Source organism: Mustelus asterias, chromosome 4, assembly GCF_964213995.1.
Source record: "Mustelus asterias chromosome 4, sMusAst1.hap1.1, whole genome shotgun sequence".
Taxonomy (NCBI): domain Eukaryota; kingdom Metazoa; phylum Chordata; class Chondrichthyes; order Carcharhiniformes; family Triakidae; genus Mustelus; species Mustelus asterias.
This window is the reverse complement of record NC_135804.1, coordinates 85,546,481-85,618,569: the sequence shown is the minus strand read 5'-3', so window position 1 is coordinate 85,618,569 and position 72,089 is coordinate 85,546,481. Positions and strand designations below refer to the sequence as shown.

Here is a 72,089-nt window from a genome sequence, read left to right as displayed (position 1 = left end):
TAGAAACATAGAAATCATAGAAACCCTACAGTACAGAAAGAGGCCATTCGGCCCATCGAGTCTGCACCGACCACAATCCCACCCAGGCCCTACCCCCATATCCCTACATATTTACCCACTAATCCCTCTAACCTACACATCCCAGGACACTAAGGGCAATTTTTGGCATGGCCAATCAACCTAACCTGCACATCTTTGGACTGTGGGAAGAAACCGGAGCACCCGGAGGAAACCCACGCAGACACGAGGAGAATGTGCAAACTCCACACAGACAGTGACCCAAGCCGGGATTCGAACCTAGGACCCTGGAGCTGTGAAGCAGCAGTGCTAACCACTGTGCTACTGTGCCACCCCATCTTTCATGGGATGGGGCATCGTTGGCAAGGTCAGCATTTATTACCCATCCCTAATTGCACAGTATGGTGTGCTAGGCCATTTTAGAAGGCAATTAGGAGTCAACCATGTAGCTGTGAATCTGGAATCGCAAATAGGCCAGACCGGGTAAGGACGATAGATTTACTTCCCTAAATGGCGTTAGTGAACTGGATGGGATTTTTACAAAAATTCCACCGGTTGCTACGGTGGGATTTCAACCTGTCTACCCAGAACATTAACCTAGACTACTAGCCCACTGATATTGCCATTTCCCACCGATTCCCAAAGTTATGTCCGGAGGCCCCAGATTTTCATCATCAATGCTTGGAATAGAATAGAAAGTTGTGTATCCAAGTTCCCAGATCACAATAGTTTTGTGAGACAAGGTGAATTTGAAACACTTGGTCCCACTCTTGTTGCAACATTGGAGTCTATTCTTTCAACCTGTCAACATCTACTCTTTGCAACGACTCTCTTAAAACTGCTTCCCTTTGCACTTCCTCCTCTACCTGAAGTGAGATTCTTAAAATCCCTTCAGTTCTGCTCTTTTGGTAACACTGCATTCTGAATGTATTCATAGAATCCCTACAGTGCAGAAGGAGGCCATTCAGCCCATCGGGTCTGCACCGACTATAATCCCACCCAGGCCGTATTCCTGTAACCCCACATATTTACTTGCTAATCGCCCTAACACTAAGGGGCAATTTAGCATGGCCAATCCACCGAACCCGCACATCTTTCGGACTGTGGGAGGAAACCGGAGCACCTGGAGGAAACCCACACAGCCATGGGGAGAATGGGCAAACTCCACACAGACAGTGATCCAAGGCTGGAATTGAATCCGGGTCCCTGGTGCTGTGAGGCAGCAGTGCTAACCACTGTGCCACCATACCGCCCGTATTCTCTTTATTTCCTGTGAAGCAACCACTTCTTTGGCCTGGTTAGGAGCTGGGAGCTGTTCTTTCACATCAGAAGAGTTACATAAATATAAATCATTGGTGTCAAGGACTTCTGTGTTTCAGCAATTCTAAATACATGTAGGAATGTCTGTTTTACCTCAGATATTATCTCTTCAACCGTCATTTCCCTTAATGAGTCTTCCGGGCCCCTTTCCAGGTTGATACACCTGTATGCTTATATTCTCATGAAGGCCCTTCTTATTCAAACTGATAAAGGGAAAGAAAGCAGCACTTGCATTTCTATAGAGTCTTCCACAACCTCCCAAATAAACACAATTGAAGTGCAGTCTCTGTGTCCTGTAGCCCAAAACATTGCAGTACGACTTGTTAAGTCATGGTAGGTTGAAGCCCACAACAACATCTTCACTCAACAATTACACACAAAGGAAACTAGCAAGTCTATTCATGCAAAATAAGCATGACTCATGGGACAAATACCTGTTCATCTGTGATCTGTGCAGCTTGTTAACATCTCTTCGAAAAGCTGTTCTTCATACTTATTAACCTCAGTTGACTGAATGGCTGATTTGTGATCCAGAGTGACGCCAGCATCATGGGTTCAATTCCCCTACTGGCTAAGGTTATCTATGAAGGCCAAATCTTCTGAACTTTGCCCCTCGCCTGTGGTGTGGTGAGCCTCAGGTTAAATCACCACCTGTCAGCTCTCTCTCTCAGGGGCGAGCATCCTATGGTCCTCTGGGACAATGCTGACTTTACCTTATTGACCTAAAACTTGGGAACCCATGCCGCTAGGAAGGAATCTCGCCTGCTTCCAATAGACATTGCACAACATTCCCATGGCCTGCTGTAGCAAGGGATGGAGATTCCCATATCTGTCAGGTATTGTAAAATTAATTCCACTATCCTTACATGTACAGACAGATCCTAAAGGGTTAACTTTCATCTCTGTATGAATATATTGCCTACGTTTGCCCTCCCTTTCCAACTGGAAAGTTGAAGGTGATAAATAAGCTACCAGTAGCAAAGAACATTACAAATTCCACAAGTTAAATAACCAATCTGCTGTCAGCAGTCCATTAATCACACCATTGACACAATTTAGATAATAGCTTTCATTGGATGTATATCTAGGAAATGCTACAAGGACACACTCTGTTTCAGATTACGCCTTACAATTGGCTGTCAAACAAGAGATTGTAGTGTTTTATAGCTGGACATTACAACAACGATCCCGTGGTAAAAACAATTTGGGATAAACTCACGGATCTCTAGCTTCCGGCAGGCAGTTGTACTTGAGGGGACAATAGATCTCATAGAGAGCAATAATGCTGTAGCAATGACCCACTAAATGGCACTTCTTTACCTTAAACTGTCCCTCTGTGAAATAAATAGGGGCAACACCTGGAACATTTAACAAGGGCAACTTGAACATTTAACAGGGCCCTAGCTGGAATATTATAATACAGAGACACGATCAAGTATGTTTGATAAGGTAAGCAGCAATAATTTTGTCCGTCCTGCAGTCAAAGTTTGTCAGAAGTGTTTTAATTGATTTAAATTAGTGTATGGATTGTGCTTTCTTTTGAAACCCTCCATAAAATTAGTCCATATAGGCCTGAATTTTGTAGTCAGTAGTGAGGAATGACGCTTACTGTGCACTGTGTGAATTTACAGATGCCCAGAACTTTTCACAAGTAGCCATTGAGTAGCCATTTACAGCTCCTGGGCATTCTTTCCAATATAGCACTGTCTACAGTGGATCTATGGTATGTGTGAACAGGGAAAACAACAGAAGACTCCTCACTGACTTACTCAGACCATATATTAGTCACGTTTGGTGGTCAACAGTGGTCTGTTATCATGTGAGAAATCAGGATGTAATTAAAGAATGCCCATTTTTGGCAGTCACATCATTATTATTTAACTTCTTGGTTTGCTGTCCAATCCATTGCAGGGGGCACGATGAGGACATACAGATGCAATGCTAGATCCAGCATTTGGAATTTGGAAGTGTGTGGAGTTGGAATCAGTGATAGTATCGAATCAGGCTGATTTTGTTCCACACTTTAAAACTGGATGACACTTTCTATTATATATCTTCACCAAGGATCCATCTTCAGGGTTTCAACCTCTCCTTTTGATATTCCTCTGCCCTGCTTCGCTCAGCCTCAATGTTAACCACCCGACCAATCTTTATGTCATCTGCAAACTTACTAATCCCACACTCCGCATAGTCATCTATGTTGTTTAGATAAAGGACGAATAATAGAGGACCCAGCACAGATCCCTGTGGTACGCCACTGGACACTGCCTTCCAGTCGCTTCGTGCACGGTCAGTATTTGTTCCCCCACTCCCCCCACCCCCCCGCCCGGACGATTGTCATATATCATAGAAATCATAGAAACCCTACAGTGCAGAAGGAGGCCATTCGGCCCATCGAGTCTGCACCGACCACAATCCCACCCAGGCCCTACCCCCACATATTTACCCACTAATCCCTCTAACCTACGCATCTCAGGACTCTAAGGGGCAATTTTTAACCTGGCCAATCAACCTAACCCGCACATCTTTGGACTGTGGGAGGAAACCGGAGCACCCGGAGGAAACCCACGCAGACACGAGGAGAATGTGCAAACTCCACACAGACAGTGACCCGAGCCGGGAATCGAACCCGGGACCCTGGAGCTGTGAAGCAGCAGTGCTAACCACTGTGCTACCGTGCCACCCACTGTTTCCCACTGTATAAGAGGGCATAAACTCCATTCCCAGACGTAGGCTTTAAAATCTTGCCTCATAACAAAATTTTAATTAAGCAATTTTAATTTACACACTCTGGGTGGAATCGTGCCCGTTTTCTCAACTGTTGTGATCTTACAAGAGCTGGATTTCTGGTGAGGTCAGACTCTCGCCCATTTCCGGCGAGAGGCTGAATAAATTATTCAAATGTATTTTAATATTGATTTGCATGGTAATAGCGAGCCCGGTGCTCAGTCATCCAGGGCTTGCTTGCCTTTGTTGCCTCACCATGAGAGGTTCTCTCCGACAAGGAAAACATCTGCTCCCTATGAACGGGAAACAGTCATGTTGCCGTCGCCGATAGAACCGGAGGCCATTGAGGCCCCCTCCCCGTGCCCCCCCGCCCCCCCCGGGGAGGCCAAAGACAAGGGGGGTACTCCTTGGACAGTGCCAGCCTGGCACCTCGGTAATGCCCACTGGGGGGGTGGAGCCTATAGGGGTGGGGCCTATGGGGGTGGGAACTGAAGGGCCAACCCGATCAGGAGGGAGGTAGGCCACTGTGCACTCTGCCTGTGATTGAATTGGGGGGAGGTGAGGCTGCTGCTCTGGTATGGGAAGCTCTGTATTGCGATTGGGGGGGGTGCAATCAGTCTGCAGTCTGGGCAGTGGGGGAGGGGGGGGAGGCAGCAAGACTGCATTTTGGATGGTGTGGGGCAGGTGATCAGCCATGGGACATGCGATTGCGGGGGCGGGGCAGGGTGGGGGACTGTGTTCAGGCTGACTGCAGCAGCAGGGGCCTGACAGCTCTCTCTCTGTGTCTGTCAGACCTCTATTGCTTCTATTGCAGATGTGCAGAATCAGAGGTCTGTGCATGTGCAATAGCTCCCTCTGCAGACTGGCTGGTGAATTAAGCCCTGCCCACTGCCTGTAGCAGCTAGAAATGGTCCAGACCATTTTCCCATGCACTATGTACACAAGGTTAGGCTTGAAAACCCGCCCAAAAAATGGATCTGCAACTCTCCCATTTTTCAGCTAGCTGGACACTTACAATTGATCTTGTAAAATTCCACCCACTGTCTCAGATAGTCAACCATGCAGAACATGACTGATTTATAGACCCACAGCAATGAGTCACCAACCTTCTGGTCACCTTTAATCTCTGGACCTGGGTAGATGCTCTTTCAGAATAAAATCACGACAGACCTGATGGGCTAAATGGCTTCCTTCTGTTTGGTAGGGATTCTAGTGACTGAGCTCTAAAAGATGGTTGAATAGTGTAATCTCATTAAGCCTGTGGAATTTGACCAAGAGCTGGTTTTAATCCTGGCACGGATTTACTGCTAAAAGTGCAGTGGGAGCTCTGGTCACCTGGGCTTTTTGGAAAACACGGAATGGATTTTGGAATGGTGATTGCTAAAATAAAATTTTATAATGAGGGAAGATTTTAAAGCCTGTTTCTGGGAATGGAGTTTATGCATTCTCATATGATAATCATCTGGGGGGTGGGATTCTGTGAAGAAATTTGCAAATATTGACTTTGTGCATGAGTGTGACTGGAAGGCAGTGTCCAGTGTCGTACCACAGGGATCTGTGCTGGGTCCCCTATTATTCATCCTTTATATAAATGACATAGATGACTATGCATCTATGGAGGATAGGATTAGTAAGTTTGCAGTTGACACCAAGATTGGCTGGGTGGTTAACAGTGAGGCTGAGTGTCTTGGGCTATTAGAAGATATAGATAGGATGGTCAAATGGGCAGATAAGTGGCAGATGGAATTTAACCCTGAAAAGTGTGAGGTGATATACTTTGGAAGAAGTAATTTGTCGAGAAAGTATTCAATGAATGATTTTGAATTGACTTTGTGCGCCAATGTGACTGGAAGCCAGTATCCAGTGGAGTACCAGCGCTGCGTCTCCTATTATTCACCCATGCCTCTATAATATGTGTGGCAAGGAAAGGCTGAAGCAAGGCAGGTGCCTTGAGATTGTGTTCTTCTGTCTTGGACTCTAAGTGTGGCATTTGGTTCTTAGGCACACTCTAGATACACTCTGTTGTGATGCCCGTGAGGCCCCTTTGAGCACTGGTATTGAGAGCCAGGTTAGCCGCAGTCTGATTTTCACTGCTGCACTCACACATTTGCTGAAAGCTGCAATGGAAGTCTCCCATCATTAATCAGACATTGTAATGTTGGGGTTTGTAAATATGCTGAGTTACGACCTGTTCTGCATTGGGAAGGATGGACTCCAATCACTGTGCCAAGTCCTGTGGCGGGTTGCTGTTGGATTTCTGCATGCTTTTTGACCTTATCACAGGGTTTCTGCCTGGCTTTCTTGTGCACCAAGCATTTGCTTCGGTAAACCCATGAATCTTCCTCTGTAGCCTGGTCCATTGAAGTCCCCCTCTGAGTCCTCTGCAGCAGAACACATCTGCAATCTCCACCTCCAGCCAGCCAACACCTACACCATCCTTTCCTCCTGGACTGCCCCTATGCACTGACTCACAGTGCCTCACCGTGTGCAGATCCCTGCACCATCCAGGACTCTGAAATGCACATGGTGTCAGTATCTGAGCTGGTGGCTGCAACAGTGATGTTGATTCTTCACCTTTACTGTCCTCATCTTCTGTCTAGGGATGTTCCAGATCCTTTGTATCTGAAGTGAAAAAGGGGCCAAGGATTTGTGAGATATTTAGAAGTGTGCGTTTATATCCTGTGCAGCCTGTAAATCAGGACAAGTGAAGGAATATGGTGAAGTGGCTCCTTCTTGAGGCTGCCATTGTCTCCTCTGCCAGGTTAAAACCCATAGGTGTGCTTGTCCTCTTCCCATTCTTTCCTGCTGCCCCCTCTTATGAACCTGCTTCTTCTGCAATAACAGCACAGTTTGTTAGTGAGTGCCGTGCAATGTGTAGGTGTGATGGCTGTCACGGTTGATTAGCTAGCACTGTATATGAGCTGTGAGTCATGGGTTCAAGGTTTGCAACAGCGCTAAGTGTGCGATGATGAGGTAAAACACATGAATTGAATGGTTGAACATGAATGGACAGGAAGTGTCATTAGGGTGGGTGATGGAGGGTTTTTTAAATTCATTCATGGGATGTGGGCATCGCTGGCTGGGCCAGCATTAAGTGTCCACCCCTGAGAGCAAGAGTCAACCACATTGTTATGGTTCTGGAGTCATGTGTAGGCCAGACCAGGTAAGAATGGCAGATTTCCTTCCCTAAGGGACATAAGTAAACCAGATTTTTACAACAATCAACAATGGTTTCATGATCATCATTAGACTTTTAATTCCACATTTGTATGGAATTCAAAATTCACCATCTGCCATGGTAGGGTTCAAACCTGGGTTCCCAGTGTATTACTTTGCATCTCTAGATTACTAGTTCAGCGACAATACCACTACACCACTGCCTCTGGTGATTTGAGCAGCAAATGGGGCTAATGGTACAGTTGGCAGGATTGACCATTTGAAGATGAATTCACTCACTGTGATAACTCATGTCAGTTTGTTAAATTTCTTCCTGGACCATTTCCATGTTCCAGGAGTAACATTCCTCTCATCGATCTCCACTCTATTTGGTCCCATTGCCTCCTCACTGTTTGTCTCCAGGACCTCTCGCCACCCAGGACATCTCTCCTCCTTTCCACATCTCCCATCAGGACCTCAGTGCATTATCAGAAAACTTTGATGGGCACACTCTTACATGTTCAACCATTCCTCCAAGTAACAAGGTCCAGATTACCTTTATGAAATTCCACCATGTCTTGCAACGACAATGCACTTCCCCTTTAAGAGGTACATGCTGCCTTTAAGCTGAACTAGACAGTCAAAATATCGCTCCCTACTGATGTGTGCAGCCAATGAATAGCACAGGGAGTGCTGGCAGTTATGTAAAGCAATATGAATTTAATGTGCTTTCTGCAATATGACGAATGGGAATGAGTTAAAAGATGGACTGTGATTACCCCACCCATTCTCCCTGGTTAACTAACCTCTCACCCATCAACTGTAATGTTTCCACAAGCAGACCAAAGTCAGGTTAAATCTGAGCAGTCTTTTGTAGGGACAATGCTTTTCAAAATAAAAGAAAAGACCCAAAAGGTCATTGACCTGAAATATCAGGTGGGATTTTCCAGCCTCGCTTGCCCCAAAACCAGAAAATCCCGCCCGAGATCAATGGTCCGCCCCTCACCCGCTCCGATTCCCATGGCGAACGGGGCAGTAAAATTTCGGCCGTTAACTCTGTTTCTCTCCCTACCGATGCTGTCTGACCTGCTGAATATTTCCAGGATTGTCTGCATTTGTTTCAGATTCCCAACATCAGCAGTGTTTTGCTTTTGTACTCTATATTTTGAGCTGTGTATCTTAGTGACCTTCAGCTACTTTTCCTCACAGGTCACTGAGCTCCAAATACATCAGTGGAGCTATCCTTTAACTTTAGCTCCTCTAATAATAAATACATTAACATTTAATTGTGTAGAGGTGAATGAGTGGCACTTATAGCTGCTGATAAGACTCATTCATATTGATGCGCTCTCAATTCTAAAATAAATGTGATTTCATTTCGAACAAATAATATTGCGGTGAAGGTTTCGTAGAAGAGAAAACCATTTTCCGATTGAGATTTGGCTCTTCTCAGTGTAGCTTTTAGGTGATTGCTAGTGCGATGTGTAACTGCTCTGTGTACACAACCTTTTGATGTATTAGCAAGATTATCACCCATGTATTGAATCATGTCTATGTTACTCAGTCAATGTGATTCTGCATCATTAAACCACTGCTTTAAATAGGTCATTAGTTCCTCTTTCTAGTGTATCTATTCATCCACAGGGAAAATTTTATGCAACCACGTTTCTGATTGCAAACTGCATCATTGCGTGAGTTGCATAATTAAAATGAGAAGAGAAATGGTTAAAGGAGCCAAAACTCAATAGCACCACATTGAAGCCACTCAGATTGAAGATAAAATGCGACATAACAAAACGATAAACCTACAAAGGATTTGTTTATCCTATTACTCCGCAAAAGGCAGGAAATACATCTCCCCTCCCCCTGTTTGATGCCCTCATAGCTGAGAGGTTGATTTTCTGACTGCTCAGATTCCAATGAGCCATTTCTGGTTCCCTTCAGAACAGTATCGGGAAAGGCACAGGTGATAGATCCTGCAGTAAGTGAGGCTTGCTACTGATGAGATTAGGAGCAGCATGGGTGTTCAATATATACGTGACCTCACCAGTCCTGCATTTAATGTGAGATGCACTGAATCTGAAGTTCTTGAGCAATGACATATGTTCAACACATGAAATACAGAGGGAATATTTCTCTCTACAAGGTTAAAATAAATGCAAGGAAATGCCCATCATCCAGTAGAAAAAGGCGAGCCATCTCCCCTTCACTTTCAATGGCAGCATCATTGCGACCCCACCATTAATATCAACGGCGTGGGATTGGAATTTGCTGCCATTGAACAGAAGTTGAATTAGACCAGTCATAGAATCCCTACAGCACGGAAGGAGGCCATTCAGCCCATCGAGTCTGCACCAACCACAATCCCACCCAGGCCCTATTCCTGTAATCCCACATATTTACCCTGCTAATCCCCTAACACTAGTGTCAATTTAGCATGGCCAATCAACATAACCTGCAGATCTTTTGACAGTGGGAGGAAACCAGAGCATCCGAAGGAAACCCACGCAGACACGGGAGAAAGTGCAAACTCCACACAGACAGTGACCTGCGGCCAGAATTGAACCTGGGTCCTTGGTGCTGTGAAGCAGCAGTGGTAATGACTGAGCCACTGTGCCAGCCTCAACCCTGTGGGTACAAGCACATATCATAGACTGGGTCCTCTATGATGAGTGACTTCTTAAAACTTCCCCACCAAATAAAAAAGTTCAAGACAGAATTGTGATGGATCACCCTTGTCTTCTGTCTGGGTGCAGCCAGAGTAGATAAACTGAAGTTTGTGGGGTAGATGGAAGTTGAGGCCATCCAGCAGAGTATCAGTGTAATCCAGTCTGGAAATAATGAAGGCATCACTGGAGAGATAAGTAGAGTGCAACAAAGGGCAGCTAAACTGATAGTCAATATATTAAACACCTGAATAATGAGGAAAAACTGCAGAAGACTGGAATATTATGGTTAAGATAAATTGTGGAATGGATTGCCAACAGAGAAAATTAGGCTTGATTGTATCAGGAAATTCAATAGAAAGCTGAATAAGCACATGAAGAAGAGTAACTGTCATGGAATATAATGTTTCACAGATACTGGAATTAGTTCAATGTATCCTAAATATTCCTAAGAACTAGTACAAAGATAACTGAGGAAGGGAACAGAAACACTTTGACTTGCCACGAGCAGTTCCTAGAGAGTTCCACTGGATTTTAAAAATAACTGAATATTATTTCTATGTTTTAATAGTGTGCGAATGGCCTCAAGGTCTTTGTCACCTTTTTAGATTAATTTACAGGATATGGGCATCATTGGCTAGGCCAGCATTTGTTGCCTATTCCTAATTGCTCTTGTGAAAGTGGTGATGAGCCGCCTTCTTGAACTGCTGCAGTCCATGTTGTGCTGGTACACCCATGGGGATGTTAGGGAGGGAGTTCCAGGGTTTTGACCCAGTGACAATGAAGGAACGACAATATACTTCGAAGTCAGGATGGTGTGTGCCTTGGAAGGGAACTTGCAGGTGATGGCGTTCCATGCATCTGCTGCCCTTGACCTTCTAGGTGATAGAAGTCACAGGTATGGAAGGTGTGATTGATGGAGACTTAGTGAGGTGTTGCAGTGCATCTTGTAGATCCTACACACTGCTTCCACACTGCATCAGTGGCGGAGGGAGTGAATGTTGAAAGTGGTGTATGGGGCTGAGGACAATTCTTCAGACGGTGTCGAGTATGTTACCCTAGAGTTCAGCAAGAATAATAAGACCATAAGACCATAAGACATAGGAGCGGAAGTAAGGCCATTCGGCCCATCGAGTCCACTCCACCATTCAATCATGGTTGATTTCAACTCCATTTACCCGCTCTCTCCCCATAGCCCTTAATTCCTCGAGAAATCAAGAATTTATCAATTTCTGTCTTGAAGACGCTCAACGTCTCGGCCTCCACAGCCCTCTGTGGCAATGAATTCCACAGACCTACCACTCTCTGGCTGAAGAAATTTCTCCTCATCTCTGTTCTAAAGTGACTCCCTTTTATTCTAAGGCTGTGCCCCCGTATCCTAGTCTCCCCTGCTAATGGAAACAACTTCCCTACGTCCATCCTATCTAAGCCGTTCATTATCTTGTAAGTTTCTATTAGATCTCCCCTCAACCTCCTAAACTCCAATGAATATAATCCCACGATCCTCAGACGTTCATCGTATGTCAGGCCTACCATTCCTGGGATCATCCGTGTGAATCTCCGTTGGACCCGCTCCAGTGCCAGTATGTCCTTCCTGAGGTGTGGGGCCCAAAATTGCTCACAGTACTCCAAATGGGGCCTAACCAGTGCTTTATAAAGCCTCAGAAGTACATCCCTGCTTTTGTATTCCAAGCCTCTTGAGATAAATGACAACATTACATTTGCTTTCTTAATTACGGACTCAACCTGCAAGTTTACCTTTAGAGAATCCTGGACTAGGACTCCCAAGTCCCTTTGCACTTTAGCATTATGAATTTTGTCACCGTTTAGAAAATAGTCCATGCCTCTATTCTTTTTTCCAAAGTGCAAGACCTCGCACTTGCCCACGTTGAATTTCATCAGCCACTTCTTGGACCACTCTCCTAAACTGTCTAAATCTTTCTGCAGCCTCCCCACCTCCTCAATACTACCTGCCCCTCCACCTATCTTTGTATCATCGGCAAACTTGGCCAGAATGCCCCCAGTCCCGTCATCTAGATCGTTAATATATAAAGAGAACAGCTGTGGTCCCAACACTGAACCCTCGAATAATCCTCGAATCGCACTCTCTCAATTGTCCTATCTGCAGTCTGGGCGTCTCTCCATTGTATTGAACAGTAATAAGAATAGCTTGCTTCTAAACTTGTTCTCATTGAATCTTCTACAGAAGCTGAAGTTCTGCATGGACATTCGTAAAGATTAGATAAAGATTAGCAAGACAAAAAGCTGCTGATATAATTCTTTTAATAATAACTTAATAATCTCTCCCTCAATGACAACAAAATGAAGGAGGTTGTCATCAACTTCAGGAAGCGTAAAGGACAACATGCCCCTGTCTACATCAATGGGGACGAAGTAGAAAGGGTCAAGAGCTTCAAGATTCTAGGTGTCCAGATCACCAACAACCTGTCCTAGTCCCCCATGGCGACACCATAGTTATGAAAGCCCACCAACGCCTCTACTTTATCAGAAGACTAAGGAAATTTGGCATGTCACCTACGACTCTCACCAACTTTTACAGATGCACCATAGAAAGCATTCTTTCTGGTTGTATCACAGCTTGGTATGGCTCCTGCTCTGCCCAAGACCGCAAGGAACTACAAAAGATCATGAATGTAGCCCAATCCATCACACAAACCAGCCTCCCATCCATTGACTCTGTCTACACTTCCCGCTGCCTCGGCAAAGCAGCCAGCATAATTAAGGACCCTATGCATCCCGGACATTCTCTCTTCCACCTTCTTCCATTGGGAAAAAGATACAAAAGTCTGAGGTCACGTACCAACCGACTCAAGAACAGCTTCTTCCCGGCTGCTGTCAGACTTTTAAATAGATTTAATTTGCATTAAGTTGATCTTTCTCTACACCCTAGCTATGACTGTAACACTACACTCTGCACTCTCTAATTCCCTTCTCTATGAACGGTATGCTTTGTCTGTATAGCGCGCAAGAAACAATACTTTTCACTGTATGTTAATACATGTGACAATAATAAATCAAATCAAATCCTTTGTTAGCTAGATATCAGTGTTAATTTAATTTAACAGCCAAAATGAAAACAGAAGACAGGACCCACTGACAATGCTAAGCTTTCTTAGATTCTCACCAACTGAAAAGAGCAGAGTTGACTGAAACCCCCGCTGAGATGCAGGCCAGAATTCTCTGGCCGTTCAGACCTCACTGCTGCTGCCAGCAAGAATGGAGAATCTAGCACTCGGCCAAATTTCTGTTTACTGCAGCAGGACTGGAGAATCCCAACTGTGGGCGAATTCGGAAAATTTGTCCCGTAATCTAATTTGGTGATCTTCAACCTGTCACTTGGAAAAAAGAAAGAAAACTGTGTAGGGAGAAATTCTGTTGTACTCAAAAATATATCTGCAGGCTCATGAGATTCAGAAGCTGGCTTGTTAGGCTTTCAATGGCAATCATTGCTTCTGTAAGGGGATTTTCACAGTAACTCCATTGCAGTGTTAATATAAGCTATAAACTAATAAATAAACTTTAATCTGTAAAGCAAAGGATGCCAAGACTTAAAGGGTTAAATCTTTAGAATGGGTTGCAAAAACATGACTTGTATTCCTTTTAAGTGAAGAAGGTTGAGGGTTGTTGTAATCAAGGTGCAAAATACAATAAAGGTTTTGATAGAATTAGACAGAGGAAAACTATTCCCTCTGTTGGGGAAACCTGTGACAAAGAGGGATGATAAGTGGAATCTGGAGTCACTTCTTTATGCAAAGTGTAGCAGAAATCTAGAGCTTGTTTTTCCAAAAGCATGTGGATGTTCAGCTGATATTTTCAGACTGAGTTCGATAGATTTTTGATGGATAAACATATCAAAGATTATGGAGAAAAGTAGCAGATCAACATCATCTAATTGAATGGCTGAACAGACTCAAGGGACTGAATGATCTATTCCAGTTCTTACGACTTACACACATATACACCGGGACTCTACCACCTTGCCCGCCATGGAATCTCCGTTGACCTTGGGTGGGAATTTCTGGTCTCGCTCCAGCGAGACCGTAAAATGCGGCCCAGTGTATCTGTTATACATAAAGCCCCACATCCCAGTTGATGGGAAGGTGGCGGTGATTTCACTGGTTTAGTACTTTAGGGATGCAGGCTCATGCTATGAAAATTATGGGTTCAAATCCAATGCTGATGGAATTTAAATTCAATTTGTTAAAAAGAATCTGGAATTCAAGTTAGTCTCAGTGATATCATTAATTTTTGTATAAGCCCATCTGGTTCACTAATGTCCTTTAGGGAATGAAATCTGCCATCCTTAACTGGTCTGGCCTACCTGTGATTCCAGACTCATGGTACCATGGTTGGCTCATTACACCCTCTGAAATGACCTGGCAGCCTGTTCAGTTCAAGGGCAATTAGGGACAGGCACCAAATGCTGGCTTGTCAGTGACGCTCATATCCCATGAAAGAATAACAAGTTGCTTTGAAATCTGGTCACTGTTGTGAATTCCCTAATTAAAACAATCCAACTGAGTAAAGAACCCCTTAAGTGGAGTCTAACCTATCCATCTTCAGAATTGCCAGAGGATCAACATGAATCTTGTGAGGAAACATTAGTCCCTCAAGTTTCAGTCTTGGGATAATGAAGGAGAAATTGGTACTTTAAACTGGTTGTGAGTAACCTTGATCTAGACAGCTCTTGATAGGGCAACCAGACAGCAGCAGGGATATCTATAGAACTTGTAGGAAATCTCCCCTCCAAATGAGATTTATAATATGGACAGAGTATGTGTAATAGTTTTGGTACAGGACTAAAAACATTAAAGGTCATAGGGAGGAATTTTACGAGAATGTTTCTAAGTGTCCAGCTAGCGTGAGAATGGGAGAGCTCCTGATCCGTTTTTTGGGTGAGTTTTCACACTCAATCTTGCGTACGTAGACATTGAAAAATGATGTAAACTTTTTCTAGCTGCTGCAGGCATGTGGGCTGGGCTTAATTCACCAGCCAGCCTGCAGAGGGAGCTTTTGTGCATGCGCAGACTTCTGATTCATTACATGCACAGTTCCAACAGCAGGAGTTTGATAGAGAGAAAGCTGTCAGGCCCCTGCTGTTGCGGGCAGTCTCACAAATACTCACCTTCCCACTGTCGATCGCGAACCCCACAATGCACAGATATTTAGCGCCCGCTGCCCCCTCGTTGCCCAGACCAATTGCACCCCCTCCACCCCAATCTGATCGCGATGCAGAGCGCCAGCGGCTTCCCTCACCCCACCTGGTCCAATCACAGGCAGAGCAGCAGCAGGCTCCCTCTCCCTCCACCATACCAATCCAATGGTGATGCAGAGTGCACAGCAGACCCCACCCCCATCCCCCCACACTGATCGCAAGCAGAGTGCATAGCAGCCCCCACTCATCTGATCAGGCCACCTCCTGCCCTGCCAGGCACTGCCCCCATAGGCCCCGCCCCCTGGCACTGCCCGGTGAAATCCTGACTGGTTCAGTAAGGCCATTGCGGATGGGAACCAACTATGACTCTATGATCCGGCTTATATGCCTCTGGTTCCACACGGAGTGGATGACTCTTAACACCACACGGGAATGACCAAAACAACTTCAAGAAGAAGGTGGCCACCAATTTTCTCAAGATAACTAGGAGTGGACAATACAAGGAATTATCCACATCACAAGGGCCAATTAAAAATATATAAAATTAAACATTTAATCAAACATGCAAAATTAATAGGTAGATAAATACGTGAGGAAGAAAGAATTCAAAGGTTTTGCAGTGTTCGATGAAGGGGAGGAGATTTGTGTGGAGTTTAAATGCTGGCATAGACCAGTTGGTACTGTGCATTCTATTTAGTGCTATATAAATGGTGCCAATATGGTGACCTTTGGAACAGAAACAGCATTGCAAAATTGAATTAATGCGAGGAAAACATTAGTGAGAATTTTTAAACTGTTGTGCAGATTGAGGTTGAATCAAGTGGCTTTTATTTACAGATAAGTGGGCAGCTCTGTGCTTCCGAAGTTCGTGCCAATCAGAGACAGGAAGCATTGAAGCAGAAAGGAGGTCAGGACTGGTTGTTAACAAAACACAGTGTTCCTGGCTTAATCCACCGATGAAAAATAAACTTCAAAACAGATCGGGTTTAAGATGATTTTCAGTAGGGTAACATGTTTAATTCTAATGTGTTAACTGGGTAAAGGACCCAGTGGATGAAAGTTACAGTTTAACGCATATATAATACAATTAGATATAGGCTCTGATATCAAGTGTATGATTTATGATTCATTCAATAACCTGATGGTCTTTCACAGGAGGTACTCTGGAAAATAAACTGAGGGACCCCTTGGAATTCTCCAAGCACTGACTACATGGGAATTTCTCAGCGAGTTTTAACTTTCGTTGGCAAGTCCCTTGCATCTGGATGGACAACAATGCCTAATGGGGATTGTATTTTCCAGGGCAAGGCTTGGTTTTCAGGCCCTTCCAGATTTTGGCATGCCATAAGTGGTCTGACATCTGTACATAAGCAGGGATTGCTAAAGTTGTTCAGGGCATTGGTGAGACTGCATCTAGAGCATCATGTACAGTCTTGGTCTTATTTTCAAAAGGACATAATTGCATTTAAAGCAGTTCACTTGAATGATTCCTGAGATAAGGGGGTTTATCTTATGAGAAAAGGTTGGACAGGTTGAGCCTGTATCATTGGAGTTTAGAAGAATGAGAGGTGAGCTTACTGAATCAAAAAAGATCTTGAAGGGACTTGACAGAGTGAATGTTGAGAGGATGTTTCCCCTTGTGAAGTCGAGTATACAGTCTAAAAAGAAGGGATCTCCCACGTAAGATGGAGAGGTCTTGTGGTGCAGTGGGTAGAGTCCCTGCCTCTGAGCCAGAGGTTTGAGTCCCAATCAAGGCCTTTATGGCCAAGGGTGATGCGTTCACAACGTGGTCGGACAGGTTGAGTGGGTCAACCGGCAAAATCCTTCCAACACACCGGTGGCTGGTGGGAAGAGTGGGAGGGACACGGATCAGCCACACTTGATGTGGAGCAGCTCCCCTCAAGTTATAAGCCTCTAGCAACAGACCAAAAACCTATTCCAGGAATATGACTGTGGAAATAGACAAAAGTCTGCCTTGGTGTGAGAAGAGAATTAGAATATGAGATGAGGAGGATTTCTTTTCTCTCACAGGGTCATGGGCCTGTGGAATTCTCTTCCCTGCAGAGTGATACAGACAGCGTCACTGAATATTCTTGAGGCAGAGGGAGATTGACTCCGCTGTTGGCCGAGAATCTATGGGTTACGGAGGATAAGCAGGAGAGTGGTGTGGAGACCACAATGAGATCAACCATGATCTTACTGAATGGCAGAGGGGCTTGAAGGGCTGAGTGGCCTACTCCTGCTCTCATTTTGTGTGTTTGTGTGTTGGTATGCGTAGAGGATACGCCACTGAGGATAACACCGTGGCTTAGCTGTTAAAGGCCCCATCACTGAATAGTTTGCTCTCGGCTCAAAAATACCGAAAATGAATGAATCATACTGCTGCCTTCAGAAGAGGAGGTGAGAAAATTAGAAGGGAACGGAGTACAACATTCTTAAAAATGAAAGAAAAATGTCTACTGACTCCATGATACTTTTTCTAGTCAGACAAAGATGAAAATAGAATCATCGAAAAGCTATGGTGTGGAAGGAGGCCATTCAGCCCATTGTGTCTGCACAATGTCACTATTTATCTCTTCCCAATCTGTGTCTCGAGTTTGAATCCAGTAATGTTAATCTCCTCTCCTCAGTACAAACTGGAATAATCTGAAAAGTACCAACTCAAATCTCAGCAGTGTGGATTTTCTGGAGTGATTTCACAGTCTCATGTTCCCAGTGGGGAGTGGCATACACAGTCATCATGACTGCAAGAGTTTGCATCTACAAAACTATCACCTCATCCCAAAGCTGTTCCCGTGGCTTCTCCACTGACAATTCTATACTGAGTCTTGTATTGGACCTAATTCAGGTGGATTGATACTAATGAGCGGAACAAGGACATTTATTGTGTTGGTCAGCACTTTTAGATAAAATATCCAGATAGCAGAGATAGCTAGATGAAATATTAAATGCATTGGAGAAAACTAACCCAGGGCAGGTTAGTCAGGACAAGGGCACATGGGTAGAAACTGATACAAGGTCAGCTCAGGATTAACATCAGTAACACCACCTCTTGCAAAGAGTAATTAGTGCTTGAAAAGATCATCCAGGCAGAGTATTGGAGGCAAAACCTCGAGTCTTTCAAAAGGTAGTTCCTCAATTAACATCCTTGGCAGAGTTATATATTAATCTGCAGAGGGGCTGGAGGGTCTTCCTTATTCATACATGCCTTTGTGTTCGAACTCTCTTGAGTTGTGTGTATCAAAACTCTATTCTTCACGTTCCGGTTCATCTCAACTAAGCATTTTAACAAAATGCATGGGCATTTCAGTGTTTATAGATGTTAAATGAATAATATGTTTTCTATAAAATGTTGATCAGAAACAAGGCATGCACGATGTTCAGTTCAGTGACACTTTAGTGTTACGCCTTTAATTTGTTGATATCAGGAAGACTTTCCAAAATGCATTTTTGTTTCTGTCTGTTGGTACTTTGAAGCTAATGCATTTTGGTGGGTGCAAAGCGACATGACATAGTGCAGAAAGCAATTGTAGTTTGGGCTGTGAGTGTGACAAATAGGTCAAAACATATTCACTTAGCAGACATACAGCCTTGCCATTATTGTGACAAGTGAATGCAGTGATTCACAATTTCTCTTCACAGAACTTCACAGGGCTGCAAGTGAAAGTGTGAAAGACTCAGAAAGAAATTTTGACTTTTTAAATTTAAATAGCATTAGGGCTCTGAGGGCAACTAATAAGTGACCCTGCATCTGAGTGTCCTTGAGAATTCTAAAAGCAGATTAGCTCTACTTATTATATTAAGCATTGTATTGCATCACCTTATGTTATTCCAGATGCAATCCATGCCATTTTTCTGTCTCTGCCTCTGATCCATGCCTGTATTTTCACATAACCACCTCTCTCCACTATTTCAGCAATAACCTTGGAACTTGCTACAGAGCTGTTCAAGGTTATTTGGCAGCCAGGGTATAAAAGATCTATCAGGGTCCTGTTTCTTGAACATAAACAGTGATATTCCTCGCAGCACCGTTGACAGGGGTGCTACTGCCTTCACAGGGCGATGGCATTCAGCTCTCACTCTGCCCTTCAGAGAAAATGTCACTGTGAAAAGGATAAGATGAATCAAGGCAGCATCCTTTACCACATCTTAAACCACAAGAGACATCAGCATCTACCCACCTGCAGCTGCAAGCATGAATCCAAGGATAAAGTCGCGCTGGGATCGCCTTACATTGCCTGCAAGGCTGCTTCTGAAGTTCTGCTCAAGACTGTGAACTTTATTAAAAACCTGCCCTCCTTTCGGGGGCTGCTGCAGCCAGACCAGCTGCTGCTGCTGGAAAACTGCTGGGCTGCCCTGTTTGTGTTGGGCTTGGCTCAGGAAGGGGTGGATTTCGAAGTGATTGAACCATCCAGGACCAGCATACTGAAAGAGATTCTAACAAACCAGGAGGGCAAAGGCAGCGACGAGAAAATAATCACTGAACCATCAGCCGCTGAAGTACACAAAGTCAAGTCATTCTTAACTAAGTGCTGGAGCATAGACATCAGCACAAAGGAGTATGTGTACTTAAAGGGGATCGTTTTGTTCAGCCCAGGTGAGCTATCCCACTGTAAGTCCTTGACTCAAAGCTTGATTTTTATTTTTTTTGTAAACTCGAGTGGTAATGATTGAATTGACATTGAAAGACTGTGAAGATTATAGATTAACTTGTAATATAAGATAATAATATAAGATTATCTTGTCTGGAGACAATACACATCTTTTTAGCCTGTCTTGATGCTCTCTCCACTCCCATTGTTTTGTTTCTTAAAGACTGGATTAGTTGTAAGTATTTGCATTCCAACCATTATTCATGTAAATTGAGTCTGTGTCTTTATAAGTTCTGTTTGTGAACAGAATTCCCACTCACCTGAAGAAGGGGCTCAGAGCCTCGAAAGCTTGTGTGGCTTTTGCTACCAAATAAACCTGTTGGACTTTAACCTGGTGTTGTTAAACTTCTTACTAAGATTATAGAAAACAAGGCATTCATTCACATTTAAAATGACAGTCTGGCAAAACATTGTTTGTTTGGCACCCGAAGGTTCAATGTATTGTACAAATCGACAGTGGCAAACTTTTAAAGGGAGGTGGGTTTGTGATGCAGTTAAAGGGAAGTTCATTAACATAGCAAGAGGGGGGGGGGGGAGCTACATTGGAAAAACACTGTTTGGGGGCTGAGGAGTGGGAGCAGGAGAGAGGTGGGAAAAATCAGATTTTGTTTAACTTTCAGTAAAATAGTTCCCTCAGAAATGTGGCAAAATTGTTTAATCTCTTTGGTTAAAACTCTCAGCCGATCTGTCCTTTACCTTTTAAGGAATTAAAATTAATGCTCTTCACAACCACTGATTGCAATTTCAAATAAATCCCAACCTGTTTCAAAGCAAGCACAATAACTGGATGACCATCTCATACCAAAGTAAATCTTTTTACACTGGAAATTATCACATGGGGAAATTCATGTGCTCTGTCGTCACAAATGACTATTATTTCCAAAAGTGTTTGTTTCAAATTTTATACCAGAGAAAGAGAGTGATAGATCCTTGCTTAAATGATGGTTCTGATCAACAATGTGTTGTGAAAATTGTTTGATAAGGAACAAAACTATTTAACCTTGATGGGAAATGATGGCCTTCAGAACTGATTGGCACTTCAGAAGGTTCAGAAACATGCTGGTGTCAGTGTTTTCAGCAGAGGCTGTATGCAAAATCATGACTGGCAGTTCACGTATTGGATTATATTATATCCAATAAGGCGCCAATACATTTTTCACCACTTTCAACCTCAAATATTCAGAGGTTGCCCTGAGGTGATTAACTTGAAGATTTTAATTAAATTTAAAATGACAACTGGGTACTCCCCTGACATACCCTAATCTGAAGTATTGTACCCGATGTTCCGTAGATGTTAATGCTTGGCAGTTTCATGATCTCCACTGGGCCGACAGGCATGAATTTATACATGAACATATGAACATGCAGTATCAAAGATCAGTGTGGTCCATGTCATCAGCCCTGGTGATGAGTGGGTATTTTTGCAGGGGTGAGAAACAAAAGGAGTGGGCTTCTTCGGCTCCAGCGTTCAATTATACTGTGGCTGATTTGTATTCAACTTAACTTCGCATCTCCCTTAACACCCTTAACCAATGAAAATCGAGTGATCTCAGTATTGGAAGCTTGAATCATACCTTTGCCAGCATCCATAGCCTTTTGAGGGAGAGAACTGCAGATTTCCACTGCTTCTGTGTGGAAAAGCAGTTCCCTGGGAGACATTTTGGGCGGAATTTTACGACCTTGCTAGGGTGAGATTGTAAAATCCCGCCTGAGGCCAACAGAGATTTCTGTTCTGCGAACCTCTGCAAGGCAGTAAAGTTCCGGCTTTTGTCTTCATTCCTCAAAGGTCTGAAAGGTCTTGACAGTTTGGGGAACGTGCCCAGTCCTGTAAGATCTGGGAGTTTACATTCACTCATGGCTTGAGGGAGCTTTGTGTTGACAGTGACCAGAATTGTTTTTTAATTGCACTAGGCAGGAACAGAGGACATTTTGTTGACAGAAATATTTAACCCAACAAATTTGCCCCAATTTGCTCCATCTGAGCCCCACATTCCTGCCTCCTCACCAGGTTCCTTAATCCATTCTTTTTCTGAAACATAACCATTTGACTCTTGAACCCATGTAGTGTTCATCCAACACCCCTGCATTTAATTCCACCTGCCAATTTTATCAATTAGATCTCCAGACACAGAGCTGGACAAAGGGTTATATAAAAAATGAAATAATGCATGTTGGTAGGAAGAATAAAGGAGCTGAATATTATTTAAATGGAGAAAGGCACGGTGGCACGGTGGTTAGCACTGTTGCCTCACAGTGCCAGGAACCTGGGTTTAATTCTGGCCTTCAGTCTGTGTGTGGAATTTGCACATTTGCCCCGTGTCTGTGTGGGTTTCCTTGGGGTGCTCCGGTCTCCTCCCACAGTCCAAAGACGTGCAGATTGGTTGATTGCCCATGTTAAATTGCCCCTTAGTGTCCCAAAGTATATAGGCTAAGGGAATTAGTGGGGTAAATATATCAAGTTACAGGGATAGGGCATGGGTAAGATGCTCTGTTGGAGAGTCAGTACAGACTTGATGGGCTGAATGGCCTCATTCTGCACTGTAGGGATTCTATGATTCTATGATGAGTGCAGAAAATGGCAGCACAGGAATTTGGGCGTCTTTGTGCATAAGTCACAAAAAATCTTGTATGCAAGTTCAACAAGGTTCACAAGGTTGATCTGGATATGGAGGGATTTTCTTACGAGGAGAGACTGAATGGAGATTGGGCCTGTGCTCATTGGTGTTTAGAAGAATGAGAGGTGACTTCAGACTCTTCCCGCTGCAGGTTTCATGGCGGGCAGAAGTGAAGAATCCAGCAACAGGCAAAAAGTCAGAAAGCCACCGGCGCAAAAGTAGTTTGTGATTCTGCTGTTTGGGGGTGGGTGGGGGATTCACGGTGGATGGGTTATCCTGCTGCTGAGCGGTTAGGTGTATTGGCCATGCCAACTTGACCTTTAGTGTCCAAAGATGTACAGGTTATGTGGATTAGCCATCGTAAATGTGGGGGGGTTATGGTGATAGGGTGGAGGGTGCGGCCTGAGTGGGATGCTGTTTTGGAGAGGTGGTGAAGACTTGATGGGCCAAATGGACTCTTTCTGCACTGTAGGAATTCTATGGTTCTAAGAATTTTGGGTAGGATACTCCCAAAAAAATCCTAAGTGTCGAATTCGCCTAAAAACTGGAGTAAACCCCGCTGTCTTTTTTAGCGGAATTATCAAAATGAATCTCCCACACTCAGTGCACTGTAGAGTGCACCAGCGGGAATATCTTAAAAATCTGTGGGTGGGGCCTATTCCCGCCAGAGATGCCAGCAGCAATGTGCTGATCGGGCCACTGCGCATGCGCCAATCTGTCAGCACGCGCAGTAGCCCCGCACTGCCGGCCTCCAGATCACTGGCCAGTGCGATCGCTGGCCAGCCCCATCGGCACACCTCGATCACTCCCCACCCCCCTGGCAGTCCAAACCTCCCTCACCCCCCACACCGGCAGCCCCGCGCCCCCCTCCCCCCCCCCCCCCCCCCACAGTCCTGACCCCCCTGCAACCCCAGACCACACCCTCCCACCTGAAGTCCAACACCCCCCCCCCCCCCCCCCCTCCACCCAGATGGCTGGCCCCAGTTGTTGGCTTCCCTCCCTCTCACGCAAAGTGGCAATGGGACCCCCCTCACCCCCACCAATCTCCCCCTCAAGGGCCCCACCCTGTATAGTCCCTGTGCCATCTGGCCCCGCCCCCTTGGCACTGCCCGATGCCCGGTGGGCAGTGCCAAGTTGCTCCCTGGGCATTGCCACTTTGCCCCTTGGGCAGTGACAGGGGGGCCAGGCTGGCACTGGCAGTCTGGGAATGCCCAGGTGGCACTCCCCCTTACCTCTGACCTCCTGGGGGGGGCCTCCATGGCCCCACTTCACTCCAGCGGGGTCGTGCCGCCACCTCCCCTCAAGTGGGGAGCTGTTGTAAACTGTGACGGAGTGAACCATCCTGGCGGGGAGGGGAGAGATGCTAGCGGGCCCAGAGACTTTAGTGCTGGGCCCGCTAATGAAGTGTAAATTCTAATTTGAATAATTCATACAGCCCTGCGCCGATTTCTGGTGAGGAGCTGACGGCGCCGGAAATCGGGCAGCCAGAGACGCGCAGCGGCCGAGGCACCCAGCGGGGAGCCCGGGAAACAGCCTCCGCTGAAGTCTCCTGGCCCGCTGCGCTGCTGGAGATGGGAGAACCGCCCCCATCATTTGCATTCATTACCATCTCATGAATGCTAAATAAAACACCTGCTCACCGGAATCTCGCGGCATCTTCCAATCCTGTGTCACTCAGTGGGAAATTACACTGAACTGAAACATGTTTGAAAGGGAGTGGCGTAACTCAGACCACAGGCCACTCGTGACTCAGAGGTGAGTGCAACATACATAGACTACCTTTGCAGTGCTGGCCTAGCTGCAATTAATGCTGGGACTGTAGGTTGGTTTGCTCTTGCACACAACAAGGACACCAGTGTGCTGCAGTACTCATGCAAGCCTCCACATTCAGACACTGACTGTGGCCAGGGTTCTGGAGATTAGGGATATTCTGCTTCCTCTGGCTGACATTGGTGTACACAAGGACTCCACTCCAGAGTGGTACACAGGCAGAGCTCTGCATTCAGGAACAAGCATGTGAGGCGAGGGAGCGTGGGGGGGGAAATGGTGAACACAAAGGGAGGCAAAGGGTGTGATGGGGGAAAGGGAGAACAGTGCCAAGCAGAGGGGCAGGGAGGTGGAGGAGAATGCAGTAACATGGAAGGCAAGGGTAGATCAATGGGTGGGAAGCTGGAGCCCAACAAGGAGACATGAAATGCTGACAGGTGATGGGCTTTGTGAGATGGGCTCTGGGAGGCTTGATATCGTAAGGAGTCTAACAACACCAGGTTAAAGTCCAACACGTTTATTTGGTAGCAAATGCCGTTAGCTTTCGGAGCGCTGCTCCTTCATCAGATGGAGTGGAAATCTGCTCTCAAACAGGGCACAGAGACTTTGTCTTGACAACGTCAAGAGACAGGCTTGATATCAACAGGAAGGAGTTCCACCTCCACTTGGTGGGGTTATAGGTGTACATCAGGCACATGGACAGGGAGAGAGGAAGGGTCAAACTCCTTTTTGAAGTAATATTGAAGAGCCAGCATCCTGCTGTACCACAGTAAAGGTGCTGTCTCCGATTGAAAGTATCAGCGAATCTGAGCTGGACGGGTCTGAGGCAGTGTGGGAGGAGCAAACTGCTGGGCTAAGGGGTCCTTTCTGAGGGCACCCTCTCACTTGTTGGTGCTGCAAGAGAGAACAGGAGTCAGCTTAGTTAGAAAAGAGAGAGACCTCCTGGGAAGAACACCACTGAAAGCCAATGCCTTGATTAGCATTGTTAAAGGGTACTCAGAACTCAGTGGCTTCCCAGAACAGTCACTGCATCTCAAGAGTAAGATATAGGAATCTAGAAGTTGGGAATGCAAGCAATAGTGAAGGAAGCACACCTGCATCATATGTGGCATTTCGTGAAAGAAGGCCAGTCACGTGTTCACCAGAATTGGCATTCATTGGAATACTGTGTCCAGTTCTGGTCGCCACACTACCAGAAGGACGTGGAGGCTTTGGAGAGAGTACAGAGGAGGTTTACCAGGATGTTACCTGGTATGGAGGGGCTTAGTTATGAGGAGAGATTGGGTAAACTGGGGTTGTTCTCCCTGGAAAGACGGAGGATGAGGGGAGACTTAATAGAGGTGTATAAAATTATGAAAGGCATAGATAGGGTGAACGGTGGGAAGCTTTTCCCCAGGTCGGTGGTGACGTTCACGAGGGGTCATAGGTTCAAGGTGAAGGGGGGGAGGTTTAACACAGATATCAGATGGACATATTTTACACAGAGGGTGGTGGGGGCCTGGAATGCGTTGCCAGGCAAGGTGGTGGAGGTGGACACACTGGGAACGTTTAAGACTTATCTAGATAGCCACATGAATGGAGTGGGGATGGAGGGATACAAAAGAATGGTCTAGTTTGGACCAGGGAGCGGCGCGGGCTTGGAGGGCCGAAGGGCCTGTTCCTGTGCTGTATTGTTCTTTGTTCATTGTTTGTATAACGGGCCAAAGAGAATCCACTCATTAACCATGATTGGTCATCAATCTGCCACATCAGAGATTGAAGCGCAGAGCTAGTTCGGGTCACTCATCTCATTAACACCTTATTATCCCGACACAGAGTTCCAGATGTTACATATCCAGAATGTCATCTTGGTCACCTCAATGTGTCTCAGGGACAAGGCTTCATCCACCAGCATGCAAGTAGGGCAGGAAAAGCTATAGGCACGCAAAAACAGAAAAGGTTGGGAAATCTCAGCAGATCTGACAGCATTTATGGAAAGAGAATAGAGCCAACGTTTCGAGTCTGGACAACCCTTCGAATAGACCCTTTAATCATTAGTGTCTTCAATGTTTCATTTCAGGGAGAAGACAAAAGCACAAATGGATGCAGGGCTCAATTCTGCCTTGTCAGAGGGCTAATGCAATGGAGGAGGTAAAAGAGGGAGAGGGAATGCTGAGTCCATTTCCTGCAGGAGGCCCCACATGGGGGACATGGTCAGGGGGAGCCAAAGTATCAGCAGGAGGGTCAGGAGGAGTGACACAGACAATGGAGGCAAATTGCCAGACCTAGTGTTTATTGTAGAAGAGTCTCCTATTTACAAATGAATAAGAGACAATCCCAGCATGTCTGCACTTGTCCCGAGCTCTGGTAGATCATATTTACCACTTTGTTCATGAAGACCTAATGGCCATGGGGTTGGAGGCTATCCCCTGTCAGTGGCTTTGAAGGTGAAGGTAGCATTCAATTTCTTTGCCTCTGGGTCTTTCTAGAGATTAACTGGGGGTCTGGGTGGTATCTCTCATCCATAACACATCAATGCATAAAGGAGGTCACAGATGCCCTTTACAGCTAGGCACATTATTATGCCAAGTTAGGTCTGGATGAGGAGATCCAGGCTGTGAGATTCACCAGCTTTGCAGCCATCTCAGGCTTCCCAAGAGTGCAGGGTGCAATTAACTGCACCTATGTATGGGCTCCTTGGCAGCAGCCCCTAATGTTTAGAAACCACAAGGGCTATTATTCCATCAATGTACAACTGGTGTGTGATCACTTAAAGCACATACTGCACATTTGTGCAAGATATCCTGGAAGCTACCATAACCCCCTACACCCTGAGTCACCTCAGGTGCCTGAGATGTTTGAGGGAGCCAGAACGTCTGCAGGGATGGTGATCCTTTGCCAGAGGTGAACTGGAGGAGGATGACAGCTCATTGGAGGATGAAGACTCAGAGGTCCAGGAACCTCAAGAGGCTGCTGAGGCACAGGGTGAACGCAATGATGCCATTGAGGAAGGAAGACGGGGAGATGTGCTGTGATAATTTAATTGCTCACAGGTTCCTGGAAGGCTAAAGTTAAGTGGGGGCGTATGGGTACACCTCTCCTCGCCCTCAATGCCATTGCCTTTCATCTCAGCAGATATCCAACCACTCACAGAGGGTTTGAATCCTGTATTCACACTTATATAGGCTGGCCTCATAAATGGCCAAGCCATGATCTCTGCTTTGGTCCAAGGTGTCCTGGGAATACACTCGCTCTGGGAACTGAGAGCCCACTAACTAACAAGAGTGACGCAGGAGGAGACTTGATGCTTTCACCACTATCTCATGTTGCAAACACTGTTGCCACTGAGGTGAAGACATGTCGAGCCAGATCCTCCTCCTGTCCATGGCTTGTCTTCTGTTGCTCGCACTGAGGAGATATAAATGCCGCTAGAATATCAATGCTGATGAGCTGCCCTCACTCAATGGTGTTCCTTGAGGAAGAAGGGTAGAAACTCTTATGTCACTTCACATTTGAACACATTTTCCTGACACCACACAAGGTTGCGGAGTTTAACTGGGGCTGACATCACATGAATGTTAATCTCATAGTGGGACACTATCACTGGATGGGAGGATGGCTAAACCTTGACATAAGGCGTTCCAATGTACAATTCACAATGCCGTCAATTCACATTCACATCATATTTATTCACAAAAGTAAAATTTCTTTCCAGCGATAGCACATGCATGATTCAAAAGTGACGTCAATATTTTTTAACTTTCCTAACACTACTGTTTCACCTGGGTGCAGCCTGACATCTGTAGCAGAGGTGGCAGCCTGCTGACTTATACGTCCTGATGTCTGCAATGACCTTGGCGGACATCCTCTGGTGGCCTGAGCCCTGGAGGGCCCCAGCCTGATGAGGGGCAAAAACATCCTCTGCGCTGGAACATTTGGAGTGGATGAGGTCACAGGTAGAGGGGTCTCTCTCAGCTGTTGCACACCCTTGGAGTGTCCTGAGTGGATGCCCCTTGGGTGTCCAGCTGATGCCCATCTACCTCGTGGGTACCCGACGGCCCTGTTTTTACTCCTTGAGGAGATGGTGAACCTGGAGGAAAGTCAAGGTGTCAAGGTGTCTAGCCCCCATCTTGTCCACATCTTGATAATGTCCACCAGGTGTGGCCACGGGGTGCAGGTCTGAGCGTAAATCCAGCAAGACCTGCTCAAGCAAGGTCTCCATGATAGTCATCAATGTTTCCGATGTGACCTTGAGGCACTCGCATGTCAGAGCTACGACATCAGACAGAGAGTGGATAGACTCCTCTGTCGCTTGCTTTAGTCAGCTGAGTGACAGTTGAACGTCTGCCAGGCGTTCCACTTCCTGTTGTTGCATCTCCATTATTGGGTAGGTGGTCACCCACAGAGGCTCATCACCTGACTGGGGCTGAGCGGTTGGCTGTTCTCCAGCAGCCCCCCAAATGCCAGAGAAGTGGGCTGTCCCTGCCCCAGACTGCTGCGGGGACGTGTCAGTGAGGTGTCCTCTAGAAAGTGAGCCCAAGCTTCATCTAGATCCATGGCCCTCTGAGGAGTGCATCCCTGTGCTGGAGGAAGGTGTGGGTGAGCACAGTGATGCTTCTTCCAGAGCTTCCTCTTTGGGCTGGGGGATTGAACTTGTGCTTGGCTGCCTCGTGGGCCTCAATCTACTGCTTAGAGAATAAAGAAAAGAGCTTCAGTTGATGAGGATGAGAAATATATTACTGCGTGTGGCTCACTGTGATTATTAGGATTTGATGAAATGATGGAGCTGTGATCTGTATGAGGTGGGACAAACCAATGTTCCCTTCCCCACGGGAGCGATCCCTGTCCTCCTTTGACAGCTAAGCTGCAGCCTCCTCAAAATCAGTGAGGGCATTGATGTCATTGTCCCTCCCTGGGTCTGTGCTCTTTTGCCTCTGTTGTATGCCAGCTAGCCCTGTATGGAGACATAAGAAATGCATGTGATCAGAGGGAATAGAGAAGAGGTTGGGTACGATGGTGTCCCCTGTGTGTGGTGAGCCCTGCCCTGAAGGGAAAGGATGGTGTGTGAGCAACATGACAGATGAGTTGGTGATGATGTGAAAGTCTCTGTGAGAAAATAGATAGTGGTATCTGTCCCTCATTAATGATTGTGTGAGAGAGCAGCCATGTGAATACACAATCGGAGTTCAATATGGGAGAGAACTGAAGGCTGAATTATCATAGAATCCCTACGTTGCAGAAGGAGGCCATTCGGCCCATCGAGCCCTGACAAAACAGATGAGATCATTCATCCTCTTTCTGAATGGTGTGTCAGACACAGTTGTCAGCCACTCTGACCTGCTCTGCTATAACCTCCCAGGCCGGAAAGGTGAGGCTGGTATGCCGAATGGAGCCGTCCTTGGGATACAGGACATGCTTGTGCACCCGCATTCCTCTGGTGAAGGCTTGCATGGCCAGCTGGGAGAAGTGGGTGCTGCCTTCTCCTTGAGGTTTTCAGCCTTCCTCTTTGTGTGGAACACATCTGTGCTGGACTCCTGGAGACAGGTGGGCTGGAGAGCATGAGAAGTGTGTGTTCGATGGGCATTTAAATATGGTGCCCGGACCATTAACCCTGCCAGCTGTTGATTCTGATTTCCTCTTGTATAAATGGTGGCATATCTTCCCCAATTCTTGAATTTGGGGTATTCCAATTCTCCGTGAATAACTTGCACAGCAAACTCAAGGGAAGATAAATTTTTTAAAAGGTTGGTTTATTTTAACACACACACACACACACACAGGTTTCGCAATGTCCGCCCCTTTTACACACTCAATAAATGGGAATAAGGAAAAAGGAAGAGGGTTCAGGGCACGACCACAATAAAAATACAAGTTAGGGTTTTACATGTGTCCAGGGTTTGGAATCAAAAGTCTAATGGAATGTTCCTTTCGAGGGAGGTTGGCAATTTTTTGAGTGATTCTGTCTTTCCAGTAACAATAGGAGGCAGTACATATAGCGAGTAATTCTTACAGGCACAATTCCAATGTTCCAGTCGTTTTGATGAGCGCCAGAGTTTTTTCTGCTACCACCCGCTTGATGGTGGACAGCACAAACTGTTGGCCTGAAGTCCTGTTCTCCTCGGAGGTCAAACAGTAACTGACTATTACTGTTTTGAGTCCAAAGGAATTCAGCAGCCCAAGTCTCGATCATGTGATACTGATTTTGGGTGGTTAAACGGCATCCTCTTGTTGAAACCATTGTGAAGGAAAAGTTAATGTTTAGCCATTAGCAGCATTATTGGAGTTCAGGACTTGCAAATGAAGCAGACAAACCAGCTGGGTCATTGTGTTAGCTTGGCTGGAATATTTTATGATGCGAGGAGTGTCACATTCCAGGACCTTTGAGGTGTTAGCCTTTGTTCACTTTGAAGCAGTTTTAAAACTGAAAGATAATGACTTTATAAAATAGTCCAGCTGACAAAGATATATGTATATATATATATTTTTTTCCTTCACATCTTGAATATGACAGTTTGATGTGGGTAGCTAGGCCGGAGCAGGAAGCCCAATTTTTTAACGTCCATTTTTAAAGGCTGCGAAGGAAGGGAGTTGCTCTTCGGGGCTGCACTTTGCCGATATGGGGCAAAGCCCCCTGAGGTCAGACCCTCCTTCCTTCCTACCCTACTGCCTGCCTCAAACCCAATCCCTCTGCCTACCCACTCCATGGCCCTCTGCCCCTCTCCCAACAGGAATCTTGATCTCCTTTTCCTTCTGCAGTCCCGGCAGTGGCCACTGACACCCTCCTGGCGCAGTGGGGACTGATGGAGTTGCTAGCCATTCGGATTGGCCAAGCTCCAGAGGGTGTGGCCTCCACCTCACCCGACCCTCAGTCTACTCCGCAACGCTTTATGTTCACACGCTGACGTTGTTTCTATGGAGCATGTGCTGCCCACATCCCTCCTGTATTATTTAGCCATACATCACTGGCTTCCCCTTTTCCATCCTGTGGGTTACATCCTTATAAACCAAACAGATCTGCCAATATAATTCTGCTTTCATAATCTGCGCAACTCTGTTTAATCAAAATGTCATTTTCAAAGTGCCCCATTACCATATCCCCAATCATAGATTTTAGCATTCTGCCCAATACTGATGTTAGGTTAATTGGCCTGTAGATCCCATTTTCTCTCTTTTTCCTTTCTTAAGTAGCTGAGTTATGTTTGCTACCTTCCAAACCACGGGAACTGTTCTAGAATCAAAGGGATTCTAGATTAAAACCAATGCAGCCATTATCTCTGTAAATACATGTTTTAAAAGTCTGAGATCAAAGAATCACCAAATCTTTACAGTGCTGAAGGAGGCCATTCAGCCCATTGAGTCTGCACAGCTCTCTAAAAGAGCATTTGACCTATCCCATTCCCCTGCCTTATCCCTGTAACCTCACACATTCTTTTTTTCAGACAGCAATCCAATTCCCTTTTGAATAACTCAGTCAAACCAGCCTCCACCAAACTTTCACGAAAAAGCATTCCAGGCGACAACCACCCTCTGGGTGAAAAATAAATCCTCACATCAATTTTGCCCATTATTTTGAACCTAGCTCTTGATGGTCTTGAGTGGGAACAGTTTCTCACTATTTACCCTGTCCATACCCCTGAGAATCCTGAATACCTCTATTAAGTCTCCTCTCAGCCTCCTTTTCTCTAAGGAAAACAGCCCCAACCTCTTCAATCCATCCTCATAGCCACAGTCTTTCTCACTGGAATCATTCTTGTCAATCTCCTCTGTAATCTCTCCAATATCTTCACATCCTTCTTGAAGTATGGCACTCAAAGCTGGACGTAAGTTGCCAGGTCCAGTGGATTCATTGTCACTTAGACCCATTAATCCAGTTCCATTTCTTTATTTATACATATAATACTTATGAAATCTTGCAAGCACACGGTTTAAAAGCAGTGGGAGTAGTTAGCCATGGAAGTCAATGCCAGTAGATCCCAAAATACCTGAGTAGAGTGCCACTCAGGCATGATCAAGGTCAGCGAATACATCTCCAAATGTAAAATCACTGACACTGCTCAAACCACCACACCCCCATTACTCACCCATCAGTTACCTCTATTAATCATGATTCATATTTGACATTTATACACTACACCTCTCTCACACATTTAGCACTGCGACAACTATCACACCCACTTGACTTAGATTACACACACTGCCCAGGATTCAATCATGACAGGAACATCAACCAAATAGATTACTTGGACACACTTCCCTCTCTCTCACAGGAGAAGGTGATGCACAACCAAAGGCAGCAGGCAAGAACTGGAGGGGATGAGGATTGCAGCATTTCTTACACTCCATGGATGGGACAGTGCTGGTTGTAATCAGAGCAAGGAGTCTAACAACTGTCAGATGGAGTGGAAATCTGCTCCATCTGACGAAGGAGCAGCGCTCCAAAAGCTAGTGGCGTTTGCTACCAAATAAACCTGTTGGACTTTAACCTGGTGTTGTGAGACTCCTTACTGTGTTTACCCGAGTCCATCGCCGGCATCTCCACATCATGTAATCAGAGCACCATTGCTATTGTGACCACCAGAGGAATTGAAACCATTGAAGGTGGCATCATTCTCGTACTTGATCCTTGTCACATCCCACGTCCTCATCCAAAATCCCTGCTGAGATACAAGCTGCAGATGTCGTCAGCATACAGTTCTCACTTCCCCCCCCGCCCCCCCCCCCCACCCCCCCCCCCCCCCCCCCCCACCCCTTCCCCTCACCATAACCAGTACTTACATCTCAGATATCCAAGAGGTACAACTGGGCCAAGCAATGGGAGAACACCAAGAATTGCGTGATGATGAAAAAGCACTATTGCACGATTTCACACTCACAGCCACCAGCCCCCATTCTGACACTGCACTTATATTAGAGGAAAGGGTAAAAGTGAGATTTGCATGTGGTGAGATATCGAGCAGGGCAGGGGCAAGGTCTGTGCTGATGTGAGCATGCCAGAGGATGATGTTGGAGGCGAGCTCAAGCAGCTCAATGTATTGTGGACCCAACTATGATGCCGTGTCTGATGGTGCTGTCTCAGTGTACGTTGCAAAACAAGCACCTTCCACCAACAGCCTTGTAGTGGAAGCTCAGTTTGCAATCGCCAACTGACTGGATATGACTTTTCAAAGATGCTTGAAGGGAATCATAGCAACTCAGCAATCCTCCAACAGATCATTACAGGATGCTGTCCTAGGGGGTGTAGTTGCGGCTCTGTGGAGCTTGAATCTGTTGTCCACACCCTCTCATCCCTATACTTTGCCAGCCAACGCAGATTGCTGCCACCCATGCTGAGATGTTCCAGACCAAAGCCTGGCATTTCTGGGTTGACTCAATGTCTGCCTTCAAGGCCATCCCCCAGTGAAGGGCTGGAGTCTTCCTCCAGCCTTGCTGCTGCCACTGAGCTCTGCATTGCATAGTAGCACTAGGACAGGCAAAGGCACATGGAAGTCAGGGACTAAGGGGAAGGCATGTTTGTGCATAATACAGCATGATTTCATTCATAAATCTGCTTTGGAATGCTTTATTTTTCCATAGTGGCCAAACAAACGTTGATGGTCAGTAACAGAGTGAAAGTGGGGAGTGTGGCACTGTTGTTGAACGGAGAATTGGATTGAGGCCACTGGTATCATAGCTGAATTAATTCCTTATATGCAGCCTGGCTAGAAAGGGTTTGTTTAGGTTACCAGGTCACTGGCTCTCCTCATCCTCCTCCTTCTCTTCCTTGTAGTATTTTTACTCATCAGCATTGTAATGACTTTAATCAGGCAATAGAGGTTGGCCTGTTAGAATATGAACTTCCCCAAATTGATGGGCCAATCAGGGAGCCTATTGCTTTGTACTTAACCAGGCGTGTCAGTTCCTCAGGGACTACTCGTGTAGGGTGCTAACTAAAAGCACTCTGATGTGGAGATGCTGGCGTTGGACTGGGGTGGGCACAGTAAGAAGTCTCACAACACCAGGTTCAAGTCCAACAGATTCCAAATAAACCTGTTGGACTTTAACCTGGTTTTGTGAGACTTCTTACTGAAAGCACTCTTTATGCTCTTGTCAGACTTGTAAATAAAGGGATTTTGGTAAAGGGACTTCTGCCTCTGAGGACTGATTACAAGCATCTCTCCTGATTACTGGTGGCAAGAGCTATCTGCTCATGATGGTGAGGTTGTACAGCATGCATGGACAACCTAAAATTCTGGCACTCACTCTGCCAAGTCCTGCAGGGCTCCAGCAGAGCAGTTCAGGCTGCAGAAGCACTGTTTCAGCATAACAATCACATTCTGTGCCTCAGCACAGCTTGCTGCACGTGTGTGTGGTTGCAAATCAGAATGTTGGGTCAGATGGTCAGCAGATAGCTCCTCTCACCCAGTAGCCATCTTTTAGTTTGCTGAAGTGGGTGAAATGCAGATGACAATGTGGACTGCTGTAGAATAAAGGCATTACTGCTACCAGAATACCAGTCATTGACCTGCATGATTTGCTGCCTATGGAGTGGGGTACCTTCCAGTTCCAGTACTTAAGCAGAATTGAGATGTGGTGCTCACAAAGCTATATATATTCAGTCAACGGTACATTGCAACATGAGAAAGTCTGCAATGCTAGTGAAGCTCTGTGTCCATTCTACCCACTTATCTCTGGCATGAGAGTGAAATGTAGTTAACCCACGTTCATAGAAACCCTACAGTGCAAAAACAGGCCATTTGGCCCATCGAGTCTGCACCGACCACAATCCCACCCAGGCCCTACCCCCATATCCCTACATATTTACCTACTTATCCCTCTAACCTACGCATCTCAGGACACTAAAGGGCAATTTTATCATAGCCAATCAACCTAACCCACACATCTTTGGACTGTGGGAGGAAACCGGAGCACCCGGAGGAAACCCACGCAGACACGAGGAGAGTGTGCAAACTCCACACAGACAGTGACCTGAGCCGGGAATCGAACCCAGGTTGAATGGAGAATCTCAGTAGCCTCCTTTATGCAACAATGGATGGCAAATTGGAAGATGATGCAAATATCTCCAGCACCAACCTTGAAGAAAACAGACATACCACTGTTCATCACCTGGCCATCATCGCAACACCTGGTAATGCAGTATATGCAGTGCTGAGATTAGAGTTATCACTGCAGCTGGTGGCAGACTTCAGTGCAGTAATGAAATCACACAATCTGTGGGATTTAGGGAGGAGAACTGGTCTTTGAACATTCCGGGGGGTCATGGCCTCCTGCTACTTTCTCCTTTCATCTTTCCTCTTCCAGCGGCTTGTCTTGTTCCATGTGGCACCTGCTCATTCCCCCCACCACGTTCTATACCAAAGGCAATGCCAATAAATGCACCCATGTCGAGGAGCAACTGTTAATAAAAAGCCCACTCACGCCTGTCACCTGCAAAATGGCAGTGCTCATGGTGCACTGATTGACACTGTGATCTGTTTGCTCTGCATATTTCCACTCGACTTCCATGGCTTGCATTTTATCTCTTTACCAAAGTAGCATCTGGTGTGCAAACAAAGCCTGTGGGAATATCACCGGTATAATTTTGGACCTTCAAAAATGAGTTACTGAACGCAATTTCTGACCCACAGACTTGAAGATCTTTTTAAAATGATTGATTCCACTTCAATGGGGGAGGCAGTGGCCTAGTGGTATTGTCACTGGACTAGTAGTGCAGAGACCCTGGATAATGCTCTGGGGACCCAGGTTTGAATCCCACCAAGGCAGATGATGAAATTTGAATTAGAACTCTGATGATGACCCATTGTTGATTATCGTAAAAAAAACATCTGGTTCACTGCTACCATTCTTACCTGGCCTGGCCTGGCCTACATGTGACTCCAGACCCCACAGCAATGTGGTTGACTCTTAAATGTCAAACTATTGACAACTAGGGATGGACAGTAAATGTTGACCCAGCTAGCGATACCCACATCCCATGAATGAATAGAATGCAGCTCTTTATCTTCAAACTATCTCTTCAAACACCATTCGTTATCCAAACAATAGACATAATAAAGCTGAGACATAGCCTTCTGAACACAATTCTGGCAACTGTTGGAATTCTAAAACATAAAGCTGGAATAATTCCCTATGTATGCTGCGTTTAATTGCATAAAGCTGAGGTTCCAATGCAAAGTACGAATGACAAACGTTTTCAAGAGTTTGAAAACTGGTGAATTGACCCATATATGATTGAGGTGCAAGCTGTGTCTCATCTCTGAGTTAGCATCTTGTGACCTGAGACTTGCGCACATATTCCCGCGGGTGACATTCATTGCAGTAGCGAGGGAGTGCTGCACTGTCTGAGGAAACATCAGGCCCACGGCACTATTTGAGTAGAACGTGTTTATCTGTTGACCATCACCGCTAAAATAGGCTATTTGATCATTTATTTAATTGCCGTGACTGGGATCTTGCTGTGTACAAATTCACTGCTCCGCTTTCTGCACTGCAGAAACGACAACACTTCTCAATTATCTTCTGGGCTGTAAAGTGCTTTGGGATGTCCTGAGGTCATGAAGGATGATTGTATAAATGCAAATTTTCCTCTAAATGCAAACATGAGATTACAATTTTAAAGTTGCTTGAATTGCTTTTGAGACAAATGGATGTCCTTGCCAATCTTTTTTTCCCCTATTAGGAAATGGGCTAAGTTCAATATTTTTCAAAGGAAAGTGGTCATTTTAGTAAAAGGCTCAGAACACAAATAGCTCAGGAATTTACACAATCTATCAGGCTTTTATAAGTGCAGCTCGATGATTACCTCTGACCAATTGTTCTGATGTATTTCTGTGTTTTTATTCTTTCCTGCAGATGTATCAGGACTGCACTCTCCACAGTACATCTTGTGTCTGCAGCAGGAAGCTGAGCGAGCCCTCACTGAATACACCCAGTCTGTCCACCTTCAAGACACATCCCGCTTCAGCCAGATACTGCTTGCACTGACGTCCTTAAAGAGCATCAATGCTCCCGTCATCACACAACTCTTTTTTCGACCACTGATTGGAAATGTGCAAATGAATGCTTTGCTGATGGAGATGCTGTACATGCGTTAGTCACACACTGCTGTGTGTCCCAAAACATTTAAACCATAGACAAGACAGCTGTGCTTTACTTTCTATTGAACATGCTAACTTATTTGTCACAATTGTGTTTTCTAAATGTTTAAATGGTTATGATTACGCCTGAACTGTGCCTAACTTACGTAACCTGAAAAGCAGATGGATGCATTAAAGCATATATAATGTTTACCTTTAGTGGGTGATTAAAAAAAATACAATGGTCTATAAATTTGTTCGCAACAGCAGACAACTCAAACTGTGCAGCACGGGTCTCAGATATTCTTTTTCTTATTTATTCAAGTGCGTCGCTGGCTAGGCCAATATTCATTGCCCATCCTTAATTACCCTTGAGAAGGTGGTGGTGAGCCGCCTTCTTGAACTGCTGCAGTCAATGTGGTGTAGGTACACCCATAGTGCTATTAGGGAGAGTGTTCCATGGGGTGTAGGTTCATCCACAGTGCTGTTAGGGAGGGAGTTCCATATGATGTAGGTACACCCACAGTGCTGTTAGGGAGGGAGTTCCATTTGGTGGAGGTACACCCACGGTGCTGTTAGGGAGGGAGTTCCATTTGGTGTAGGTACACCCACGGTGCTGTTAGGGAGGGAGTTCCAGGATTTTGACCCAGCCACTGTGAAGATTAGCTCCATTGCCTGTGTAAGTATAATGCTTGTTACAGGCATGGGCCATGGAGATCTTTGGTGTTGAACCAATGTGACTCTTTTGCAGTGTGTGTGGACACCCTGCCTTCCCCATGTTGGAGGCTTAGCACATGAGAAATGAGCCCAATGTCATCAGATTTCTGGACCTGTGCATTCCAGAAACAAAAAAGGTATTTTTTTCACTTTATTTTAGGACTGGAAAACACTTAATATTTCAGACACAGAAACACTGGGCTGGATAGTTTGCATCCCCCACAGTGTGTTTCGTGGTGGCGGAGGCGCCTTGCCATGGGCTGATGGCGGGATTTTCCGGTCTCGCCACTGTCAACGGGTTTTCCTGTTCACGCCCTCTGTTGCCATGGAACCGGCAGCAGGGGGGGGGGGGGGGGGGGCGGGGTGGGGGGGGGGGCGGTGGCAGGTGGGGGGTGGCGGTTACCGTCAGCGAGACCAAGAAATTGGGAATGGCTGTAAACGTTTGGCCTCTGATTGGAACTCATTTCAAATATCAGGGTGGGTAGGGAAGAGAGGCGGATAATTCTCTGTCATTCTCTCCAACCCCTACTCCCACCCACTTCAACCCAACAAGCATCCAATTGTAAAATTTGGCCCCAGCTCTAATCCCTCTTTTTCCCCTCCCACCCCACTCACGATGCTGGAAATCTGAATTCAAACAGGAAAATGCTGAAAATACCAGGCAGGCAGTATGTTCCTGCGGAGGGAGAAACAATGTTAGGATTTCTTACCGGAAGTGTAAAAAGTTCTGGATCTGACAGGTTTTAAGCAGGGGCCTGGGCAGGGAAAGGCAGCAGAGTGCGGGGTGAGGAGGAGAGGAGGGGAAAGCATAAAAGGAAAGCAGAAGAGGTTCAATCACAAAAGGATCGATGGCGTAAGGCACAGGGAGATGGTAATGGAACAAGGAAAGAAATGAAAGGTGTGCATAGTAAAGGTGTAAATAAGGAAAGTTGAACCATCAACAATATTTAGAGAAAAATGTTTCGGCAGAGGTTAGGATCTGAAATTGTTGACCTCAGTGTTGACTCTAGAAAGCTGTAAGGTGTCTAACTGAGAGAGAAGGTGATGTTCCTTGAGGTTAGCTTGTGCTTCACTGAAGCACTGCAGGAGGTAGCACACTTTAGATTGAGTGGAGATGTTCTGCACTATAATCTGCATTTGGTTTCCCAGCATAGAGAAGATTCATAATGAACAGTGATAACAGAATACTAAATTAAACCAATTGCTGGGAGGAGTGTTTGGTGTCCTGAGCTCTGAGAAAGGAGAGGGTAAATGGGCAGACATTTCACTTTCTGGGTTTGTATGGAAAGGCGCCATACGAAAGGGAACTAAAGGGAATTAAGGGAGGGATAAATTGAGGGAGCGGCTCTGAGTCAGATTGGAACAAAGAATGTTCCACTTACCCCACTACGTATCAGGCATTGGTAACATCCAGAAGGGTTCCTGTCACACATCTTTTATTTGGAGGATGTGTTTGTGGTTAAAGGAGCAGTTGCTTAATTTGAGAACATGTTCAGCTGAGTTGGGCAGTGAACCAGGATATCGCAGGGGGAATGGCCCTTCAGAATGATGGACGGGGTGAGCAGGGGGAGATGTGTTTGGCACTATACTGGAGCCCAAGGAAATGCCAGAGGATGATCCATTGAATACGGAGGCTGGTGGAGTAGAAGATGAGGACAAGAGAAGCCCTACCATGATTCTGCGGTGGAAGGAAAAGGGTGAGATCAAATGGGATGATCGAGGGCCCTGTTGACCATGATGGGGGGGAATCCTCTGCTGTGCAAAAACAAAGATATATTGGAATTTTTGGCACGGAAAGTGGTACTGCCAGAACAGATACAACAGAAATGGACTAACTAGGAGAATAGAAGAGAAACCTTACAGGAGGTAGAGAAGGAGGAAGCGTAGTCAAAGTATCTGTGGGAGTTAGTGGCATTATAGTGAATGTTGGCCTATCCCCAGAAATGGAGGCAGAGAAGTTGAAGAAGAGAAGGGAAGAGTCAGAGGTGCGAAACTGGAAGAGACGTCAATGAAATTTCCCAGCTCAGAGCATGAGGAGGAAATGACACTGATACGATTAGCAATGTACTGGAAAGAAGTGGTGAGGGAGCGGCTCTGAGTCAGATTGGAATAAAGAATGTTCCACTTACCCCACTACGTATCAGGCATTGGTAACATGCAGAAGGGTTCCTGTCACACATCTTTTATTTGGAGGATGTGTTTGTGGTTAAAGGAGCAGTTGCTTAATTTGAGAACATGTTCAGCTGAGTGGAGGAGGTTAGATGGAGACAGGGGCTGCTCAAGGGAGAAGTGGTGAAGCCCTCAGACTGTACGGTCATCTGCCATTTTAATTCCCTGCCTTACTCCCACTCTGACCTGTGTATCCTTGGCCTCCTTTCCACCATGATTGAATTGCTGGAGGGAAAGGATAGCACTGAGATGACAGGGCTGAATGGATTCCTTCGGTGCTACATACCCTAGTGGTTTTCGGACTTGCTGGAGTGCATTTTAACCTGACCTGCCCGGAATAAATTGCGTGATAGATGTATTTAATAGCAGGACCCGAAACCAAGGTAAGATTAAAATTACTTCTGTGGGGCCTGAGGGAAGTTGAGTTGGTGCTGCAGGTATTTCAAGAGTAATTTAGATTACTGTTAGCCAGGCTCTCTCACCTGCATCCCTCACCACATATTTTTTAAAAATGGATTCCGAGGTACATAAGGAGATATTAGAGTAGGTGCAATGTTCTCCCTAAGCTGCATGGCTGTGAGGCAACCTGAAAGATCCTGTGCAGGCCACACACAAGTCAGCATCTTCAAATTGCTGCACATGCACGCTGTTGTATATTTTAAATACTTGACTTGCTTTGATTGGCAGAGATGACCCTAATTTCTAAGTGGTCAGCAGGTTTATTTACAAGAGTTTTAAAATATCTCTGCAATCACAAAATGTCTGCACTCATGCTTACAGCTCAGCTTCTAATAGCTTCTGTTCCAACTCCAATTTTCTTCCTGCATCTCGTAGTGCGCTAAGGCAGACTTTCATCCAATTCCATGGCTAGTAATTCCCGAATAGGTCACTAGCCGGTTGCCAGAGGCTTATAGCTTAAAGGGCACCACTCCACATTAAGCTTGGCTGACCAGGAATCTCTCCCACACTTAACACCAGCCATTGGTGTGTTTGGACGGATTTACAGGTTAACCCATTCAACCTTTTTGGATGCATTGTGAATTCACTTCCCTTCGCCATCAAGTCCTGGGGTAGAACTTGAACCCAGAGCATCTGGCTCAGAGGCAAGGACACTACCCACTGTGCCACAAGACCCCCAGAGTAGCTTCTCTGGTGTTTGCTTACTTTGCTCTGACTCCACACCCAGGCTTAACCAATTAAGCACAGTGAGCAGAGATCAGTTGCCAGATTCACATAATCAAACACAGCACAATTGATAAACTATATGCGCTGTACAGAAAGATTTACAAGGGCCACACAGCTGTGCACTCCAACCAAAAAAATAGAGAGCACACTGGACAGGCGATAAAAAGCTTGATTAAAGAGATAGATTTTAAGGAGGACAGAGAGGTTTAGGGAGGGAATTTTAGAACCTCAGGAGTAGGTAGCTGAAGGTGCAACCACCAATGGTGGAATCCTAAAAATCAAGGGCCCTCAAGAGGCCAGAATTGGAGGAGTGCTGATATCTCAGGGAGGTGTAGAGCTGGCGGGGTAAAGCCACAGAGGAACTGGAAAATAATAATGGGACTTTTAAAATTGAGCTTTTGTTTTACCAGGAGTCAGTGTAGGTCAACAAGCACGGGGGTGATGGGTGAATGGGTCTTGCTGCAAGTTAGGACACTGACAGTAGTGTTTTGGATGAGGTCAAGTTCTATATTCTACAATAGAGTAGATTATGAGAGGCTGACCAGAAGCGCATTGGAATAACCAAATCTAGAGGTAATGAAGACGCAGGTGAGGGTTTCAGTAACAGATTAGCTGAGGCAGGGTGGGTAATGTCAAAGGTGTGGAAAAAGGCAGTTTGATGCCGATATGTGGTTGGAAGCTATCCTGGAATTAAGGTTGGAAACTATCTGGTTTAGTCTTCTATTGTTACTGGGGAGAGGGACAGAGTTGATGGTTTGGGACCAAAGATTGCAATGCGGACCAAAAACAATGATTTTTGTCTTCACGATATTCAGCTGGACCAAATCACTGTGTATCCAGTACTGGATGTCAGAGAAATCATGTGGCCAATCAGACCAGTGAAGGGGTTGAGATGGATGGTGGTGAGGTAGAGCTTGGTATGGAACCTGGTGTTGCGCCTACAGGTGGTAAACACAGTAAGAGTTTTAACAACACCAGGTTAAAGTCCAACAGGTTTATTTGGTAGCAAATGCCATTAGCTTTCGGAGCGCTGCTCCTTCATCAGATGGAGTGGATATCTGCTCTCAAACAGGGCACAGAGACACAAAATCAAGTTACAGAATACTGATTAGAATGCGAATCTTTACTGCTGATCAGGTCTTAAAGATACAGACAACGTGAGTGGAGGGAGCATTAGGCACAGGTTAAAGAGATGTGTATTGTCTCCAGACAGGACAGTCAGTGAGATTCTGCAAGTCCAGGAGGCAAGCTGTGGGGGTTACCGATAGTGTGACATGAACCCAAGATCCCGGTTTAGGCCGTCCTCATGTGTGTGGAACTTGGCTATCAGTTTCTGCTCAGCGACTCTGCGCTGTCATGTGTTGTGAAGGCCGCCTTGGAGAACGCTTACCCGAAGATCAGAGGCTGAATGCCCGTGACCGCTGAAGTGCTCCCCCACAGGAAGAGAACAGTCTTGCCTGGAGATTGTCGAGCGGTGTTCATTCATCCGTTGTCGTAGCATCTGCATGGTTTCCCCAATTTACCATGCCTCGGGACATCCTTTCCTGCAGCGTATCAGGTAGACAACGTTGGCCGAGTTGCAAGAGTAGGTACCGTGTACCTGGTAGATGGTGTTCTCATGTGAGATGATGGCATCCGTGTCGATGATCCGACACGTCTTGCAGAGGTTGCTGTGGCAGGGTTGTGTGGTGTCGTGGTCACTGTTCCCCTGAAGGCTGAGTAGTTTGCTGGTTCGCGACAAAACCTGGGGGTTCTTTGTACAATGGGTTTCAGGATGCCCTCGACATAGCCGGAGAGGTCATTGTACAAAGAACCCCCAGCTTTTGTCGCGACACTGCAGACTTCCTACAGAAACTCAACACACATTGAGCAGTTAAACCAGGAGCACTCCTCGTCACAATGGATGTCTCGGCACTCTGCATCAGCATCCCCCACGATGGTGGCATTGCTGCAACGGCCTCAGTACTCAACGCTGACAACTGCCAGTTTCCAGATGCAATTTTACAACGCATCCGCTTCATCCTGGACCACAGTGTCTTCACCTTCAACAACCAGTTCTTCATCCGGCACACGGAACAGCCTTGGAGACCAAATTCGTACCTCAATATGCCAACATCTTCATGCACAGGTTTGAACAAGACCTCGTCACTGCACAGGACCTTCAACCGATGCTATACACTAGATACATCGATGACATTTTCTTCCTTTGGACTCATGGTGAACAATCACTGAAACAACTATATGATGACATCAACAAGTTCCATCCCACCATCAGACTCACCATGGACTACTCTCCGGAATTGGTTGCATTCTTGGACACACGCATCTCCATTAAGGATGGTCACCTCAGCACCTCACTGTACCGCAAGCCCACGGATACCCTCACGATTTTCGACTTCTCCAACTTCCACCCTAAACACGTTAAAGAAGCCATCCCCTACGGACAAGCCCTCCGTATACACAGGATCTGCTCGGATGAGGAGGATCGCAACAGACACCTCCAGACGCTGAAAGATGCCCTCATAAGAACAGGATATGGCGCTCGACTCATCGATCGACAGTTCCGACGTGCCACAGTGGAAAATCACATCGACCTCCTCAGAAAACAAACACGGGACACAGTGGACAGAGTACCCTTCGTTGTCCAGTACTTCCCCGGAGCGGAGAAGCTACGGCATCTCCTCCGGAGCCTTCAACATGTCATTGATGAAGACGAACATCTCGCCAAGGCCATCCCCACACCCCCACTTCTTGCCTTCAAACAACCGCACAACCTCAAACAGACCATTGTCCGCAGCAAACTACTCAACCTTCAGGAGAACAGTGACCACAACACCACACAACCCTGCCACAGCAACCTCTGCAAGACGTGCCGGATCATCGAAACGGATGCCATCATCTCACGTGAGAACACCATCTACCAGGTACACGGTACCTACTCTTGCAACTCGGCCAACGTTATCTACCTGATACGCTGCAGGAAAGGATGTCCCGAGGCATGGTACATTGGGGAAACCATGCAGATGCTACGACAACAGATGAATGAACAGCGCTCGACAATCACCAGGCAAGACTGTTCTCTTCCTGTGGGGGAGCACTTCAGCGGTCACGGGTATTCAGCCTCTGATCTTCGGGTAAGCGTTCTCCAAGGCGGCCTTCATGACACACGACAGCGCAGAGACGCTGAGCAGAAACTGATAGCCAAGTTCCACACACATGAACTGATAGCCAAGTTCCACACCATGAATCCAAGATCTCTAAACCGGGATCTTGGATTCATGTCACACTATCGGTAACCCCCACAGCTTGCCTCCTGGACTTGCAGAATCTCACTGGCTGTCCTGTCTGGAGACAAACACATTTCTTTAACCTGTGCCTAATGCTCCATCCACTCACATTGTCTGTATCTTTAAGACCTGATCAGCTGTAAAGATTCGCATTCTAATCAGTATTCTGTAACTTGATTTTGTGTCTCTGTGTGCCCTGTTTGTGAGCAGATATCCACTCCATCTGACGAAGGAGCAGCGCTCCGAAAGCTAATGGCATTTGCTACCAAATAAACCTGTTGGACTTTAACCTGGTGTCGTTAAAACTCTTACTGTGTTTACCCCAGTCCAACGCCGGCATCTCCACATCATGTCTACAGGTGATACACAGGGCAGAATGTAGATAAAAGATGTGGTGGTCAGGAGCAAGGGTTAATCCTTTCTGCAACAACTCCCTTGTCTGACACAAAATGGATAAAAAAAGTTTTCAAATATTTTATCTGTATTGTATGATCCTGGACCAAGCTTGTTAGGAACCGATAACAGCTTGTTTAAAATAGACAAAGTTTAAGATTCAAGACACTTAGTATATAAGGTCACAAGATTCCACAGGTTTTGAACAAACAAAAATAAATTTTACCACACAAGGTCAGAAAGATAAAAACATTTACAATATCTATATTATACTCTAACATCAGTGTTATTGTAAGGTACGTGAATTAACAGGCAACTGTAGTCAAACCACACCACATCACATGATAAATGACAAATGTGACTAAGACAGATTCCATGATTTCTCAATAATTCATCCAAACGTCAGTAACACTGGAAGTTAACCAGTCTTGTTGAATGTTTGTCTCTTTCTGGAGGGATTCAACTTTTCACCTTTTAAGATCTCTCTTTGCAATTCTTTCCAAAGGTTGCTCCAACTGAGATGGCTTCAATGACTGCCCACCTTGCAGTGTTTCAATATCGAGACTCCACTCCCTTGGATTCCCGAATCTGCATTCCAGCACCAGCTCACAAACCAAACTTCAGAACTTCAGCAGTGCTGAGCTGAACACTGCTATTCCAAACAGTCCATAGCACAGAGTCACCAAACTTGTGCTGCCTCCTTCCATTGCCAGGGCCTCTCCTCAGCCCTCAGCTCTGAAGGTCGGTTAACCATTGCCTGTTCTGCTTTGAACCTCTGTCTTCGCTCCTCTTCCTTCTTAACTGGGGCCTCTCCCCTGCAGCACCCCCACCCCCCCTCTCCCTGGGACTCTTCTCAATGATGGAGCTCCATTCTCAGTCATTTGACTGGAGTTTTTGCACCATTTTCTTTTTGCACAGGTGCACTGGGCTCATCTTCATCGTGAAGAACCATAGAAATGCCGGACTGCGTGTGTACTGTCTGCCCCGGCCTGTGAACGTGTAAAACTCCTGCAGCATACTGGGAATTGTAGTTCCAAGCCTCCAGGTGATGATATAAAACTGGATCTAGTAACTAAGACAGTAACTAGTGGAGTGCCACAGGGATCGATGCTGGGACCCCAGCTATTCACAATATATATTAATGATTTGGGTGAGGGAACAAAATGTTACATCTCAAAGTTTGCAGATGACACCAAGTTGGGTGGGAGGGTGAACTATAGAGAGGATGCAGAGATCCTTCAGCATGATCTGGACAGGTTGGCTGAGTGGGCAAATCAATGGCAGATGCAATATAATTTGGATAAATGTGAGGTTATTCACTTTGGAAGCAAAAACAAGAAGGCAGATAACTACCTGAATGACTGTAAATTGAGAGAGGGGAGTGTGCAGTGGGACCTAGGTGTCCTTGTGCACCAGTCACTGAAGGTAAGTACGGAGGTGCAGCAGGCAGTAAAGAAGGCAAATGGTATGTTGGCCTTCATAGCGAGAGGTTTCGAGTACAGGAGCAGGGATGTGTTGTTGCAATTATACAGGGCCTTGGTGAGGTCACACCTAGAATATTATGTGCAGTTTTGGTCTCCTTTTCTGAGGAAGGATGTTCTTGCTCTCGAGGGAGTTCAGCGAAGGTTTACCAGGCGGATTCTGGGAATGGTGGGACTGATGTATGAAGAGAGATTGATTAGGTTAGGATTGTTTTCGCTAGATTTCGGGTAGATGCTGGAAGGATGTTCCCGATGGTGGGGGTATCCAGAACCAGGGGTCACGGTCTGAGGATACAGGTAGGCCATTTAGGACGGAGATGAGGAGACATTTCTTCACTCAAAGAGTGGTGAGCCTGTGGAATTCATTACCACAGAAAGTAGTTGATGCCAAAACATTGAATGTATTCAAGAGGCAGCTAGAAATAGCACTTGGGGCAAACCGGATCAAAAGTTATGGGGAAAAAGCAGTTTGGGCTATTGAGTTGGATGATCAGCCATGATTGTTATGAATGGCAGAGCAGGCTCGAAGGGTCGAATGGCCTCCTCCTCCTCCTATCTTCTGTGTTTCTATATTTATAAGATTGCACTTCAGTAGGCATGGTGAGCAAAATGGAGGCTCAATGTTCCATCACTGCTTTATCCAATATCAGAAAACACATATCTCACAATTATGAAGGTGGAACACAGACATCCACTGCTTGCTGAAGTCCAGGTCTGAGGCGTTCAAGTCAGGCGACACTGACTTGTACAAGAAAGTCAGATACGATCTAAGGAGATCCATCAAAGATGGCAAAAGGCAATACCGGACCAAGCTAGAGTCCCAGGCTAGCCACACCAACCCCCGCCGACTATGGCAAGATCTGCAAGGCATAACAGGCTACAAGATGAAGGCATGTAAAATCGCCGGCTTCAACGCACCCCTTTCTGATGAGCTCAATGCATTCTACGCCCGTTTTGAGCAAGAGGTCAGCGAGAGCATGCTCTCCATCCTGGATGAACCTGTATCTGGGGTCACCATTGCAGAAGTCAGAGCAGCTTTCTTGAAGATCAACCCACAAAAGGCAACAGGCCTGGGTGGAGTACCCGGATGAGCACTCAGATCTGCGCGGATCAGCTGGTGGGCGTATTCACAGACATCTTCAACCTCTCTTTACAACAATCTGAGGTCCCTATTTGCTTCAAGAAGACGATCATCATCCCGGTATCTAAGAAAAACCAAGCAGCGTGCCTTAATGACTATCGGCCGGTGGCTCTGATATCCATCATTATGAAGTGCTTCGAAAGGTCAGTCATGGCACAAATCAATTCCAGCCTCCAGGACTACCTGGATCCACTACAGTTTGCATACCACTGCAACAGGTCCACAACAGACGCCATTTCCCTGGCTCTGTACTCAACCCTGGAAGACCTAGATAACAAGGACACCTATATCAGACTCCTATTTATTGACTACAGCTCAGCCTTCAACATTATTATTCCCACGAAACTCATCTCCAAACTCGGTGGCCTAGGCCTCGGCACCTCCCTCTGTGACTGGATTCTGAACTTCCTAACTCACAGACCACAATCAGTAAGGATAGGCAACAACACCTCCTCCACGATCATTCTCAACACTGGTGCCCCACAAGACTGTGTTCTCAGCCCCTACTATACTCCTTATACACCTTAGACTGTGTGGCCAAATTCCCCTCCAATTTGATTCTCAAGTTTGCTGACAACACCACCGTAGTGGATTGGATCTCAAATAATGACGAGACAAATTAAGGAATGAGATAGAGAATCTGGTGAACTGGTGCAGCAACAATAATCTCTCCCTCAATGTCAACAAAATGAAGGAGATTGTCATTGACTTCAGGAAGCGTAAAGGAGAGCATGCCCCTGTCTACATCAATGGGGACAAAGTAGAAAGGATCGAGAGCTTCAAGTTTTTAGGTGTCCAGATCACCAACAACCTGTCCTGATCCCCCCATACCAACACTATAGTTAAGAAAGCCCACCAATGCCTCTACTTTCTCAGAAGACTATGGAAATTTGGCATGTCAGCTATGACTCTCACCAACTTTTACAGATGCACCATAGAAAGCATTCTTTCTGGTTATATCACAGCTTGGTATGGCTCCTGTTCTGCCCAAGACCGCAAGGAACTACAAAAGGTCATGAATGTAGCCCAATCCATCACGCAAACCAGCCTCCCATCCATTGACACTGTCTACACTTCCCGCTGCCTCGGCAAAGCAGCCAGCATAATTAAGGACTCCACGCACCCCAGACACTCTCTCTTCCACCTTCTTCCTCCAGGAAAAAGATACAAAAGTCTGAGGACACGTACCAACCAACTCAAGAACAGCTTCTTCCTTGCTGCTGTCAAACTTTTGAATGGACGTACCTTGCATTAAGTTGATCTTTCTCTACACCCTTGCTATGACTGTAACACTACATTCTCCACTCCCTCGTTTCCTTCTCTATGAATGGTATGTTTTGTCTGTATAGCGCAAGAAACAATACCTGTGACTGTATGTTAATACATGTGACAATAATAAATCAAATCAAATAAATCAAATCAAATAAATCAAATCAAATACAGGAAATTAGTCAGGAGTTATCACATTAAAAGAAAGATTTGCATTCGTATGACCAAAGAATTGTTTGTTTTAATTTAATTGTGATGTCCTTTAACTTAGAGAACACAATTTCATTGTATTCTCTAATTGTGATGTCTTTCATTTGATAGCAATGTGTGGTGATTAATATCACCTTTTGAAACCTCCTACCCGTCAGCCAACTCAATACAAATGCTGCATTTGTTTCCAAGACTGAAGGCTTTGGGGAGGTTTGAATGCCACAATTCAAACTTCAGTTCCTGTGTGACGGAGTCTACGTGGGACTGCCAGTGCTTTTTCAACTTAACTCAGAGTTATTCAAGTACATGGAGCTAGCAAACGCTTTATGGATGGTAAATGAGTCAGAACTATTCAAACGAAGGAGAGGATGGTAGTTGAAAATTCTGAAAGGATACAAATCAGGCCAGTTATATTTGGCAGGTGAGGAGAATATGAGAGAAGTTAATTACTGTATAAATGCTATTCACAACTATTTCCATCAATTTAGTTTGAAAAGTTAGTATTATGTACCATCTGTCATTTATTTGAGTGTCAGTGTGGCTCAGTTGGCAACACTCTTGCATCTGAGTCATAAGGTTCTAGGTTCAAATCCCACTTCAGATCTTGAGAACACAGAGCCAGGCTGACACTCTGGCTAGTGCTATGGCTGACCAAAATAGAGAAGATTTGTTTGCGAAGGCACTGAGGAAACTTTGTTGGGATCATGCAGAGCTGAATGTGAGATGTTAGAGAGAGGCCACAAATCTCAATGTTCCAGGGTACAGATGCTATCGGAAAGATAGAACAGGAGGGGAAGTTTTTGATTAAGGAAAACATCACGGCAGTACTGAAAGGGGATATATCTGAGGGTTCACCTACTGAGTCTATATGGGTTGAACTGAGAAATAAGAAGGGGAAAATCACTTTGATAGGGTTGTACTATTGGCCCCCAAATAGTCAGTGGGAAATTGAGGAGCAAACATGTAAGGAGATTACAGATAGCTCCAAGAAAAATAGGGTGGTAATTGTAGGGGATTTTAACTTTCCCAACATTGACTGGGACAACCGTAGTATTAGAGGGTTGGATGGAGAGAAATTTGTTGAGTGTATTCAGGAGGAATTTCTCATTCAGTATGTGGATGGCCCGACTAGAGAGGAGGCAAAACTTGACCTCCTCTTGGGAAATAAGGGAGGGCAGGTGACAGAAGTGTTAGTGAGGGATCACTTTGGGACCAGTGACCATAGAAATCATAGAAACCCTACAGTACAGAAAGAGGCCATTCGGCCCATCGAGTCTGCACCGACCACAATCCCACCCAGGCCCTACCCCCATATCCCTACATAATTCCATTAGTTTTAAGATAGCTATGGAGAATGATAGGTCTGGCCCAAAAGTTAAATTCTAAATTGGGGCAAGGCCAACTTTGATGGTTTCAGGCAGGAACTTTCAACAGTTAATTGGGGGAGTCTGTGGGAAGGCAAAGAGACGTCTGGTAAGTGGGAGGCTTTCAAAAGTGTGCTAACCAGGGTTCAGGGTAAACACATTCCTCTTAGATTGAAGGGCAAGGCTGGTAAAATAGGGAACTCTGGATGACTTGAGATATTGAGGCCCTGGTCAAGAAGAAGAAGGAGGCACATGTGGCAGCTGGGATCAAGTGGATCCTTTGAAGAGTATAGAAGGTGTAAGTGTAGAGTTAAGAGAGAAATCAGGAGGGCAAAAAGGAGACACGAGATTGTTTTGGCAGATAAGGCAAAGGAGAATCCAAAGAGCTTCAGCAAATACATAAAGGGCAAAAGAGTAACTAGGGAGAGAGTAGGACCTCTTAAGGATCAACAAGGTCATCTATGTGTGGATCCACAAGAGATGGGTGAGATCCTAAATGAATATTTCTCATCAGTATACTGTTGAGAAAAGCATGGATGTTAGGGAACTTAGGGAAATAAATAGTGATGTCTTGAGGAGTGTACATATAACAGAGAAGAAAATGCTGGAAGTCTTAAAGCGCATCAAGATAGATAAATCCCCGGGACCTGATGAAGTGTATCCCAGGACGCTGTGGGAGGCTAGGGAGGAAATTGCAGTTCCCCTAGCAGAGATATTTGAATCATCGACAGTCACAGGTGAGGTGCCTGAAGATTGGAGGATGGAAAATGTTGTGCCTTTGTTTAAGAAGGGCTGCAAGGAAAAGCCTGAGAATTACAGGCCAGTGAGCCTCACATCTGTAGTGGGCAAGTTGTTCGAAGGTATTTTGAGAGACAGGATCTACAGGCATTTAGAGACACAAGGACTGATTAAGGACAGTCAGCATGGCTTTGTGAATGGAAAATCATGTCTCACAAATTTGATTGAGTTCTTTGAAGGGGTAACCAAGAAGGTAGATGAGGGCAGTGCAGTTGATGTCGTCTACATGGACTTTAGCAAGGCCTTTGACAAGTAACCACATGGTAGGTCGTTGCATAAGGTTAAATCTCACAGGATCCAGGGTGAGGTAGCCAGATGGATACAAAATTAGTTTGATGACAGAAGACAGGTGGTTGTAGAGGGTTGTTTTTCAAACTGGAGGCCTGTGACCAGTGGTGTGCCTCAGGGATCGGTGCTGGGTCCACTGATATTTGTCATTTATATTAATGATTTGGATGAGAATTTGGGAGGCATGGTTAGTAAGTTTGCCAATGACACCAAGACTGGTGGCATAATGGAAGTGAAGAAGCTTATCTGGGATTGCAATGGGATCTTGATCAATTGGGCCAGTGAGCTGATGAACGGCAGATGGCGTTTAATTTAGATAAATGCGAGGTTATGCATTTTGGTCGATCGAACCAGGGCAGGACTTACTCAGTTAATGGTAGGGCATTGGGGAAAGTTACAGAACAAAGAGATCTCGGGGTACAGGTTCATAGGTCCTTGAAAGTGGAGTCACAAGTGGACAGAGTGGTGAAGAACGCATTCAGCATGCTTAGTTTCATTGGTCAGAACATTGAATACAGGAGTTGAGATGTCTTGTTGAAGTTGTACAAGACGTTGGTAAGGCCACATTTGGAATACTGTGTACAGTTCTGGTCACCCTATTATAGAAAGGATATTATTAAACTAGAAAGAGTGCAGAAGAGATTTACTAGAATGCTCCCGGGACTTGATGGTTTGAGTTATAAGGAGAGGCTGGATAGACTGGGACTTTTTTCTCTGCAGCGTAGGAGGCTGAGGGGTGATCTTATAGAGGTCTATAAAATAATGAGGGGCATAGATCAGCTAGATAGTCAATATCTTTTCCCAAAGGTAGGGGAGTCTAAAACTAGAGGGCATAGGTTTAAGGTGAGAGGGGAGAGATACAAAAGGGTCCAGAGGGACAATGTTTTCACACGGAGGGTGGTGAGTGTCTGGAACAAGCTGCCAGAGGTAGTAGTAGAAGCAGGTACAATTCTGTCTTTTAAAAAGCATTTAGACAGTTACATGGGTAAGATGGGTTTAGAGGGAAATGGGCCAAACGCGGGCAATTGGGACTAGCTTAGGGGTTAAAAAAGGTGCGGTATGGACAAGTTGGGCCGAAGGACCTGTTTCCATGCTGTGACCCTCTATAACTCTCCCAACAATTTATCTACCCAACCAGCCAAGCATCACCTGCCCTGTGTGTGGCAGAGTCTGCATACAGATGGTGCACTTAACCAGTTAGTCATCTCAGACCCCATTGAATTGGAGAGGAAGTAAGTTGTCCTTGATCCGGAGAGGACCTCCTGCCACCCCACCCCCATTCCCAGCACTGTCCCCATCACTGGTGCAGGAATGGGTGGGGGTTGGGTTCCAGAGTGAACTCTTTACACTGGGGGGGCTTTTAAAAATGGTGCCCTGATCCTTGAGTTGCTGGCGGAGAGGGCAAATCAGAGCCTGCCCCCCCTCCTCCCCCCCCCCCGCCCTTCCCGCCATACACACACACACATATCCCATGACTTCAGGATACAGCACGTGTCAGCATTTTGTACAGTGGAACATTGGCTACCAGTTGGGGATTTTTAATAAAAAGTTTATGAGTAACTCTGATCAGAAGGAGGCCAATGAACTTTGGCAATGTAATATTTCAGACATGCAAATGAAAATGGCTTCATAACTCAAAACCAATCAATGACTTCACACCTGGCATTGAGTCAAATGGGCTGAGCATCTGGATATATTAATTTCAAGGGGCATTGATGCGCGATTAATTCACTCAAGATGCTCGATCGTACTCGGGAAATAAAGGCTTTTATTTGCAACAAGAATAGAGCATACTGTTTAACCATACAATCCTAGACTAAAGGGTCACTAGGAAGTGCAGTGACCTTTATACCCCTATAGGAAGGCAGAGCCAACCGGAGTGTACCATAGAACAATACCAACAGGTGGAACACCCCAACCCTAACCCCAACAGCAAGCAGAGTAACATATGTACAAGTACCCATAGTGATAACCATCTATGGTTCAGTACCCATAGTGGTAACCATCTATGGTTCACCACATTCACCCCTCCTTTAAAAACAAAAGCCGGTGGGGCAAAAAGAAACAGTACGAACTGTCCATATATTCACAAGTTCAGTCATATCGGAGGTCCGCACTGTCTCTGCGAACTCCGCAGCACTGGCGGTAGCGCCGGTTCTGGTGACCGTGGTGACCCTCTCTCCAAGGTGGTATCCAGTGACTCCTCCAGTTCCTCACGGACGGGTGGACCTCGAGGTGGCGACAATCTCCTGGACTCAGGCAAGCGGAGTAAGAGGATTAAGTGGCGGTCCCGATACTGCCCATGCTGTGTCAGGAGGGGAGAGAATGGGCAAAGGAACCCTAACCAGGGGTGCAGGAGCGACGGGGGTTTCCTGGTCCCCTGCAGGCGCCAGATCTTGGATAGAGACTGTGTCCTCTCGCCCGTCAGGATATGCTATATAGGCATACTGAGGGTTGGCGTGGAGGAGATGGACCTGTTCAACCAAAGGGTCGGACTTGCGGGTCCTAACATGCCACCGCAGGAGGACAGGTCCTGAGTACGTCAACCAAGACGGCAGTGAGGTCCCAGAGGAAGGCTTCCTAGGGAAGGTAAACATCCGCTCATGTGGGGTAGCATTGGTTGCCGTACACAGGAGGGACCGGATTGAATGGAGCGCATCAGAAAGTACCTCTTGCCAACGGGAGACTGGAAGACCCCTAGACCTTAACGCCAGTAAGACAGCCTTCCAGACTGTAGCGTTTTCTCTTTCGACCTGCCCGTTACCCCTGGGGTTGTAACTCGTAGTCCTACTTGAGGCAATTCCTTTAGAGAGCAGGTATTGCCTCAAGTCGTCGCTCATCAACAACGAACCCCTATCACTGTGGATATAACTGGGGTAACCGAACAGGGTAAAAAGATCCTGCAGGGCTTTGATGACCGTAGCAGCTGACATGTCAGAACAGGGAATGGCAAAAGGGAATCGGGAGTACTTGTCAACCACGTTGAGGAAGTACACATTCCGATCTGTCGAAGGAAGGGGGCCCTTGAAATCCCCACTCAGTCGTTCAAAAGGGCGAGTGGCCTTAATGAGGTGTGCCCTGTCAGGTCGGTAGAAGTGCGGCTTGCATTCAGCACATACCTGGCAGCTTCGAGTTATCGACCTGACATCCTCAATGGAGTAGGGCAGGTTCCGGGCCTTTACAAAATGGAAGAGCCGAGTGATCCCCGGATGGCAGAGATCATTGTGGAGGGCCTGTAGCCGGTCCTCCTGCACACTGGCACATGTTCCACGCGACAGGGCATCTGAGGGCTCATTGAGCTTCCCCAGACGATACATGATATCATAGTTGTAGGTGGAGAGTTCGATTCTCCACCTCAAGATTTTATCGTTCTTGATCTTTCCCCTCAACGTGTTATTGAACATGAATGCCATGGACCGCTGGTCCGTGAGCAGGGTAAACCATTTCCCTGCCAAATAATGGCGCCAATGCCGTACGGCCTCCACAATGGCCTGAGCCTCTTTTTCCACAGAGGAGTGCCGAATTTCAGGGCCTTGGAGGGTGCGAGAGAAAAAGGCGACGGGCCTGCCCGCCTGGTTAAGTGTGGCGGCCAGGGCGAAATCAGATGCATCACTCTCCACCTGGAATGGGATGGACTCATCGACAGCGTGCACCATGGCTTTCGCGATGTCAGCTTTTATCCCTTCAAAGGCCTCTGCTGCTAGGGGAAAAGAGGTAGATTTTATGAGCGGACGGGCTTTGTCCGCTTAATTGGGAACCCACTGTGCGTAATACGAGAAGAAGCCTAAGCATCTCCTCAGTGCTTTGACGCTAGTGGGTAGGGGAAGTTCAAGGAGGGGACGCATACGGTCTGGATCGGGGCCGAGGACCCCGTCTTCCACCACGTATCCGAGGATTGCTAGGCGGCGCTTGCTGAACACACACTTCTCCCTGTTATAGGTCAGATTCAGGCGAGACGCAGTGCGTAAAAACTTCAGGAGGTTGGCGTCGTGGTCCTGCTGGTCATGGCCGCAGACAGTGATGTTGTCCAGGTACGGGAAGGTAGCCCGTAGCCCGTTTTGGTCCACCATTCGGTCCATCTCACGCTGGAAAACCGAGACCCCATTAGTGACGCCAAAAGGGACCCTTAAGAAGTGGTAAAGACGGCCATCCGCCTCAAAGGCCGTGTATTTCCGGTCCTCTGGGCGAATGGGGAGCTGGTGGTAGGCTGACTTCAAGTCGATGGTGGAGAACACCCGGTACTGCGCAATCTGGTTGACCATGTCAGATATGCGCGGGAGAGGGTACGCGTCCAGCTGCGTGTACCTATTAATGGTCTGACTATAGTCTATGACCATCCGGGGCTTGTCTCCAGTCTTGACCACCACGACTTGTGCTCTCCATGGTCTAGTGCTAGGTTGGATGATCCCTTCCCTGAGGAGCCGCTGAACCTCAGATCAAATAAAGATCCGATCCTCAGCGCTGTAACACCTGCTCTTAGTTGCGATGGGTTTGCAGCCTGGCACGAGATTTGCGAATAAAGAAGGTGGGATAATTTTGAGGGTCGAGAGACTGCATGAGGAGCGGGCTGGGCAATTTGGAGGCTGCTGTTCTCCCACTGAAAGTGGAGGGAGTGGCCCATCGTACTGCAGGATCACACTCTTCAGGTGGACCATAAAGTCTAGCCCCAGGAGTACCGGAGCGCAAAGGTGCGGTAACACGAGGAGCCTGAAGTTCTCATAAACTGTGCCCCGCACCGTTAGAGTTACCACGCAGCTCCCAAGAACGGTAACAGATCGGGACCTCGACGCCATAGAGATTGTCTGCCTGACAGTTTGCACGCGGAGAGTGCACCGTTTCACGGTATCAGGATGAATGAAACTCTCCGTGCTCCCGCTGTCAAACAGACAATGTGTCAGGCGTCCGTTTACCTCTATGTCCATCATGGACTTGTCGAGTCTGTGAGGCGTGGCCTGGTCCAGGATGATTGACGCCACTGTTGGATCCCGAGTGCAACTGCAGGCAGCTGAGGTGATCGATGATGAGCACCCCTGCTGGTCGTCTGCGGCCGGTGCCGACCAAAATGGCTGCGCCCATGGATCGCACGTGGCCGATGGCGTTGAAAGTGGCGGCACTCGCAGGTCGCACGTGTCTTGCGTCGTCGTCCTCAGGAATGGCGGCGCCCGTGGCTCGCACGTGTTCGAAGACATCGACGAAGCAGGAGACGAGGAGCCGGATCCTGGGGAGTCACACGCAGCACTGCTCGGCTTCGAAGGTGGTTTCGCTCGGCACACTTTAGCATAGTGCCCTTTCTTCCCACACGCAGAGCAAAATACCGTCCTGGCCGGACATCGCTGATGAGGGTGCTTCGCCAATCCACAGAAATAGCACCGTGGGCCTCCTGGAGCTGCCGCAGCCATCAGGTCCAAGGTTGAAAGCACGATCGCGCAGTTCCTCGGAGCCGCTGGGTAGAGTTGAGTCGGTGGCTGTGCTTGCCACGATGTTCCCACGTGGTCGGTGGGGTAAGTTTCAAGACTTCTGGAGGCCGTTTCCATCGTATCAGTCAATTCCACCGTCTTAGCTAGGTCCAAATTACCTTGCTCTAGCAGCCGCAGGCGAATATAGGATGAACCGATTCCCGCCACAAACACATCTCGGATCAGATCATTCGTGTACTGGGTGGCCGACACTGGCTTGCAATTACAGGCTCTGGCTAGCTGCTGGAGTTTGCGCAGGTACTGTGCCGTCGTTTCGCCGGGCTGCCGCCGTCGAGTGGCTAGTAGGTGACGAGCATGAATCTCGTTTGGCGGTTTATGGTACAGCTTCTTGAGTAATTCGATGGCCTCTTTATAGTCTTGAGAATCACGGATTGTAGCATACACCGTGTCGCTTACCCTTGCGTGGAGGACCCGCAATCTGTCGGCGTCGTTTTGGACTGCTGTTGAGGCGTCGATATAATCCTGAAAACACTTCAACCAATGGTCGAAAGTGTTCGACGCTCCAGCGGCACGCGGATCTAAGGTAAGTCGATCTGGTTTTAACATTTGCTCCATGGTGTTTTTTTTTTGTTAACCAAAATTGTTGCTAATAAAATTGATGCGCGATTAATTCACTCGAGATGCTCGATCGTACTCGGGAAATAAAGGCTTTTATTAGCAACAAGAATAGAGCATACTGTTTAACCATACATTCCTAGACTAAAGGGTCACTAGGAAGTGCAGTGACCTTTATACCCCTATAGGAAGGCGGAGCCAACCGGAGTGTACCATAGAGCAATACCAACAGGTAGAACACCCCAACCCTAACCCCAACAGCAAGCAGAGTAACATATGTACAAGTACCCATAGTGGTAACCATCTATGGTTCACCACAGGCATATTATGATTTTCACTTATTTCAATGCTTTGAGAAAGAAATGTGCCTGAATATAGAGTTTACAGTGACTAGTTATTCAATATTAATTTCTACACAAACTGTAACACTGAAATTAGTTGTTTTAATTAAAATAGCAACAGAAAAATGCTGCAAGTACACATCAAAAGCAAATTGCATTTATGTTGCACCTTTAATATAGTAAAGACATCCCAAGGGGTTTGACAGTATGTTAGTATCAAACAGAGTTTGATCCTGAGCTATATGGTGACACTAGGAGGGGTGATGCTATAAGATTGGTCAAGGTGATAGATATTAAAAAGTACCTTAAAAGAGCAGAGAGAGGCAGGGAGGTTTAGTCAGAGGGTTAGAATCCAGGCAGCTAAATAGTGAGATATCTTTTATTACCAGAAAGAAAGACCCATTTTGTCACGATACTGTATATAACTGCAGTGCCATCGTGTGGCTTTATTAATGAAAGACCAATGAAACAGCTTAGATGATGTTAAATACAAAGGAATATAAGGAAAAGAACAGGCTATTTCAACCTGTTACGCTATTCAATGTGATCATGGCTGACTGTAACCTAATTCACCTGTCTGTCCTGTCTGGAGACAATACACATCTCTTTAACCTGTCTTGATGCTCTCTCCGCTCACATTGTTTGTATCTTAAACACTTGATTAGCTGTAAGTTTTTGCATTCCAACCATTATTCATGTAAATTGTGTCTTTATATGCCCTGTTTGTGAACAGAATTCCCACTCACCTGAAGAAGGGGCTTGGAGCTCCGAAAGCTTGTGTGGCTTTTGCTACCAAATAAACCTGTTGGACTTTAACCTGGTGTTGTTAAACTTCTTACTGTGTAACCTGATTCCACATACCTGCTTTTGTGCATGCCTCTTAGTACCTTTGGTTAATAAAAGCCTTTCAATCTCACATTCAAAATTAACAATTGATCTCGCATGAAGGACTGGAAATTGTCACACTGCATTACAAACTAGTTAACTGATTCTCTGCCCAGGTTTCACACTTACCGTCAGCTGTTAAATGGAGTTTATGACTAAGTTGGTAGCACCCTGCCTCTGAGCCAGAGATTCAAGTCCTGCAGTGACCACAGAAGGAGCATTCATGGCATGATTCAAGAGGGCGATTATCAGATACTAGTTCTTCAAACACTTCATCACTATTCTGCTCTAGCTCAGTTGGCTGGACAACTAGTTAGTGATTCAGAGTGATGCCAATAGCACAGGTTTGATTCCTGTACTGGCTGAGGTTATTCATGAATGCCCTGTCTTCTCAACCTTACTCCTTGCCTGAAGTATGGTGATCCTCAGGTTAAAATCACCACCAGTCAGCTCTCCCCTTTGAGGTCATCTGGAACTATGGTGACTCTTATTCCCTAAGATGAGAAAAGTGTGGGAAGCCAATTGCTTATCTTTAATACTCGAGTTTCAACTTCAACGAACATTCTACCAGACCTGACTAAGTACTGGTGTCAGTGTTCCATTGCGGGCCCACCCCATTCACTGATCCCCCTGACTCTGTCCCGGGCCAAAGCTGCTGAGTATTTCCAGCTCAATCATTAATGATAGAGTTGTTGTCCGACCCACTTTACCCTATTATTCCATGGAAAAATATCACTGGAGCTTGTTAACTCTCCCAGGTCCACATATAGAACACAAAAAATAGGAGCAGACATACACCGGTTGATCCTGCTCTGCCATTCAGTCCAATCATGGCTGATTTTGGGTTTCAACTCCATTTTCCTATAACTCTTCATTCCATGAGAGACCAAAAATCTGTCTATCCCAGCCTGAAGCGTATTCAGTGATGTAGTATCCCAACCCTCTCGGGTAGAGAATTCCAAAGACTCACCACTCTTTGAGTGAACCAAATCTAGAATCAGGGGACGTAACTTCAGAATAAGAGGCAGGCCATTTAGGACTGAGATAAAGAGGAATTTCTTCACTCAGAGCATGGTGAATCTTTGTAATATTCATTCCCAGAGAACTGTGGAAGCTCTATCATCGAGCACTTTCAAGACAGAGATCGATAAATTTCTGGAGACTAATGACATCAAGGGATATGGAAATAGTGCAGGAAAGTGGAGTTGAGGTTAATGATCAGCCATGATCTAATTGGCTCAATGAGCTGAATGGCCTCCTCCTGTTCCTATGAAGTAATTCATCCTCATCTCAATCCTAAATAATTGTCTCTTTATCCTGAGACTGTGTTTTAGATTCCACGAGTAGTGGAACAATCTCTCAACATCTTCCTGATGAAACCTATTCAAAATCTTACTCATAGATTTATCTCCAATGTATCCATACTTAGCCTTAATACTACCTGTAAATATATAACTGTATTGGAGCCTACGAACTGTCCAAAGCTCAGTCTCATTCACCTTCTACCAATCTAGTATAATGATAATTGAGTTGTTGATGAATTATAACAACCAAACTATTAATTAATTGGAAGCAAATGAGAGAGTGAGGTGAGGAAATCTGACCAGCAATGTAAAGCTTTAGCAATCAGAAATTCAAAGTCATCTTTCTTCCTCAGCATCTTATATTTACCACTCTATCACATCTCGGATTGTACTGTATCTGAATGCAGATTTACTGAAAGAAATCGATCTAATTTGCATTAGAAAGAATCAATACTGTGCGCTGCCTCACTAGAATGTCTACATTCTGTCAATTGATGGCTTGCTCAATGAAATATTTGGGGCCATTTTAAACCACAAAAATGATTGAGACGCAAAAGGTTTTCAGGTCTCAATCTTGCCTACTTCTAGTATAACTGAAGTGGGATTAAGACCTTCTATGAAGCAGACTGTCTATTTAAACTTTATTATTAGAGTGGCAGCCTCAGATTGAACCTGTTCAACAGATTTAACCCTTGCTGGCCAGGCCTCCACACCTCGGGTACACCAGCAGCTTAGGGTGGGAGGTAAGTGCCTTTGCAGCACTGCTTGTGGGTCACAAGAATAGGAATGTTCCACTCCACCCACCGGTGCATCAAACCACCTGCTTTTCTTCGATTGGGCACCACTCACATCGGACTCCCAGAGCTGGGATCAGACTATCCTGCACCCATTCTCAGCTGCAGGCTCCCTACTCGAGGTTGCAGCATTTTCCCAGAGTTCCTTGTGCCTGTTCGGAAGCCAAGGTCATTGACCAGGATGACTTCCAGGTGGGAATGTTGCTGTTAAGTAACTCTAAATTCTGAGGTATCAAGGCTCCATTGCATGTCGGGAAACCCAAACTACTGGCTAGCACAACTAAAATCTTACCAACTGCTCACTAAACCTGACCCCTTGTTGCCTCAACTTAATTTTGAATTCAAACTCAAAGGCCATTTGTTTGATATGGTATCTAATGGAACAATATCTATCTGATTTAATGATATCTAGTCATCATTAAAACTGTATCCTGACATGGCTTGCAGTGCTGTGAATGTGGGTTGCTGCAGGTATGACTCATCATCGTTATTTTACATTGGCAGGTTGAGTCAGATAATGCCACAGAATATTGCTGATTCTTTTCTCAATTTAAAATAAAAATAGAAAATGCTGGAAAGAGGCCTTGAAAGGTGACAGAACTGAACTATTAGCTGAAATTTTAAGCCCCGCCCAGTCCTGAAACTTGTTAGTCAGATCCTGCAGCTCTTTCTGAATACGGAACAAGTCCAAATCAGAACACCAGACTGTGGCTTGTTTCTTTGTTTTAATCCATAACCAGGTGGAATTTGGTGCCCTCACCTCCCCCCACCCTTCCCCTCGGAGGTGAGTTTGGAGGTTGGGGGGGGGGGGGGTGGGTACCCATTTAATTGGACAAAAGGCTGCAGGTTTGAATCTCCCTTCATGAATACCTCCCCTCATCTCGACCACCCGGCACCCCTATCCCTCCCACATCCCCCATCCCCCCCACATACCTCTCAGTTCATGGTCTTGTGAAGGCCCATGAATAGTCCCAGCAGTGACCACTGCTCCTGGTGGTGCTGTCAATACCAGAGAGTTGCTGGCCTCTGATTGGACACCAGCTATTGGGGATAGGATTTCCGCCCTGCTCAGGACTTAATACAACTGGAGGCCTCAGGCTGCCCAGAGGAGTGCCTGATCCTCAGAAAATTGCGTTGGGCCTCCTGATAGCGTTTGATGAGGGGTTCCCACCGGTTTTCCAGTGAACCTGACCTCAAACATTAGAATTAAGTCCCATGTCTTTCACAATAGACATACATTTATTGTTCATCTTCTGTAATCCTGAATCTTTCTTGTTCAGAAAATCTTGAAATCTTTAAAGTCTGTTTCAAAACATTGTCACTGATGATTGATTGTTGCTTGATAAATGTTAATGTGAAAAATTAAGGGCCCCCAGAAATGATGCATTCCCTTCCAAACAAAAGATGTCAACTTGTTTGTATCCAGCAGCCACCTCTCATGTCAAAGAGCTCTTTACTTACAGAATCACAGAATCTTTACAGTGCAGAAGGAGGCCATTTGGCCCAGCAAGTCTACACCAATTCTCTGAAAGAACATTCAACCTCTCCTCTGCCTTATCTCCATAACCTTGCATGTTCCTACTTTTCAGATAGCAATCCAATTCCCTTTTGAATACCTCGATCAAACCTACCTCCACCAACTTCTCAGGAAGTTCGATCCAGACTCCTACCACCCTCTGGGTGAAATTATTTTCCCTCACATCACTTGTACTCCTTTTGTCCATTATTTTGAATCTTTGCCCTCAATAATTCCTGATGCTCTCTTGAGTGGGAACAGTGTGGGTTTCCTCCGGGTGCTCTGGTTTCCTCCCATAGTCTAAAGATTAGGTTGATTGACCATGCTAAATTGACCCTAGTGTCAGGGGATTAACAGGGTAAATATGTGGGGTTGCGGGGATAGGGTCTGGGTGGGATTGTGGTCGGTGCAGACTTGATGGGCTGAATGGCTCCTTCTGCACTATACGGATTCTGTGATCCATGATCTTCTATTATCTTTCATGGTTTCTCACTATTTACCCTGTCCATATCCCTCAGGATTTTGAATACCTCTATCAAGTCACCTCTCAACCTTCTTATCTTTTCCAATGTGGTCAGTTTCAACAAACAATTATGCAACGGTGTCATCTAACTTGTACCCTAGCGTGTTAAATCATACAGTATCCCAGGAATGAATAGCTTTTAAACTCTTCATTAAAATGTCATTGCAACTTCACTTACTGTGCTGTGAATGTGGGTTGCTGCAAGTGTGACTCATCATAGAGCTTTTACAGTTTGTTCAAGTTATTTTTAATTGGCAGCTTGAGTCAAATAATGCCAAGGAGGTATCACTAATCCCTGCTTTAATTTACTTTATGTGTGTCACTGCTATCATTTTAAGTTCAAAATGAAGCTATTATATAAAATACAGTCAAATATCAATGGAGACAGGATTAGGCCCATCAAATCTGAATCACCAATGATGAAAGGATGACAGTGCAAATTGGATGAGGAGAGGCATGCCAACGTTTAAACCATCTAAACATTGGACAGGAAATTCACGGGAAGAATGAAAGTAAACTGTTGGCAAACAACAAAAGAAACAATAAAGAGACTTTTCCTGACTTCCTGGAAGACTTTGAAATGTAGGTCTGGAATAGAGTAGAACTTCTACCTTTCCACTGGCTATGGGTCTCTTACCCTCCCTGAAATCTCCAGGTTAGGCTTAATCTGATACTGTGGCTGGACACTATCGAGTGAGACTCTCTTTGAAACAGGAGCCAATAGGACAGTCGATAGCTCAGGTTTTAGGCAGTTTCAAAAAGCAATCGACTCCTCCGTGAATTGCACATCCCCAGCTAGAAGTGAAGGAACCGCATAAGCTAAAAGATAGATGCAAATGACTACAGCAGCTGCAAAGTGTCCCTATAAATCTTTCACTACAGGAAGGACTTTGAGGCAGTACTGAGGGTGTGACCCAGATTCACCAGGGTGTTAGGAACATTGGAATTAGAGTTGGCCATTCAGCTCATTGAGCCTATTCTGCCATTCAGTGAGATCCTGGCTGATCAGTGGCCTAACTCCACATACATGCCATTGGTCCATATCCCTTAATACCTTTACTGAACAAAAAACTATCTATCTAAGATATAAAGATTGCAACTGATTTAGTATCAACTGCCGTTTGGGAAAGAAAGGTCCAAATCGCTGCCGCCCTTTGTGTGTTGGAGTGCCTCCTAACATCTCTCCTGAAAGGCCTAATTTTTAGGCAATGCTCCCTACTTCTAGGATTTCCAACCACTGAAAATAGTTTATCTTTATCTATCCTGTCCTTTCCTTTTAGTAGCTTGAAGACTTCGATCAGATCACCCTATGACCTTCTAAATTCTGGAGAAAACAGGTCTAATTTGTATAATCTCTCCTCATAATTGAACCCCGGAAGTCCAGGTATCATTCTTGTAAACCTATGTTTAACTCCCTTCAACACCAATATATTCTTCCTAAGATGTGGTTCCCAGATCTCTGTTGCCTGGAAATAAGGAATTACAAATACAAAAAAAGACTTGAAAATCAGGGGTGATTGTCCCTAGAGTAGAGGGGATTATGGGGTGATTGAGAGATTCACAAAGGAATGGGATAGACTTGGTAAGAAAATAATTTTCCAGTCACTAAAGATTCTAAAACAAGTGAACTTAGATACAAGATGGAATATATGAGATTTAGGAGAGAGAGAGAGAGTAGGAGAATTTATTTACAAGAGAGGATCAGGAATACATGACCAGAAATGGTGTTTTAAACAGAAATCATGTCAACATTTAAGAATAGATTAAATAAATGGTTAAGGAGAATAAAGGGATGTGGAAACAATGTGGTGCATGGGATTAAAAACTAACATGAACTGGTTGGGCTATGCAACCAGTTTGTGCATTAGAATCAGCACATAAGAAGGCCATTTGGTCCATCATGTATGTACTCCGAATGCACATACTGCCACTCCCCCGCCATATGTCTCTACATCCCTATACATTCCTCCTTTTCCTCTATTTCGAAAATGTACTAAACTTTACAGCACAGAGGGAGACCACTCTGCTCTGCCAGAGGAGAGGACTCAGCTGGCCCCAGGCTACATGTTGGGCCTCTGCAATCACTTCTCCCTCAGCTACTGGAGATGCAGCAGTTGAGCCAGAAAATGCAGGAGTGGCTGGTAGCAACACTGGACCGACTGCAAGGCTGTTGGGAGGAGCCCCAAAGCTTTCAGATAGACCAGCTTTTGCTTGTCTTGCATGTTTCTCAGCTAACACTGCAAAGGTGGCGTCTGTGGTGGGAAGCTTGGGGCATGTAAGATGCAGCAAATCCATTATTTGGATGATCTCCATAGGATATATGGACATTATATTAAACCTGATAAACATGGCCAATTTCAAGTGGAACAAAGGACATTTTAAAGACAGCGTGGGCCGAAGGGCCTGTTCTGTGCTGTACTGTTCTATGTTCTATGTATTATTTTAAAGGGTTACATTCAAGCAAAATGGCTGCAAAACAGACATCGGAATATACAACATCATCAGACCATCCAAGGAGTGAACAAAGAGGCCTGTGAGTCATGGTGAAGCTTTCTGACAAGATTATGCAGAGGGGTGTCGATAGCCCCGACCAACTACAGGACAGGCAATGGAAATGGTAATGAGTTTTACCCCAACTATATAGAATAATATCTCCACTAATGGGAAAACATCTAGCAGTTCCAGGAAACCACCTTGGGACACATAGTAGCCCATCAGATACGTCCTAAAACAGTTTGGGCTCTTTGTCATTGAAATTGATCAAATCAGTTTCATCCTGTAAGCACTTTGCATCCCATTGTTTTGAAACTGACTGATGGGAGGAGTCAGCCAATTTGATTAAGGAAACTGCCTTTTAAAATAACATCGAACTCTGGCCAAGAGGTCACACAAGGAGAGGTTTTGACCTTCAGCAGTTAACTCAGAAAGGAGTTCTGTGAAGTTTGGGGCAGGAGAGTTGTGAAGTCGGAAAGGAGTGAATTCAGGTGCCCAATTATTTTGTGGCAGAGGAAAGAACAAGGAAGATCCAGCTGCAAGGACCTTTTGTATTTAAAATGATCCTCTCAGCCTTCAGAAATTCCCCAATTAGGTAAAGGAGGAGTCTAAGATTCTTCTCGTTTTTGTGTAAATTGTGTAAATCGTGTAATGCTAAGAATTTACGTTGTGCTGTTAGAGTTTTCTTTCCATAGCATAGCAGAGTATTGTAGTGTCTGGGTTTTATTGACTGAGTTTGGATGGGGTTATTCTTGAATAAATTATTTTAAAATTAACTTTGACTAGTCTCTCTCTCTCTCATCGTCCATCTTGGTGAGTCACTAAAAAGCCAGAACATAATTCCGGGGTACAGAACCGTAAAGGGGCCAAGCACTTTTAAACTGCTCACTCAAGGGGGTCCACTGGTCAGGAATAAACAGTGGTCCCTCTCTCTCTCTCTCTTGTGAAGTTGTCCCAGTGTGGCACTTCTGGGTTGTATTTTACTACCTACAAGAAAGTGAGACACACAGTCATAGATGGCAGCCAGGCTAACTCGTGTGGCATAAGGGTGAGCTCACTGGTCGGGAATAAACAGTGAATCTTTCTCTCTCTTGTGAAGCTGTCATAGAAATCATAGAAACCCTACAGTGCAGAAAGAGGCCATCTGGCCCATCGAGTCTGCATTGACCACAATCCCACCCAGGCCCTGCCCCCATATCCCTACACATTTACCCACTAATCCCTCTAACCTAGACATCTCAGGACACTAAAGGGCAATTTTAGCATGGCCAATCAACCTAACACGCACATCTTTGGACTAGTGTCCTAGTGTGTCCTAGTCTGTCCAAGTGTGACACCTCCGGGTTGTGAGTTGAACGCCGGCAGGGAAGAGATACCCACAGTTATCAGTGGCATCCGAGACCAGTCGGTGTGGAGAGTAAAAGGACCTTTACAGGCAGGGAATCCTCACCGTGAGTGGCAGGTTCCAAGCAATGGCCCAGTCACATTAGACCACAGTGGAGTCCCTGAGGGCCATGGCTGAGTCACAGCGGACCACAGCTGAGGGATTCAACAGGCTTCTCGAGATTCTGTGGCCCATGGTTGAGAGGCTCGAGAGCTTGCAGGAGACCCAGCGGGACAGTACGAGTCTGCGACAGCTGCGGATCGAGCTGTCTAGCTCAATCCCATTTTCCAGCACTTGGTAACTCACCGACAGTAAAATACAGTCACCCATTGTTGGTTACAAAGGCTGTAAGTAAAACCGGCAGCACTAATACAAAGCCAGAGTTTAATGTGGGATGTATTATCATAACCGTGAAAGTGGTGATTCAAGAAGATGGAAATGGGCCTTAGAAATAGACAGTTCTCCAGAAATCAGTTCATTTGGATACAATGAGAATGCCGCTTAAAGCCATCCTATTATAAGTAGAAGGGGAAAAAAATCCAAAGAACTCATGCATGTTTCCTATATCTTAAAAATCTTTATACTACCATTAGAGTTGATTAGTGTGAAGTGGGTTGGCTCTGTCACATTTTGTAATCAATAACCGCCCATTGCGCTCACATTTACAATATCATTCTAATTATTCGAATCTGTTTATGTTCAGGGTGGCATGAAGGGCCGCCAAAGTCTGTTAAAACAAGTCTGCTGATTCATTACCAAGTGTCGTTAAAATCTGAAATGGATCAGGAAAATTCATGTCTGAAGGTTGAGAAAAGTGACCCTTGCAAAATGTTATTGTACAGCTCAATGTTACGCTGCAGGAAATCACGTTACTGGCTTGAAGGGTAATCTACATAATGTGATAGCGAAACACATTCAGATTCTGATCCTATTTTAATCTGTTCCAATGCATTGACATTGGTCCATTTTGTCAAAAGAAAAGGCCAATTTCAATACTCAGATATTTCCAGTGAAACCATAGTCACAGAGTCGAACCAGCTTCATTTGGATTGAAGTGCTAATTGAGACTTTGAACACAATTGGTTTTGGTGCCATGCTACTTTCTATTTCAGGACGATGTTTATTCAGATTTTGCAATTTAGATTCTCACATCTGAGGTTTGATGAAAAGAGAAACAGCAGCACTGAGGCAACCAGGACAAGGAAGAGAGAGAGATATTCTAAGTTTCGCCATGCGCAAATCCAGGGCAGGAGAATGGATCTTCTGTGGCATTCTGTCCTCCCATCATATTACAGACAGCAAGCTGAAGAATATGGATGCAGAGTTTTCCGATGGCTGAGAAAGTGTCATTGTTTGCTGTCATTACTCCTCCGAAACAGCTGTTGACATCCACACATCGACAAATAAACACCAATTTTTTGCTTCCTGGATTTGATTGAGAGCAGTTTCCAGTCAACTAACCAACTTTCTATCCACCTCAAGACACTACATGCAATCCCATGTGCTTTAACTTTACATAGTAGTCTGCCATGTGAGACTCTGTTAAAAGCCTTCTGAGAGTCTAAATAAAGCACATCCACTGGTTCTCCTCGGTTAATTACATCCTCAAAGAATTCCAATAGATTGGTCAAGCATGATTTCCCTTTTGTAAATCCATGCTGACTTTGTCTGATTGTACCAATGCTTTCCAAATGCTGAGCTATGAAATCCTTGATAATGGACTCTAACAAGTTCTCCAGTACTGAAGTTAGGCTCACTGATCTGCAGTTCCCCATTTTCTCTCTACCTCCCTTTTTGAATAGTGGGCTTATCCTCCAGTCCAGAGTCCAAAGAATTTTGGAAAATGACCACCAATGGATCTATTATTTCCAGGGCCACTTCCTAAATACTCTGGGATGAAGATTATCAGGCCCTCGAGATTTATCCACCTTCAATCCCATCAATTTCCCCAAAAGCATTTTTCCACTAATACTGACTTCCTTCAGCTCCTCACTAAAACTTGTTTCTCTCAAAACATGGTACATTATTCATGTATTTCTTTGTGAAGACAGAAGCAAAGTACACATTTAGTTCCTCAGCCATTTCTTTGTTTCCCAATATGAATTTCCCATTTCTGGTTGTAAGAGATCTTGTTTTTGTCAATCTTTTTCTCTTTACATATCAATGGATACTTTTATAGTCAGTTTTTATGTTCCATGCCAGCTTACTTTCAGACTCTATTTTCCCCTTCTAAATCAATCCCTTTGTTCTCCTTTGCTGAATTTTAAACTACTCCCAATCCTCAGATCTACTGTTTTTTCTTGCCAGTTTGTATGCTTCTTCCTTGAATCTAATACTATCTCAAGTTTCCCTTGTAAGCCATAGTTTGGCCACAGTTTCCTTACCACTCTTGCGCCAAACAGGAATAAGCAACTTTTGGAATTCACCTATTCATTCCTTAAGTGCCTGCCATTGCCTGTCCACTGTCCTTCCTTTCAGTAATGCTTCCCAATCCATCATAGCCAATTTGTGTCTCCTACTATCATAGTTCCCTTTATTTAAATTCAGGACACTGGTCTCAGAATCAATTATGTCACTATCCACCTTGACAAATAATTCTATTATATTATGGTCACTCATCCTCAAGGATTCCCTCACAACTAGATTACCAACTAATCCTTTCTCATTGCACAACGCCCACTCCAAGATGGCCTGTTCCCTTGTTGGTTCCTCAACGTATTGGTCCAGAAAACCATCCCATTTACAACCAGAAATTCCTCCTCTATTGCACTGTGAATAATTTGACTCTCCCGATCTTTATGCAGATTTAAGTCACCCTTAATCACAGCGAAGGTTTACCAGGCTGATTCCTGGGATGGCAGGTCTGTCATATGAGGAGAGACTAAGTTGGTTAGGATTATATTCACTGGAATTTAGAAGAGAGGGGATCCCGTAGAAACTTATAAAATTCTAACAGGGTTAGACAGGGTAGATTCAGAAAGAACGGTCCCATTTGTTGGGGAGTACAGAACTAAGGGTCATAGTTTGAAGATAAGGGGTAAATCTTTTAGGAATAAGGTGAGGAGAAACTTTGTCACCCAGAGAATGGTGAATGTGTGGAATTCACTACCACAGAACATAGTTGAGGCCAAAATGTTGTGTGATTTCAAGAAGAAATTAGATATAGCTCTCGGGGCTAAAGGGTTCAAGGGATATGGAGGGAAGGGAGGTTCAGGATATTGAATTCCATAATCAACCGTGATCAAAATGAACGGTGGAGCAGGCTCAAAGGGCTGAATGAACGTGAAAACAGGAGAGAGTCATGCCAATTTTTTGAGTGAGCTCCAAGACGCAATCATGCGGCACTTAGAGAAAAAAAAGAGGCAAAGTGTGATTCTCGCGAGCAGGGGGAGTGGGCGGAGTCTATTCATGCCAGGTAGCCAGCTGCAGACTGCTTGGGGTGCCATTGCTCAGGCGCCCTAATTTCTCAGTGCATTGTGTACAAGTGTACACAGTGCACTGGGAGATCTGTCACAACTCCCCACCCTTCTCCAGCCGATTGCCAACCCCAGTAACCATTCCGGCCAATTGCTGGCCCCGATATCCCCACCGGCTGATAAGAACATAAGAACATAAGAAATAGGAGCAGGAGTAGGCCATCTAGCCCCTCGAGCCTGCCCCGCCATTCAATAAGATCATGGCTGATCTGACGTGGATCAGTACCACTTACCCGCCTGATCCCCATAACCCTTAATTCCCTTACCGATCAGGAATCCATCCATCCGTGCTTTAAACATATTCAGCGAGGTAGCCTCCACCACCTCAGTGGGCAGAGAATTCCAGAGATTCACCACCCTCTGGGAGAAGAAGTTCCTCCTCAACTCTGTCTTAAACCGACCCCCCTTTATTTTGAGGCTGTGTCCTCTAGTTTTAACTTCCTTACTAAGTGGAAAGAATCTCTCCGCCTCCACCCTATCCAGCCCCCGCATTATCTTATAAGTCTCCATAAGATCCCCCCTCATCCTTCTAAACTCCAACGAGTACAAACCCAATCTCCTCAGCCTCTCCTCATAATCCAAACCCCTCATCTCCGGTATCAACCTGGTGAACCTTCTCTGCACTCCCTCCAATGCCAATATATCCTTCCTCATATAAGGGGACCAATACTGCACACAGTATTCCAGCTGCGGCCTCACCAATGCCCTGTACAGGTGCATCAAGACATCCCTGCTTTTATATTCTATCCCCTTCGCAATATAGGCCAACATCCCATTTGCCTTCTTGATCACCTGTTGTACCTGCAGACTGGGCTTTTGCGTCTCATGCACAAGGACCCCCAGGTCCCTTTGCACGGTAGCATGTTTTAATTTGTTTCCATTGAGATAGTAATCCCATTTGTTATTATTTCCTCCAAAGTGTATAACCTCGCATTTCTCAACGTTATACTCCATTTGCCATATCCTCGCCCACTCACTCAGCCTGTCCAAATCTCTCTGCAGATCTTCTCCGTCCTCCACACGATTCACTTTTCCACTTATCTTTGTGTCGTCTGCAAACTTCATTACCCTACACTCCGTCCCCTCCTCCAGATCATCTATATAAATGGTAAATAGTTGCGGCCCGAGTACCGATCCCTGCGGCACGCCACTAGTTACCTTCCTCCAACCGGAAAAACACCCATTTATTCCGACTCTTTGCTTCCTGTCGGATAGCCAGTCCCCAATCCACTTTAACACACTACCCCCAACTCCGTGTGCCCTAATCTTCTTCAGTAGCCTTTTATGGGGCACCTTATCAAACGCCTTTTGGAAATCCAAAAACACCGCATCCACCGGTTCTCCTCCATCAACCGCCCTAGTCACATCTTCATAAAAATCCAACATGTTCGTCAAGCACGACTTTCCCCTCATGAATCCATGCTGCGTCTGATTGATCGAACCATTTCTATCCAGATGCCCTGCTATCTCCTCTTTAATAATGGATTCCAGCATTTTCCCTACTACAGACGTTAAGCTGACCGGCCTATAGTTACCCGCCTTTTGTCTCCTTCCTTTTTTAAACAGCGGCGTAACATTAGCCGTTTTCCAATCAACCGGCACTACCCCAGAATGCAACGAGTTTTGATAAATAATCACTAACGCATCCACTATTACCTCTGACATTTCTTTCAATACCCTGGGATGCATTCCATCCGGACCCGGGGACTTATCCACCTTCAGTCCCATTAGTCTACCCAGCACTGCCTCTCTGGTAACATTAATTGTATTAAGTATTTCTCCTGCTGCCAACCCTCTATCGTTAATATTTGGCAAACTATTTGTGACCTCCACCGTGAAGACCGACACAAAAAACTTATTTAAAGACTCAGCCATATCCTCATTTCCCAC

At 45.6% G+C, this 72,089-nt stretch overlaps 1 protein-coding gene across 1 annotated transcript; it reads left to right on the top strand.

Moving 5' to 3' along the window:
• The first annotated feature begins 19,125 nt into the window (after window positions 1-19,125).
• Window positions 19,126-37,167, top strand: LOC144493141 (nuclear receptor subfamily 0 group B member 1-like). Its single transcript, XM_078212042.1, has 2 exons — window positions 19,126-19,660; window positions 36,926-37,167. Exons 1-2 carry the CDS (start codon window positions 19,126-19,128, stop codon window positions 37,165-37,167), a joined length of 777 nt encoding a protein of 258 aa, XP_078068168.1.
• The last annotated feature ends 34,922 nt before the right edge of the window (window positions 37,168-72,089 follow it).

What these genes read in the sequence shown, in the direction of transcription:
- LOC144493141 (XM_078212042.1), top strand. Translation starts at nt 19,126, where the DNA reads ATGGCATTCAGCTCTCACTCTGCCCTTCAGAGAAAATGTCACTGTGAA. An exon ending in GATCGTTTTGTTCAGCCCAG is followed by an intron (nt 19,661 to 36,925) that starts GTGAGCTATCCC and finishes TCTTTCCTGCAG; the next exon opens with ATGTATCAGGACTGCACTCT.